The sequence below is a fragment of the Homo sapiens genome, chromosome Y, assembly GCF_000001405.40.
Source record: "Homo sapiens chromosome Y, GRCh38.p14 Primary Assembly".
In the NCBI taxonomy this organism is placed as follows: domain Eukaryota; kingdom Metazoa; phylum Chordata; class Mammalia; order Primates; family Hominidae; genus Homo; species Homo sapiens.
This window is the reverse complement of record NC_000024.10, coordinates 21,119,277-21,184,940: the sequence shown is the minus strand read 5'-3', so window position 1 is coordinate 21,184,940 and position 65,664 is coordinate 21,119,277. Positions and strand designations below refer to the sequence as shown.

The following is a 65,664-nucleotide window of genomic DNA, read 5'->3' as shown; positions in this document are numbered from 1 at the left end:
TTTCTACAATTACAACTTGCTTAGACCTTCAAAACAAAGATTATATAACATTTCCACAGAAATTCCTTTTTATAACATTCTTCACAACTTTTACAATCTTTTACATGCCTTAACTTTCTAATTTTGTTTTATAACTTTCCTTGCTAAAGTTGCATTCTTATAACTTACTTAATATTTCTCTCTCTCCATCCTCTTTTATGTTTCTCCTTAGTATTAATTGCTGTGTCTGTCTCTCAGCTTTTTGTTTTTAGTCTATTTCTTACTCACTCTTTCCCTTTATTTTTCTCATTAATCTTTCTGTTTCTGTCTGATTTTGGAAGTTATGTAGGGTCATTGTCTTCATTTCCAGTACCGGGATGGGTTCTTAGCCACTCCATGGTATGGTTTGATGCATCATGCAGGAATCTAAAGAGGACCTAAGGGGATGTGAACATAAACATACCCTCTTCTTCATGTTAATAATTCATTAGGACTACATTATGTAAATGAGTGTTGGTAGCAACAGATACATGTACATATCTTAGTTATCCAAATTCAGGGATGTGTGTAATGTCTGTTTGCCACAACTAATTAGGTTCCAATCCTCTAGAATTCACAGCTGTAGAAGGAGGGGACATGCCTGTGAACCTGTGACCAGAATTGGTGGGTTCTTGGTCTCACTGGCTTCAAGAATGAAGCTGCAGACCCTCGTGGTGAGTGTTACAGTTCTTAAAGATGGTGTGTCTGGAGTTTGTTCCTTCAGATGTTCAGATGCATCCAGAATTTCTTCTTTCTGGTGGGTTCTTGGTCTCGCTGACTTCAGGAGTGAAGCTGCAGATCTTCACAGTGAGTGTTACAGTTCTTAAAGGCGGAGCTTCTGGAGTTGTTCATTCCTTCTGGTGGGTTTGTGGTCTCACTTGTTTCAGGAGTGAAGCTGCAGACCTTCCTGGTGAGTATTACAGCTCATAAAGGTGGTGCAGCCCCAAAGAGTGAAAAGCAGCAAGATTCACTGCAAAGAGTGAAAGAACAAAGCTTCCACAGAGTGGAAGGGAACCCCAGCAGGTTGCTGCTACTGACTCAGGTGGCCTGCTTTTATTCCCTTATCTGCTCCCACCCACATCCTGCTCATTGGTCCATTTTACAGAGAGCTGATTGGTCCATTTTACAGAGAGCTGATTGGTCCATTTTGACAGCATGCTGATTGGTGCATTTAGAAACCTTTAGCTAGACACAGAGCACTGATTGGCGAGTTTCCAAACCTTTAGCTAGACACTGAGTGATGATTGGTGTGTTTACAATCCTTTATCTAGACAGAAAATTTCTCCAAGTTCCCCCCTGTCCCAGAAATCCAGCCGGTTTCACCTCTTACTGGCACCCTCCGCAGGCATGCTGGCAGCCCAGAGGGAGCTCATCCCCTGATCAAGCCCAGCAGGTGCCAGCCGGCCGCACCGAGTGTGGGGCCCACTGAGCCTGCACACACCCAGAACCTGCACTGGCCCACGAGTGCTGCGCACAGCTCTGGCTCCCACTCATGCCTTTCCCTCCACACCTTTGCCTGAGGAGAGGGAGCTGCCTCTGGCCTCGGTCAGCCCCAGAGAGGGGCCCCCACAGTGTAGCAGTGGGCTGAAGGGCTCCTCGAGCATGGCCAGAGTGGATGCCGAGGCTGAGGAGGCACCAAGAGTGAGTGACCGCTGCTAGGACATTGTCACCTCTCAAGCTGACAATCTGGGCCTTGCAGGAAAATTTGTTTAGTCACACTCAGAATAAGTTGAATTTGTTTACATAAGTTTCTTCAATTTTGGTGGAAAAATTGATGCAACAGGGGGTTTGGTCAAGCAGTGATGTCATAATCTGAAGGTCTGCTTGTTCTTTGCCATAAGCCAATGGTACAGACAGTGAGCTGTGGGCTCGAATGTGTGTAATAAAAATGGCATGTGTGTGTTAATTTTGCAGTTGCTGAAGTCGAAGAAAAAGATATAATTAAGGCTGTAAAAGTTTTTTAATAATAAGCAGAGTAACCTTAGCTGTCTGAATACTAGCAAACCTAGACTGAGTGAATTGTTTAGTCTTTACCAGACTCGCACTTTTCCGTGTTTACCAGACCCATCAGTAAACAGTGTTAAACCGTTAGGTATGGGAAAGTAAACTGTTTTTGTAGGCAATATTACCAGAGTGTGAGATATAAAATGAAGTAGTTTATTAGCAGGGAGCAAATGCTCTATTTGTCCTATGTAATCAGAGAAAACTATTTGCAGATTTATTGACAAAGGTAATACATTTCAAATTGCTTTTTACTTAAAGGACTGATAACACCGGAGTCATAACCTAGAAACTGATTGCAACATTTGTGACCTGAATAAATGACTTTACTAATTAACTGAATATAGGAAGAGAGTGTTTTAGTCCCAGTATGTAAGCAAAAAACCCATTATTTGAAACATAGCCCAGGGTTCATTTGTCCTAGTAACCCTGTAGGGAAGTATTTGGTGACAAAGATAAACAGCTGAATTGAATACTGTGGATTAATGAGATCTAGCTGCCTCTGAGAGATGGCTTGCTCAATTTCCTCAATTTCCCTTTTTGCTGCAGGGGTTAAATATCTGGGAGAATCCAGGGCTGGATTGCCCTTTAAGAGAGAAAACAGGTTTTGTAGTTTGTCAGTAGAAATCCTTAAAGTGGGATGGAATCAATTAATGTCTCCTAAGTTGCTAGTATTTAGCTTAACTTTTTGAGATCTTACTGACAGAGAGCTTAACAGATATCCAATATATTTCCAAGAAGACATTTGTACTTTTTAAGGCACAATGACTAAACCTTTTAGCTTTGTAGTCTTTACGACAGAGGTAAACAAATGTAAAATTATTTGCTCCGTTGGGGTTGCTAGTAGAATATTATCCATAAAATGAATAGTTTTACAGTCAGGAAATTTTTTTTTTTACTAGGGAGCAAAGCTTGATTTACATTATAGTGACACATGGTAGGACAGTTTAGCATTCCTTGAGGAAGCACTTTCCAATGAAATTGACAAATTGGTTTGTCATGATTAATAGCTGGTATTGGCCTGGCATGGTGGCTCACACCTGTAATCCCAGCACTTTGGGAGGCCAAGGTGGGTGGATCACAAGGTCAGGAGATTGAGACCATCCTGGCTAACATGGTGAAACTCCATCTCTACTAAAAATACAAAAAATTAGCCAAGCATGGTGGCAGACACCTGTAGTCCCAGCTACTCGGGAGGCTGAGGCAGGAGAATGGCATGAACCTGGGAGGTAGAGCTTGAAGTGAGCCAAGATCACACCTCTGACCTCCAGCCTGGGCAACAGAGCAAGACTCCATCTCAAAAAAAAAAGAAAAAAAAAATAGATGGTATTGTCCTGTTCTGCTAGAGGAATCGTATATAGAAACAATCTTTTAAGTCATTAACAATTGTAGGCCAATCTTGAGGAATCACTTCAGGGGAGCATAATTTGCTTTTAATTGTTCCTAAACTGACTCATGGGCCTTCTGTAATGACTCTCCTTCTAGAGGTTACTGTTTTATTTAAAATGAATTTGGAGAGAGATAACAACAGAGGCTTTTATTACAAAAAGATCTTTCAAATTCTTATATTTTATTTAAATCTTATCAAAAAATTATAATCTGGGATGTTGCTAGTAAACAAGAAGCACATGTGATTTTGCCATGGGTTGCCTGCAGAGCCAGTGAGCCAATCAGTTGGGTCCCGCGGTGGAGGCTGCTTTACATTTATAAAGGTGCATCTTTTTTACTGTGCCATTTTTCCTCTGCGCCAGCTCCCTCTCCCCACCTCCAGGTGGCTGTTGCTCACCAGGGTGCATCTCGGCTTAGATCAACTCTGTTGCAAGTGCTTTTTGCCCCTCCCTAGCAGGCTAGCACTGACAGTGGCTTGGCTCTTTGTTGCTGCAGCTGCAGTGTGGGTGGAGTTTTTCTTTCTACTTACTGTTCACTTGGCTGTGTCGCTTTGGCTTCTAATGACTTTTCTTAGCCATTTAGGTACCTGATCACTTTGCCAATATTGGATTACTGGGCAGGCTAAGAGCTTCTCTTTTAGTTCTGCCTGCTTAAGACAAGAGACTGATAGCTATAGCAGATCCAAAGTCTTTTTTCTTACCTATTGGAGTAGGAGGCTTAGGTAAGACCTCTGTTTCCCTTTGTTATTTCAACCTGGTGATACTAGGGCTGAGGGAATAGGAGGTGATAAGACAGGTGACATTTCCTCCTCCTGTCCCTTTTCAGACTTTTCTGTGTGTAACAGAGCCAAGACTGCTTTAAAGCCCATAATATTAAAGCTGTTACTGGTCTGGGTGACCGCAAGGGGACACATATTGGTGACCCATATAGGACACATCTTGGTGACCACAAAGGGAGCAACACCAAGTGGTGAATACCATCAGGCCCCTATCACTTGCTATTCTGTCCTATTTTTCCTTAGAATTCTGGGGCTAAATACTGGGCACCAGTAGGCCAGTTAAAAGCAACTAGCGCAGCCACTGGACTACAGACATGGGTGTCAAGCTTCTAGGAAAGGACCCTCTAACAACCCCTGACTCTTTGGAGTTGGGAGCATTGGCTTGTCTGGAACCAGCTTCCACTTTTCCTGTACTTCTGGGTAAGCTGAGGATCAACAGAGAGGAAAGCCATTCAGCTCTGGGATCCCAACAAAATGTTGGTTGACCCTGTAGTGATGAGTGGAGCTGTCAAAGTCACATCGCCCAAGTGAGACTTGCTCATCTGTCCTGTCTATACTGACCCTTGCCTCCTGGCTCCTAAAGCCTGTCAGACAAACTTCCTCTTGCCTCTCTTCTCTGAGGCTCATCCCACTTCTAAAAACCACTCCTGTCTCTGGTTCTTTTCTACTTTCTCGTATAAGAATGATTTCTAGTATAAACTCCAGGACTCTATTCCCTTATTTAGGCACCCCAGCTTACCAATCAGAAAGGCATAATTTTTGCCCAAAGCCCTGCCAGGAAGGGACCTATCTGGAATTTTAGTATTCCTCCTCAGACAAGCAGGCCTAACAAAAGCTATTCCTGAAGCTAGGATATGGGGAGCTTCAGAAATGATATCCTTCCTATTCAAGCGAGGACAAAAGACATCACTCTTCCAACCCTGGAGATCCCTTTCCTCCCTCAGGGTATGGCCCTCCACTATATTTTTGGGGCACAGCATCTTTATAAGATAACAATAAAGTCCCAATACTAACAGGAGAATGCTTAGCACTCTAACAGGTTTTTGAGAATGCATTGGTAAGGGCCACTAAATCCAATTTTTCTTGGTCCTCTTTTGTGGTCTAGGAGGACAGGCAAGGGGGCATGTTTTTGAGAATGCATTGATAAGGGCCACTAAATCTTACCTTCCTCAGTCCTCTTGTGGTCTAGGAGGAAAACTATGGTTTCTGCTGCTGCATTGGTGAGTGCAACTATTCCAATCAGCAGGGTCCAGGGACCATTGCATGTTACTGAGCAACAGGTGTTTATACTGCTACATTGGTGAGTGCAACTCTTCTGATCAGCAGGTCTAGGGACCATTGAGGGTTCCTGGGCTTTGATGGAGGTGTTGAAACAAATAAACCAAAACTGTGGGTGGTTTTGTTTTTCAGATGGGAAACACTCAAGCAGGAACAGGTTCACCCTTGAAATGCATCCTAAGCCACTGGGACCAATTTGACCTGAAAAATCTGGAAAAGAGGCAGCTCATTTTTTTCTGCACTATGGCTTGGCCCCAGTATTCTCTCTGATGGGGAAAAATGGCCACCTGTGGGAAGTATAAATTACAACACTGTCCTGCAGCCTGAATCTTTTTTGTAAGAGAGAAGGCAAATGGAGTAAAATACCATATGTTCAAGCTTTCTTTTCATTGAAGGAGAATCTACAACTATGCAAAGCTTGCAATTTACACCCCACAGGAGGACCTCTCAGCTTACCTCCATATCCTAGCCTCCCTATAGCTCCCCTTCCTATTAATGATAATCTCCCTCTAATAGCTCCCCTTCCTATTAATGATAATCCCCCTCTAATCTCCCCTTCCCAGAAGGAAACAAGAAAAGAAATCTCCAAAGGACCACAAAAACCCCCAGGCTATCAGTTATGTCCCCTTCAAGCTGTAAGGAGAGAGGAACTTGGCCCAACCTGGTTACATGTCCCCTTCTCCCTCTCTGATTTAAGGCAGAAAAAGGCAGACCTGGGAATGTTTTCAGATGATTCTCATAGGTACATAGATATCCTATAGGATCTAGGCCAAACCTTTGACCTCACTAAAAGAGTTGTCATGCTATTGTTAGATCAAACACTGGCCTTTAATTAAAAGAATGCAGCTTTAGCTGCAGTCCAAGAGTTTGGAGATATCTGGTATCTTTGTCAAATAAATGATAGAATGACAGCCAAAGAAAGGGACAAATTCCCTACTGGTCAGCAAGCCATCCCAGTATGAATCACCACTGAGACCTTGACTCAGATCATAGGGACTGGAGTTGTAAACATCTGCTGACATGTGTTCTAGAAAGACTAAGGAGAATGAGGAAAAACCCCATGAATTATTCAATGATGTCCACCATAATTCAGGGAAAGGAAGAAAATCCTTCTGTCTTCCTTGTGTGGCTATGGAGGCCTTAAGAAAATATACTGCCCTGTCACCCGACTCACTCAATTGTCAATTGATGCTAAAAGATGAGTTTATTACCCAATCAGCTGCAGATATGAGAAGAAAGCTCCAAAAGTGACCCCTGGGCCCTCAACAAAATCTGGAGGCATTATTAAACCTGGCAACCTTGGTGTTTTATAATAGGGACCAAGAGGAAAAGGCCAAAAAGGAAAAGCAAGTTTACAGAAAGTCCGCAGCCTTAGTCATGGCCCTCAGACAAACTTTGGTGGTTCAGAGAGGACAGAAAATGGAGCAGGCCAATCACCTGGTAGTGCTTGTTACCAGTGTGGTTTGCAAGGACACCTTAAAAAAGGTTTCCAACAAGAAACAAGCAGCCCCCTCAGCCATGTCCACTATGCCAAGGCAATCACTGGAAGGTGCACTGCCCTAGAGGACAAAGGTTCTCTGGGCCAGGAGCCCCCAACCAGATGATCCAACAACAGGACTGAGGGTGCCTGGAGCAAGCACCAGCTCATTTCATCACTTTCACTGAGCCCTGGGGAATTTTAACCATTGAGAGCCAGGAAATTGACTTCCTCATGGACACTGGTGCAGCTTTCTCAGTATTAATTTCCTGTCCCGGACAGCTGTCCTCAAGGTCTGTTACTATCTGAGGAATCCTGGGATGGCCTGTAACAAGGTATTTCTTCCCCCTCCTCAGTTGTAATTGGGAGACTTTGCTAGAGATAGTAAGTATGCTTATCTAATCTTACATGCCCATGCTGCAATATGGAAAGAAAGGGAGTTCCTAACCTCTGGGGGAACCCCCACTAAATATCAAAAGGAAACCATGGAGTTATTGCACACAGGGCAAAAACCCAAGGAGGTGGCAGTCTTACACTGCCAAAGCCATCAAAAGGGGAAGGAGAGGGGAGAACAGCAGCATAAGTGTCTGGCAGCAACAGAGAAAAACCAGCAGAAAGGAAAGAGAGAAAGAGAAAAGAGAGAGAGACAGACAGAGGAAGAGACAGAGAAAAAGGAGGAGTCAAAGACAGAGACAGAGAGAGGAAGATAAATAAAGACAGAAAGAGAGAGAGAAAGAAAGAGAGAGACAAAGAGAGAGAGGAAGAGAACAAAGAGGGAGTCAGAAAGAGACAAAGAAGGAATCAAAGACAGAAAAAGAGAGAGATAGAAGTAATAAAGAAAACAACAGTGTACACTATTCCTTTAAAAGCCAGGGTATATTTAAAACCTATAATTCATAATTGAAGGTCTTCTTAGTGACCCTATAATAGTCCAACACCACCTTGTTGTCTGTGTAAACAAGGGCGTAGCCCAAAAGCACTGAGGCCACTGACAACCCATAGCCTTCCTATCAAAAATCCTTAACCCAGCAGGTTTCTTAACAGGGGATCTAAATCTTAATTAATTACCATACAAAGGTCTGACTAGACCTAGGAAGAACTCCCTTTAGGACAAGATGATAGGTAGTTTCTCCTGAGTGATTAAGGAAAAAAGACACAATGGGTATTCAGTAAACTATAAGGAAACTCTTGTAGAAGTAGAGTTAGGAAAATTGCCTAACAATTGGTCTGCTCAAACATACAAGTTGTTTGTACTCAGCCAAACCTTAAAGTACTTACAGAATCAGGAAGGAGCCATCTATACAAATTCTAAGTTAATATGGACTGAACGAGTCATATTAATAGCAAATAAAAATTAAAATCCCAAACTTACAAGATGTTCAACAAAAGTAAAGTTTGCTATAAGTTACCAGTGTAACATGTATTATCCTAACTTTTAATCTCATGGAATCTGATCCTATCAGTGCCCCTCAAAGCTCAAGTCCATCAGTGCAGGGCCATACAACTAATACCCCTACTTATAGGGTTAGAAATGGCCACTGCTACAGGAACTGGAATAGCTGGTATATCTACTTCATTGTCCTACAACCACACACTCTCAAAGGATTTCTCAGAGAGTTTACAAGAAATAACAGAATCTCTCCTTAATCTACAATCCCAAATAGACTCTTTGGCAGCAGTGACTCTCCAAAACTCCTGCCCAGACCTCCTCACTGCTGAGAAAGGAGGACTCTGTACCTTCTTAGGGGAAGAGTGTTGTTTTTACACTAACCAGTCAGGGATAGTATGAGATGCCACCTGACATTTAAAGGAAATGTCTTCTGAAATCAGACAACACCTTTCAAACTCTTATACCAACCTCTGGAGCTGGGTGACATGGCTTCTCCCCTTTCTATGTAACCATGACAGCCATCTTGCTATTACTTGCCTTTGGATGCTGTATTTTTAACCTTGTTGTCACATTTATTTCCTCTAGGATCGAGGACATCAAGATATGATGATCTTACAAATGGAACTCCAAATGAGCTCAAGTAACAACTTCTACCAAGGACCCTTGGACCTACTCACTGGCCCTTTGATTGGACTAAAGAGTTCCCCTCTGGACGACACTACAACTGCAGGGCCCCTTCTTGCCCCTATCCTATCTAGAGTGGTCACCACCCAATTCCCAACAGCAGCTGGGGTTTCCTGTTTAGACAGGGCATTGAGAAGTGAAGTCAGCTGGACTTCCTGGGTCAAGTGGGGACTTGGAGAATTTTCTGTCCAGTTAGAGGATTGTAAACACAGCAATCAGCACTCTATAAAAATGCACCAATCAGCACTTTGTGTTTAGCTAAAGGAGAGCAAACTCAGCATTCAGCCCTCTGTTAAATAGACCAATCAGTAGGACATCGGCAGGGAAAAATAATGGAATAAAAGCTGGCCACCCCAGCCAGCAGCAGCAACCCACTTTGCCCCCTTTCACGCTGTGGAAGCTTTGTTCTTTCACTCTTCACAATACATCTTGCTGCTGCTCACTCTTTGAGTCTGCATTACCTTTATGAGCTGTAACATTCACTGCGACGGTCTGCGGCTTCATTCCTGAGGTCAGCAAGACAATGAACACACCAGGAGGAACAAAAATTCCAGACATGCCAACTTTAGCAGCTGTTAACACTCACCATGAGGGTCTGCAACTTCATTCCTGAAGTCATTGAGACCACAAACCCACTAGAAGGAACAAACTCTGGATAGGCCACATTTAAGAGCTGTAACACTCACCACGAGGTCCGTGGCTTTATTCTTGAAGTCAGTGAGATCAAGAACCCACAAGAAGGAATAAATTCCAGACACACTGGGGCCTGCTGCCTTTGCACCTGTTGTTGTTTAAGACTTCTCACTTGTTCCCACAGTTCTACATTTAGCATTCCTTCTTCTGGGAACCATGGGCTTGGGATCACAACAGTTTGCATTATGTCCCTTAATGAGTCTGCAAAACTGATGTTATGGTAGCCTTAAGCAACTATTTCAACACTTTTATATATTGTTTCTGTTGAGCTGGTAACTGTGTCCCATGATGAAATCTCAGCTTGACTCAACTTCCCCAAGAACTTGGTAACCTTGAGTGAGCAACAATGACTTACTGATTAATTACTCACTTGCTTGACCACATGGTTCCTTTTTTCACCTTTGTTTTTAAGGGATCTATTGCATTTACTTCATGCTTCCTTCACAGCTTTCCTCATGAGAACAGTCCCCACACTTCTTTTGCAGCTTGCCACAAGTGCAAGTGGGGCTCCAAGTGTGGGGGTTTGTTTTTGCAGACCCCTGACACAGGTCCTCACGCAGGTCCCCATTTGAGGCAGTGCTCCTTTTGCAGAGACACTAGATGCAGGGAGTCTGTTCCTGCAGACCTCTGATTTGGCAACAGAAGAATAAACGTACACTGACACACAGATATTCTGCTCTGCCAGTCTAGCTGAAGGCCCAAGCCACTTACAGGCTCCAAGCTGCGTTCTGTAAACGGTTGTGACTCGGCCCTGATCTGCAGGTAAAGGTCACATTTATTCAGTAAGGCGAATTAACAAAAATTGTGAGTAAACACCGCTAGAAGATAAAGATTAAAAGCTAGGTTCTGAGGCCTAAAGCAAACACCATTTGTGGGTAATAAACTTCTGCCGACCCCCTGAGTTGGAGGCAGTAAAGTACTTGAGGTAGGACAAAGGTTAGTCATAAGCCCATATAACTAAACAGGTTAGTAAAATAAGCTTTCCACATTCATTGGTACTGCACCCTAATCTTTCTGGCTCTTGCAAAGAGACCCTGGCTGCCTTCAGCTGAGCATTCTGAAGGTATGCAAACTCTCAGGCCTTTGAAGACAGTTTTTGACTATTACTATAACTATCTTTAATATTTTCCCTATCAACCTAATTGAACCCCATCAATGAAAAAGCATTTGGGAAAATTTAACATTGCTTCATGATAAAAACTGTCAAGAGTTATGTTTAAAAAATTCATCTGAACACAGTGAAAATTATATATGACAAATTTACAGCTAACATCATACTGAATGGGAAAAAGTTGCAAGCTTTTGCTAAGGTCTGAAAGAAGTCAAGAGAGGGCATTTTCATTACATCTATTCAACATAATACTAGAAGTCTGAGCCACAGCAGTTATGTAAATGAGAGAAAATACTAGGGATATCTGGATAGAAGGGAAGAAGCTACACATCCCTTGTATGCAGATAACTTCATCTTACATAGAAAACCATAAATAATCCATTTAAAAAACTATTAGAACTAATAAACAAATTCAGTAAATATGTAGAGTACAAAATTCACATGAAAAATAGGCAGGCAGATCATGAATTCAGAAGTTTCAGCCCAGCCTGGTGAAACCCCATCTCTACTAAAAATACAAAAATTATGTGGGTGTGGTGGCACACACCTGTAATCCCAGCTACTCAGGAGGCTGAGGTAGGAGAATCGTTTGATCTGGGAAGCAGAGGTTGCCGTGAGCCAAGGTTGCATCACTGCACTCCAGCCTGGGTGACAGAGTAAGACTCCATCTCCAAAACAAAAGGAAAAAAAAGAAAAAAACTTAGTATCCAGAACAAATAAGAAACAATAGCCAAAAATTTTCTAATTAAAAATGTTCAAAAGATGTAAATAGACATTTCTCCAAAAATGACACAGATACTTCCAACACATTTCTAAATAAAAGTTCAACATAATTTTTATTGGAGAAATGCCAGGAAAACCCATAAGAAAATATGACAAGTCCTTTCAGCTCAGTGAATCTATTAGAATAATAATGGATATAACTAAAAATTGCAAAAGAATAACAAGTATTGCCAGGGATGTGGAGAAAAGAAAAGTGGGGAACTGCACAAAACATCCTCTTGGATGGAATGTAAATTAGTAGAATCAGTATGGAAGACATTCTGTAGATCTCTAAAAAATTTACATGAAAGTTTCCACATGACTGAACAATCTGCACCACTGAGTATGTAGGCAAGGGAAAGAAAATTAGCATGTCAAATAAATATTTGCTCTTTTTTGTTTATTACAGCACTATTCACCATGAACAATACAATATTAAACCTGGATGTTCATAAACAGACAAATGAATTTAAAATGTGGTATATGTACACACACACACAATGAAATAGTATATATCTATTAAAAATGAACTTTTATCATTTGCCATGCCACATACCATGTATATTCCTTTACATGTAACTAAGCAAAATAACCTAGGTGTAGGAATAAAAATAACACATTATCTGACCTATATGTGGAATCTAAAAAATTTTCTCATAGAATTATAGGGAAGAATAGTGGTTATGGGGGTCTAGAAAGAATTAGAAATGTAGGGATAGGAAGAAGTTGGTAAATAAATACAAAAAAAGTAGTTAAATTGAAAAAAAAGAAGCAATGGTATTCCATTGCACAGCAGGGTCACTATTTTTAATAACAATGCATTATATATTTCTAAATAGAAGAGAGAATTCCTAGGGTTCTAATCACGAGGAACATTAGAGGAGATGAATAAATACCATTATTTGGTATATTGTATGCATGTTTTAAAATAACATGGTCTGCCATATAGTTGTGCATGTATAATATGTGAATGGAAAATATAATGAAACTTAAAATGTAAAATGTAACAAAATCAGAGAAATAGATGGAGAGACAAGTAAAAAATGCAAACAAACACAGACGCTGATGAATGAAGTGCACCACAGACACAGAGACCAATAAGGCTAACAGAAAATGGCACAAACTCACCCTGAGATACACAAACAAATTGGGGGTCCCGAGCAGCCTAACTGGGGGGCACCCCCCCAGTAGGGGCAGACTGACACCTCACATGGCCAGGTACTCCTCTGAGACAAAACTTCCAGAGGAGCCATCAGACAGCAGCATTCGTGGTTCATGAAAATCTGCTGTTCTGCAGCCACCGCTGCTGATACCCAGGCAAACGGGATCTGGAGTGGTCCTCTAGAAAACTCCAACAGACCTGCAGCTGAGGGTCCTGTCTGTTAGAAGGAAAACTAACAAACAGAAAGGACATCCACACCAAAAACCCATCTGTACATCACCATCATCAAAGACCAAAAGTAGTTAAACCCACGAAGATGGGGAAAAAACACAGCAGAAAAACTGGAAACTCTAAAAAGCAGAGCGCCTCTCCTCCTCCAAAGGAACGCAATTCTTCACCAGCAATGGAACAAAGCTGGATGGAGAATGATTTTGACGAGTTGAGAGAAGAAGGCTTCAGACGATCAAACTACTTCGAGCTACAGGAGGAAATTCAAATCAAAGGCAAAGAAGTTGAAAACTTTGAAAAAAATTTAGACGAATGTATAACTAGAATAACCAATACAGAGAAGTGCTTAAAAGAGCTGATGGAGCTGAAAGCCAAGGCTTGAGAACTACGTGAAGAATGAGGAAGCCTCAGGAGCTGATGCAATCAACTGGAAGAAAGGGTATCAGTGATGGAAGATGAAATGAATGAAATGAAGCAAGAAGGGAAGTTTAGAGAAAAAAGAATACAAAGAAACGAACAAAGCCTCCAAGAAATATGGGACTATGTGAAAAGACCAAATCTACGTCTCATTGGTGTACCTGAAAGTGATGCGGAGAATGGAACCAAGTTGGAAAACACTCTGCAGGAGAACTTCGCCAATCTAGCAAGGTAGGCCAACATTCAGATTCAGGAAATACAGAGAATGCCATGAAGATACTCCTGAAGAAGAGCAACTCCAAGACACATAATTGTCAGATTCACCAAAGTTGACATGATGGAAAAAATGTTAAGGGCAGCCAGAGAGAAAGGTCAGGTTACCCACAAAGGGAAGCCCATCAGACTAACAGCTGATGTCTTGGCAGAAACTCTGCAAGCCAGAAGAGAGTGGGGGCCAATATTCAACATTCTTAAAGAAAAGAATTTTCAATCCAGAATTTCATATCCAGCCAAACTAAGCTTCTTAAGTGAAGGAGAAATAAAATACTTTACAGACAAGCAAATGCTGAGAGATTACTGCTCTAAAAGAGCTCCTGAAGGAAGCACTAAACATGGAAAGGAAAAACCGGTATCAGCCACTGCAAAACCATGCCAAATTGTAAAGACCTTCAAAGCTAGGAAGAAACTGCATCAACTAACGAGCAAAATAACCAGCTAACATCATAATGACAGGATCAAATTCACACATAATAATATTAACTTTAAATGTAAATGGACTAACACTGTTGGTGGGACTGTAAACTAGTTCAACCATTGTCGAAGTCAGTTTGGTGATTTCTCAGGGATCTAGAACTAGAAATACCATTTGACCCAGCCATCCCATTACTGGGTATATACCCAAAGGACTATAAATCATGCTGCTATAAAGACATATGCACACGTACATTTATTGCGGCACTATTCACAATAGCAAAGACTTGGAACCAACCCAAATGCCCAACAATGATAGACTGGATTAAGAAAATGGGGCACATACACACCATGGGATATTATGCAGCCATAAAAAATGATGAGTTCATGTCCTTTGTAGGGACATGGATGAAATTGGAAATCATCATTCTCAGTAAACTATCACAAGGACAAAAAACCAAACACCACATATTCTCACTCATAGGTGTGAATTGAACAATGAGAACACATGGACACAGGAAGGGGAACATCACACTCTGGGGGCTGTTGTGGGGTAGGGGTAGGGGGGAGGGATAGCATTAGGAGATATACCTAATGCTAAATGATGAGTTAATGGCTGTAGCACACCAGCATGGCACATGTATACATATGTAACTAACCTGCACATTGTGCTCATGTACCCTAAAACTTAAATTATAATAAAATAAAAGAAAGTGGGGGTCATGCTGTCTCCTCCTTCTAGAGGAGAATGTCCTGAGGCCCAGTAAACTGGCACATGAGCCTCCACCAGCTGTGCTTCTTATCTGTATTCATCACTTTTCCTCTCCATCAATTTGTTCTTCCTGCTAGTGCTTCCTTTTCTCAGGTGGTGTTGCAAGAGACTGAGTTGCATGTCATCACTCTTAAGCTGCCAGATAAAATGCACAGTTAAGATTAACATTCATCCCTCAAGAACTTTAACAATTGAAACAACTGGAAAATCCACCAAAATCATGTCAACTGATGCCCACAAGGCATCCCCTCAGTAGTTGTCTTGTTGTATCCTGTTACAGTATGGTCATAGCACTGCTTGAAGAAGTTGAGAAAAGTAGTGATGTTTCTGTAGGTCAGGCCTCTGTTTACATTCCAGCCATTTTGGATTTACATACTATGATACAATATATATCTTGGAGAAAAACAAGGGTGCAGCAAAGGTGCTGGAGTATGTTGGTCTAAGTCTTAACCACACCACATTCTCCCCAGTGTTACTTGTTATCAGTGAAGACAATTTCTAGCGTCCATTACAGAACTCCTAAGAGTAAACTTAGGTGTATTATTTAGCTCTTCTCATCAATTCTGCCCTCTACACTTTACAACCTCTGGTAACTGATATTCTATTCTCTACTTCTGTAAGATAAACTTTTCTCAAATTTACATATGCTTGAGCTAAGGGATATAAGTCTTTCTGTACCTGACTTATTTTACTTTGCAAAATGTTCTCAACATTTATCTATGTTGTCATAAATAACAAAAATGTGTTGATTGGCACTTAGATTGATTTAATATCTTCATTATAGTAAATATTGCTGCAATAAACATGGGAGTAAAGATATTTTTCCAACACACTGATTTTTTTTCCTTTTTTTTTTTCTTTTCATATGGAGTCTCACTGTGTTGTGCAGGACGGAATGCAGTGGCATGATCTTGGCTCACTGTGATATCTCCTCCCAGTTTCAGCCTATTCTCCCACCTCAGCCTTTGTTTGTTTTTGCCAATAAGTCATTTTTTCTCATATATTTTGGCTATTAATCCCTATTAAATAAATCGTGAAATTTTTTTACCCTATTGTAGGTCCTTTTCTCTGTTGTAAGCTTTCACTGTTGTGGTTGTAATTGTTTTCTTGTGCAGAAGCTTATAAAATTTATGTGTCATGTAATACTCTATGTATCTATGGACATAAAGTGATATATATATAGAATGAATAATGATCAAATCAGACCATTAGAATGTCATTCATCTCAAGTATTTATAATTTATATTTGTTGTGAACATTTAAAATTATCTCTTCTGCATTTTTGAAAATATACATGAAATTATTATATCTATTCTGCACTGCTATAGAACACCAAAACTTTTTTCTACTCCCATCTAGTTGTAAGCTGGTACCTATTGCCCACTCTTTCCTGATTTACCCATTCTCTGAACACCCCAGTGTCAAACCAATACAATTATCCTCTCTACCTATATGAAATAATTTTGGTATTCAAAAGCATATGTGATTTGTATGTTTTATATTTTTTCACTTGATTCATTTTACTTTACCTAAGGTACTACAGTCTTACTCTCATTGCCACATATTGTACTATTTTACTGTTTTTATGGGTGCATAGTATTCCATTTTCACCTCTCTTTCTCTTTCTCTTCCTCTTTCTCTCCCTCTCTCCCTCTCACGTGTGTGTGTGTATGTGTGTGTGTATACATACATACATACATTTAGATTAGCAGTATATGTCAACTATATGAGTACAGCTGCAATAAACATGAAATTGCAGGTGTCTCCAATATACTGCTTTTTTCTCTCTGAATAATGGAATTTCTGGATCATATAATAGGTTTCATGTTTGTCCACTTTGTGAGAAACTTCACACTATTCTCCATAATGGCTATATTAATTTTCATTTTCAGTATCAATGTATGAGTGTCTTTTTCTGACCTTTTTTCATTATTGTTTATTAAAGGAACTGCTGTTTACCCATTGTGTATTTGTTGCCTATCTGTATGCTTTTATGTTGATATAATTCTTTTACTGTTATTGTTTACTATTTCTTTGTAGATATTTTCTTATCACATGGTATGACATTCCTAGCATTATTTTTTGTTTCATCTTGCTTTCACTCTGGTGTCTTTCATTGGTTCCCTACTAATTTTAGATTATTTTTGTGAATCATGCCATTGGTATTATATTTTCCTTTTGATTACACTAAATATAAATATTATTTAGGTGGCATTGTCATTTTAACAGAAGTAATTCCTCCAGTGTATGACCCTGTGGTCTGTCCATTTTTAGCTATTTTTAATATATTTATCAGTGTTTTGTCATTTTTATTGTAGAGATCTTTTACCTTCTTAGTAAAATAAGAAGGTATTTTATTTCTTATAGCAGTTATAAATAGGATTCTCTTCTTTACTTCTATTTATTTAATTAATTAATGGCTATAGACATGTTGCTAATTTCTATTGATCTTGAAACTCTACTAAATTTGTTTATTATTTCTAAGCAGGTTTCAAGGAGATGCTAGGTTCTTTTAGTATGAGGAGTATATCAATGACAGAGGGACAGTTTGACATTTTTATTCGTATTTGGATGGTCTTCATTACTTTCTCTTGCCTAATTTTCTGGAGAGTAATTCATTATTATATTTAATAAGAGTGGTAAAAGTTCACACTCTTTACCTAGTTCCAGTTGCAGAAGAAAGGCTTTCAGCTTTTAGCCATTCAATGTGATGATAGCCCTGTGTTAGCCTTATATGGTCTTTATTGTGTTGAGTGTATTTATTTTATAGTTAGCCATTAAAAGTTTTTTAATCTTTTAAAATTATGTATGAATGTTGTTTTGCGGCCCAATATATGGTGTATTATTTTTAATGTCTTATGTACTTGTAAAAAATATACATGTTCTAGAGCTATTGAGTAAAATATTTGATCTCTAGTGCAGCTTAATTACATTTTATCTTTGACAATATTTTGTTGATATAAGTATGTGTTATGCTGAATGAAGGGTGCTAAAGTCCACTTGATTGTGTTGCTGTAGAGAGGAATTATATGCTGAGTTTTGCCCTAGAGACCAAAGCTGCTGTTGTATTAAGGCACTATTTAGAAAATAGAACCAATAAAGGACTAAATTTTTCCCTGGGGTTTAACATTTCTGACATCTTGCTGACATCCTTCAACACACACCCAGAGGTCTGAGTGTCATGGCAATATCTGTACTCATTGATATGGCCAAGTCACTGGACTATAAGCCTGCCAAGGCCCATTACCTTGAGAAGTGGGTAGTCCAGCTAATTAGATAGGCTGTGCTCTAGATTCAGAAAAGCAAAGTGTGCACCCTCCTGAGCCCAAGAGCAATCTTCCTGGTTTACAGCCACCACAACCACATTTCTCTCACTCAGCAGTAGGATCACAACACAACCTCCTGCCTCACTTTCTTTCTCAGAGAACAATTGTGTGTCCTGCTATGTTTACTGCCATGCTTAGGATCCAAGGACAGTGAGCAGGAAACCACCCAGGTCAGCCATCATATATATCACCAGCACCAGTGTAACACAATAGACAACCTAAAGACTGACCCACCCAGATTACTGTGGACATTACTGGACCCTCTGCACAAAACTCATGAGTCCTCAAAGTGCCACTTGGTTTTCCATCATTATATCAGTGCCCATTTGTGTTACTTGTTGGCTGCTACACCAGCCTACTCCAGGACCCAATCCCCCACAGGGATGCTCAAGAATCAACCACTGGTGACTGAATGCCAAATCCATTGACCCAAGAAGCATACTACCTACTTCCTAGGGCCCATAAATTCCATCCAAGCTCCCAAGAATTGGTCTACACAAGGTATTAATACCATCACCCATTAAGCCACCTGGGTATATGAGGATCAGTTATCTCTGCTTACCAATATCACTGCCAGACTCACACATGGCACCTCACACTGAAGGATTGGCCTACTGGTTCCCTAACAACACTATTACTACCTTCCACACACGTCCACTCAATTGATGCCCCTGTTCCAGCAATATCTTGGCCCAGCCTCCTCAAACAAAACAAAACAAAACAAAACAAAACAAAACAAAACAGTCTAAGCCATAAAAATAAAATTAGTACAAACAAAGTTAATGCTAATTACAGCTAAGTTAATTATATGGACTATGATTGCCACCCGTAACCAAAACCAAAGAACTGTACCTAATAAAAATTATAAAAATATCTACAGAAGAAATATTTTCCTTTGAAAGATTCTCTATATTGTTGACAGAAGGAAAAGCTGCAACAGTTGTGTAAACATCAATGTAAGAACCCATGACCCATGGGGAAAAAATAGAAAAAGAAAACCTGCACACCTTTAGGGGAACACAATAGTCCTTAAGTAAACAGACTTAAAAAAGAAGAGATCTGCCAGGCATGGTTGCTCACACCTGTAATCCCAGCACTTTCAGAGGCTGCGACGGGCCGATCACCTGAGGTAGGGAATTTTAGACCAGCCAGACCAACATGGAGAAACCCCATCTCTACTAAAAACACAAAATTAGCTGGGCATGGTGGCACATGCCTGTAATCCCAGGTACTCAGATGGCAGAGGAAGAAGAATTGTCTGAACCCAGGAGATGAATGTTGCAGTGAGCTGAGATCATGCCACCGCATTCCTGCCTGTGTGACAGAACTACACTCCACCTCACAAAAAAAAAAAGAGATCTTACTCAATGCAAAACAAGGAATTAAAGATCTAAAGAGAAAAATAAATAAAATGTATAATGGCTAAACTAGAAATAAATAAAACATAATCTGAATGAGTAATTCGAACAGAGAGATATTATTGAAAAAGAACTGTTAGAAATGATAAATTTCTTTTCAAAAGGTTTAATTGTGTATTTTTTTCCTTTGTTTAGAAGCCCAACCTCCTTGTACTCTCTTGTTTCCAGCCAGCAAACTACACTGCTGCTTTAGTTGCACCCTGACATTTCCAGACATAACTTATACTAAAGTTATATACATAACTTTGGGACATGCCTTATACTACAATGGACAAACCACTTCTACCCCCTCCTTTTACAAATTGCACGTTTACCCTATTTAGAAAAGATTAAGTCTTAGCCTACCAGGTTAGTTTAGATTGTGTTGTTCAACGCTAGACAATAACAGAAGGACAGAGGGACAGGAACTTGGAAAGGATAAAAGTCCCTTCTTTCCTTTGTTTGAGGTTCTCTTGCAATTGTGACCAAGGCAGACAGGACTCTTCTGCAGAAGTAAATTGACTTGCTGAGAAAACTTTTTGCCTGACTGCTGGTTCTTCTTTGCAGCATCAAGCACTTGTTTCTAACAATCTTGGGGCTCATCTGGGATTCCCATTCTCCTCCATGGAAGGGTCTCTGATCCCCTCTCATGAAGAGGCATGTCCCATGGCCTTATGGCGGTGGCCTCAAGGGTAGGGAATTGGAACCTACCAAACGTCATGCATAAACTGAGACTCTCAGCAATATGGGAAGAAAATGCCTTCAAATACCATGCAACCGAGTAACATTGTATACAGACCTAGGTAAGAAAAACAATGGGGATGGTAAGGTATTTCTTGGTGGTCAGAACATCTTGGGGCTTGAAAGTGTGTGAGTGAGATGCACAATTGAGCTCCAAGTGAGTGTGGTCCTGATCTTTGGTTCTGTGATCACCTCAATGGCTTATGGCGGATTCCTATTGTGGGGTTTATAATGATATGCTAATGCTAAGAGGGGTTTAAACTACACCTGGGTAAGTGGCCAGAGACAGATGAAGTAAAAGTAAAAGAGTGCAAGGAACCTCCAGCAGGTGAACTTGAGCCTGCAGAGCAGAGAGTGTGAGAAACCTCTAGCAGTCTGGGTTGAGCCTCTAGAGCTGAGGGTGCAAGAAGTCTCTAGCAAGAGAGGTTAAGGCCCACACACTTGGGACACTCAAGGAAACACTAAAAACTTCCAGGATGGAAATAGCTCAAGCAAGTTAGGGGATAAAAAGGAAAAGATAGACAATAAAATCCCCTCAGATAGCGTTCTTGGTCTCATATTAAAATATTGGAAGGATAATGAGAGAACCGAATATAAGAAAAAGCAACAAATGATAAAATATTGTTTTATTTGGACCAAAGTACCTATCCTCAAACCCTCAGTTTTCTGTGCAAAATTTGGATCTAGTGAGGACTGGATTTGCTAACTTTTTATAGAGTATGACAATGACAAATGTTCTGTCTCCCAGGAGGAAATAGACTGTGCTCTGTGTTGGTGGGAGGGGTCTGTTTTTCTCTATCCCCTAAAAACTACAGGAGACAAGCAGGGAATTACTTCCCCTCAGGAAATTAAAATCCCTAATCCCAAACCACGCACTAGCACGTGCAACCCTTTAGACTACCTTCCTCCATCTGCACCTGCTCTCACCACCACTGCCTCTAACCTCCATACCCTGCAAGTAAATGCAGCTGCCCGTAGTTCTGCCCCTTCCCTTACTCACAGTGTTCCTCCCCCTTATAACCCTGACTCTTGGAGTCATCCCTAGACTGAATGCCCTCCCTTAGGAGTGCTTCAGTGTGAGATAGAACAACATTAGAAGAATATTTAATACTTCCGGTTGCCCACTACCTCCAGAGTATCAGCCACAAACCTTTTTTCCCTTAAGATAAGTGTCTCTAGGTGGGGTGGGGGGCGGGGGCGGGTGGGAGGCGGGGATTGGCTTTTTTAACACCCTATTAGCCAGTTCAGAAGTCCAATGCCTAAAAAGTGAATAATAGTCTCTATGGAATGGCAGACCAAATTGATCAATTCTTAGGACCACAGTTGTATAGTTGGACCAAGTTAATGTCAATCTTTGGCATCCTCTTTTTTGGAGAGGAAAGAAGCATGATCCATAGGGCCACTATGACCATTTGGGAGCATGAGCACACCCCAGGTCAAAACGTTCCTGCAGCTGAACAAAAAGTTTCTGCCGAGATCCCCAGTTGGGTCACAAAAATATAGCCTATTGAGGGAATATGAGGGATATCCAAAAAATGATAATTAAAGGAATAAGAGAATCAGTGCCCTGCACCAAGGATGTTACCAAAGCCTTTAATATACAACAGGGAAAGGATGAAAGGTCTATGGAATTTTGAGAGAGACATAAAGAGCAGATGGAAAAACATGCTGGCCTAAATTAGTAGACCACCTTGGGCAGGGAATGTTAAAGCTCCACTTTTTCACCAATAGTTGGCCAGATATTACCAGGAAATTACAAAAGATAGAAAATTGGAAGACCACCAGCCCATAGAGAAATTTTTAAGGGAGGGCCAAAAGGTATATGTATGGAGAGACAAAGAAAAGTAAAAACAAAAGGCAAAAATTATGCTATCTACCTTACGTCAGGGAACTCCTCCACAGACAGCCCAGGAGAATAGAACTTATAAGCCTTCCAGTACATGGCTGTCAGACCTAACACAGGAGTCAAAGAGAGCAAGCCAGAAAAACAGAAAATAAAGAGAGAAAAAGTACAAATAAATGCTTAAAATGTGGAAAATTAGGTCACTTTAAAAATAGAATGCCCTGAATGGGAAGACGAAAAGGAAGTCATCCCACTTACAGCTTTTGAGGAAGAATACGGGTTCAGGGGCTCTGTCTTTACTACCTTGAGTCCCACCAAGAGCCCTTGATAAATCTAGAGGTGGGACACAACTCTGAGCTTATTAACTTTTTAACTGACTCAGCTGCAGCTTGCTCCTCTGTTTGTCATTCTCCATCTAATATAATTTGTTCACAAGAAGAACTCCTTATTTCAGGAGTAAAGAGAGAAGGATTTAAAGCAACATTTTAGAGGAAACAGAAGTCACATATAAAAATAGATTGGATAATGTAAAATGTTTGCTAATACCAGAGGCAGGAACTAACCTAATAGGAAGAGATTTAATGCTACATTTAGGTTTAGGTCTCTATATTAACCAGGAAAAATTTTTTACCTCCCTAAACTTACTCACTACCATAGGTGAAGAGTATATTCACCCCAGTATCTGGTCAAAAGGAGGAAATTGAGGAAAATCATGAGTTCCCCCAATAAAGGTCAAATTAAAAACTTCTGGGGAAGAAGTAAAAAGAAAGCAGTACCCTCTTCCTTTGAAAGCTAGGATAGATTTAAAACCTATAATTGAAAGCCTTGCTGATGATAGACTTCTTGAACCCTGTGTATCTTCTTATAATACTCCAATATTAGCTGTAAAGAACCCAGATGGGTCATACCACCTAGTGCAAGACCTCCGGACTATTAATCAAACAGTTAAAACTACACATCCTGTTGTTCCCAATCTTACATCATTATCCCACCTGAGCTTGAATGGTTCAGATTATAGACCTGAAAAATGCCTTCTGGGTTTGCCATTTAGCAGAGGACAGCCAAGACTTGTTTGCCTTTGCATGGGAAACCCCCACTCATCTAAAGCAACAGCACCATTGGACAGTTTTACCCCAGGGGTTCACAAATTCTCCAAATCTTTTTGGTCAAATTTTAAAACAAGTCATAGAATAATTTTCCCTTCCCTCATGCATATGTCTACTCCAGTACATAGATGTCCTGCTTACTTCTGGGGAAAACAAAGAAAGAATGGGTAGCAGCTTTTTCAACAAACTTTCTTAATTTTCTAAGCGGAGAAAGGTTAAGACTCAAAAAGCAAACTTCCGTTTGTACAGCCCAAAGTAAAGTATTTATGAATTTTAATCAGCAAAGGCCAATGCAGGATTGGGTATGAACCAATTGAAGGTATTATATCCTAGCTCTCCCAGAAAGAAAACAGTAGTTTAGAAAGTTTTTAGGCTTAGCTGGACACTGTTGCCTATGGATCAATTCTTATACCCTAGAAACAAAACCACTATCCCAAAAACTCACCCAGAGGGAGCCAGAACACCTTATCTGGACCCAACCAGAAATGCAACAAATAGAAAAATTAAAACATTTACTAGTTACTGCCCCTGTTCTAACTCTACCCTCCCTGGAACAGCCATTTTATCTTTTCATCAGTGTAAACAAGGGAATGGCTTTAGAAGTAACCACCCAAAAACATGGGGACCACCAGCCCCCCCATAAGCTTTCTGTCAAAACTGCTAGACCCAGTAACTTGTGTCTAGTCTGAATGTGTCCAATCTGTAGCAACAACTGCCTTACTAACAGAAGAAAGCACAAAATTAATTTTTGGGGGAAATCTCACCAAGTTAGAACAATCCTCAACCAAACGGCAGAGAGGTGGCTTACTGACTCAAGAATTTTAAAACATTAAGCAATCGTGCCAGAAAGAGATGACCTAACACTGACCACTGAAAATTCTTTAAATCCTGCTGCTTTCCTAACAGGAAATCCAAACCCAGAGGTAACAGAGAATCCACACCCAAAAGAAAGAGATCATAAATGTTTAGATTTAATTAGTTACCAAACCTAAGTTAGACCGACCTATGTGAAACTTTTTTCCAAACAGGGAAACATCTTTTTGTAGATGATTCCTCCTGGGTAATTGAAGGAAAAAAGCATAACAGATACTCTGTAGTGGATGGACATACCCTCACAAAACTAGAACCTACAAAATGACTGGTCCACATAAATGCGTAGGCTATTTGCCTTAAATCAAGCCTTAAATTTGTTACAGAAACAGGAGGGAAGAACTTATACTGACTCCAAATATGTGTTTGGAGTAGGACATATCTTTGGAAAAAGTTGGCCTGAACATGGCCTTATTAATAGTAAAGGTCAAAATCTAATCCATAAATAGTTAATAATACAAGTATTAGGTAATCTTCAACTACCTGAGGAAACAGGTCTTGTTCATGTCCCAGGACATCAAAAGAGCCTCTACTTTGAAAGTCAGGGAAATAAGCTAGCTGACCAAATAGCCAAGCACTCTGTCTATTCCCAAACTACATCCGTTTTTTATTTAATCCTTTGTCTTTCTCCTCTAACTGTACTCCCTGCTTTTCTCATACAGTCCAGGAAAAACTAAAGAAATTAGGAACTATTTCATATCCAGCCAAACTAAGCTTCATAAGTGAAGGAGAAATAAAATCCTTTACAGACAAGCAAATGCTGAGAGATTTTGTCGCCACTAGGCCTGCCCTAAAAGAGCTCCTGAAGGAAGCACTAAACATGGAAAGGAACAACCGGTACCAGCCACTGCAAAATCATGCCAAAATGTAAAGGGCATTGAGGCTAGGAATAAACTGCATCAACTAATGAGCAAAATAACCAGCTAACATCATAATGACAGGATCAAATTCACACATAACAATATTAACTTTAAATGTAAATAGACTAAATGCTCCAATTAAAAGACACAGACTGGCAAATTGGATAAAGAGTCAAGACCCATCAGTGTGCTGTATTCAGGAAACCCATTTCATGTGCAGAGACACACATAGACTCAAAATAAAAGGATGGAGGAAGATCTACCAAGGAAACAGAAAACAAAAAAAGGTATAGGTTGCAATCCTAGTCTCTGATAAAATAGACTTTAAACCAACAAAGATCAAAAGAGACAAAGAAGGCCCTTACATAATGGTAAAGGGATCAATTCAACAAGAAGAGCTAACTATCCTAAATATATGTGCACCCAATACAGAAGGACCCAGATTCATAAAGCAAGTCCTGAGAGAGCTACTAAGAGACTTAGACTCCCACACAATAATAATGGGAGACTTTAACACTCTACTGTCAACATTAAACAAATCAATGAGACAGAAAGTTAACAAGGATACCCAGGAATTGAACTCAGCTCTGCACCAAGCGGACCTAATAGACATCTACAGAACTTTCCACCCAAAATCAACAGAATATACATTTTTTTCAGCACCACACCACACCTATTCAAAAATTGACCACATACTTGGAAGTAAAGCTCTCCTCAGTAAATGTAAAAGAACAGAAATTATAACAAACTATCTCTCGGACCACAGTGCAATCAAACTAGAGCTCAGGATTAAGAATCTCACTAAAAACTGCTCAACTACATGGAAACTGAACAACCTGCTCCTGAATGACTACTGGGTACATAATTAAATGAAGACAGAAATAAAGATGTTCTTTGAAACCAACGAGAACAAAGACACAACATACCAGAATCTCTGGGACACATTCAAAGCAGTGTGTAGAGGGAAATTTATAGCACTAAATGCCCACAGGAGAAAGCAGGAAAGATCCAAAATGACACCCTAACATCACAATTAAAATAACTAGAAAAGCAAGAGCAAACACATTCAAAAGCTAGCAGAAGGCAAGAAATAACTAAAATCAGAGCAGAACTGAAGGAAATAGAGACACAAAAAACCCTTCAAAAAATTAATGAATCCAGGAGCTGGTTTTTTGAAAGGATCAACAAAATTGATAGACTGCTAGCAAGACTGATAAAAAAGAAAAGAGGGAAGAATCAAATAGATGCAATAAAAAATGATAAAGGGGATATCACCACCGATCCCACAGAAATACAAACTACCATCAGAGAATACTACAAAACCTCTACACAAATAAACTAGAAAATCTAGAAGAAATGGGTAAATGCCTCAACACATACACCCTCCCAAGACTAAACCAGGAAGAATTTGAATCTCTGAATAGACAAATAACAGGCTCTGAAATTGTGGCAATAATCAACAGCTTACCAACGAAAAAGAGTCCAGGACCACATGGATTCCCAGCCGAATTCTACCAGAGGTACAAGGAGGAACTGGTACCATTCCTTCTGAAACTATTCCAATCAAAAAAAAAACCAGGGAATCCTTCCTAACTCATTTTATGAGGCCAGCATCATCCTGATACCAAAGCCAGGCAGAGACACAACCAAAAAAGAGAATTTTAGACCAATATCCTTGATGAACATTGATGCAAAAATCCTCAATAAAATACTGGTAAACCAAATCCAGCAGTGCATCAAAAAGCTTATCCACCATGATCAAGTGGGCTTCATCCCTGGGATGCAAGGCTAGTTCAATATATGCAAATCAATAAATGTAATCCAGCATATAAACAGAACCAAAGACAAAAGCCACATGATTATCTCAATAGATGCAGAAAAGGCCTTTGACAAAATTCAACAACCCTCCATGATAAAAACTCTCAATAAATTAGGTATTGATGGGACACATCTCAAAATAATGAGACAAACCCAGAGGCAATATTGTACTGAATGGGCAAAAACTGGAAGAATTCCCTTTGAAAACTGGCAGAAGACAGGGATGCCATCTCTCACCACTCCTATTCAACATAGTGTTGGAAGTTCTGGCAAGGGCAATTAGGCAGAAGAAGGAAATAAAGGATATTCAACTAGGAAAAGAGGAAGTCAAATTGTCCCTGTTTGCAGACAACATGATTGTATATCTAGAAAACCCCATTGTCTCAGCCCAAAATCTCCTTAAGCTGATAAGCAACTTCAGCAAAGTCTCAGGATACAAAATCAAAGTACAAAAATCACAAGCATTCTTATACACCAACAACAGACAAACAGAGAGCCAAATCATGAGTGAACTCCCATTCACAATTGCTTCAAAAAGAATAAAATACCTAGGAATCCAACTTACAAGGGACATGAAGGACCTCTTCCAGGAGAACTACAAACCACTGCTCAATGAAAGAAAAGAGGATAGAAAGAAATGGAAGAACATTCCATGCTCATGGGTAGGAAGAATCAATATCGTGAAAATGGCCATACTGCCCAAGGTAATTTACAGATTCAATGCCATCTGCATCAAGGTACCAATGACTTTCTTCACAGAATTGGAAAAAACTACTTAAGGTTCATATGTAACCAAAAAAGAGCTCACATCACCAAGTCAATCCTAAGCCAATAGAACAAAGCTGGAGACATCACACTACCTGATTTCAAACTATACTACAAGCCTACAGTAATGAAAACAGCATGGTTCTGGTACCAAAACAGAGATATAGATCAATGGAACAGAAGAGAGCCCTCAGAAATAATGCCGCATATCTACAACTATCTGATCTTTGACAAACCTGAGAAAAACAAGCAATGGGGAAAGGATTCCCTATTAAATAAATGGTGCTGGGAAAACTGGCTAGCCATATGTAGAAAGCTGAAACTGGATCCCTTCCTTACACCTTATACAAAAATTAATTCAAGATGGATTGAAGACTTAGATGTTAGACCTAAAATCATAAAAACCCTAAAAGAAAAACCTAGGCATTACCATTCAGGACAAAGGCATGGGCAAGGACTTCATGTCTAAAACACCAAAAGCAATGGCAACAAAAGCCAAAATTGACAAATGGGATCTAATTAAACTAAAGAGCTTCTGCACAGCAAAAGAAACTACCATAAGAGTGAACAGGCAACCTACAAAATGGGAGAAAATTTTTGCAACCTACTCATCTGACAAAGGGCTAATATCCATAATCTACAATGAACTCAAACAAATTTACAAGATAAAAACAAACAACCCCATCAAAAAGTGGGCAAAGAACATGAAAAGACACTTCTCAAAAGAAGATATTTATGCAGCCAAAAAACACATGAAAAAATTCTCATCATCACTGGCCATCAGAGAAGTGCAAATCAAAACCACAATGAGGTACCATCTCACACCAGTTAGAATGGCAATCATTAAAAAGTCAGGAAATAACAGGTGCTGGAGAGGATGTGGAGAATTAGGAACACTTTTACACTGTTGGTGGGAGTGTAAACTAGTTCAACCATTGTGGAAGTCAGTGTGGCAATTCCTCAGGGATCTAGAACTAGAAATACTATTTGACCCAGCCATCCCATTACTGGGTATATACCCAAAGGACTATAAATCATGCTGCTATAAAGACACATGCACACGTATGTTTATTGTGGCACTATTCACAATAGCAAAGACTTGGAACCAACACAAATGTCCAACAATGATAGAGTGGATTAAGAAAATGTGGCACATATACACCATGGAATACTATGCAGCCATAAAAAAGAATGAGTTCATGTCCTTTGCAGGGACATGGATGAAATTGGAAATCATCATTCTCAGTAAACTATCACAAGGACAAAAAACCAAACACCACATATTCTCACTCATAGGTGTGAATTGAACAATGAGAACACATGGACACAGGAAGGGGAACATCACACTCTGGGGACTGTTGTGGGGTGGAGGAGGAGGGAGGGATAGCATTAGGAGATATACCTAATGCTAAATGACGAGTTAATGGGCACAGCACACCAGCATGGCACATGTATACATATGTAACTATCCTGCACATTGTGCACTTGTACCTTAAAACTTAAAGTATAAGAATAAAAAGAAAAAAAAAAGAATAAAGTTGGACCATTACCTTACACGGTATACAAAAAAAAAAAAAAAAAAAAAAAAAAAAAAAAAAAAAGAAATTAGGAGCTAAGGAAAACCCAGAGAAAAGTATTACCAGATGGAAAGAAAATGTTACTGAAATCTCTTATGAGGTTAATATTGTTACAACTTTATCAAGGATCATAGGGTCCTCAAGCTATGTGTGATGCAGTTCTTAGTGTCTATGTGTGCATAGAAATATACACCCTCCGTAGACAAGTAGTGAATAGTTGCATAGTGTGCAGAAAAAGCAGTAAGCAGACCTTAAAAAGGCAACCTCCCAGGGGAAGAAATCTAGGGTTAAGGCCAATCCAAAGTGTCCAGGTTTACTATACTGAAATGCCCCCAGTGGGCCATCTCAAGTATTTGTTAGTAATATTGAACCATACCAACTGGATAGAAGCCATTCCCTTCCCAAGTGCAACAGCCAGTAATATAGCTAAGGCCCTGTTAGAACATATCATACCCAGGTTTGGACTAATAGAAAACACTGATTCAGACAATGGGACCCACTTCATTGAATACATCATTAAAGGGCTAACTGAAGTATGGGAATAAAATGGGAATATTACACTCCCTGCTATCCAACCTCATCAGGAAATGTAGAAAGAAAGAAACAAATCCTAAAAAAAAAGCTAAGCAAATTATTCTTGGAGTCCTGGTTACCATGGACAAAATGCCTCCCTATTGCCTTAGTAAGAATTCAAACTGCCCTTTGAAAGGATCTTGGCCTATAACCTTATGAAATGCTTTATGGACTAACTTATTTAAATTACACCACTGATCTCTCTACATTTGAAACCAAAGATCAGTTTCTTAAAAACTATGTATTTGGTCTGTATTCTACCATTTCCTCCCTCAGGAATCAAGGCCTCCTATTGCAAACTGCATGCTTTGAATTACCATTTCACCAACACCAACCCAGAGATCACATCCTTCTCAAAAGCTGGAAAAAGGGAAAGCTCAAACCCACTTGGGAAGACCTGATATACTGCTCCTAACAACTGAAATGGCACTCTGAACCATTGAGAAGGGATGCACCAATCACCTGAGTCAAAAAGTATCACTCCTTCCAGAGTCATGGATAGCTGTTCAAGGACCCACCCCAAGCAGGGTAATGTTGGAAAGGAAACTTTAATCTGCCTCTCCCACCTTTTCCTCTTCTTCCCAGCTACCTCACATCTTCTTATTAATATAACTAGGTCTACTTCCCCTCAAATCATTACCTTTGATGCTTGTTTGTTGTGCCTGTGCAGATCTCCGAAGCCAAAGAAAGCTAGCCTCTTCAGAAAAGTAACTTTGCCCTTTCAGTATAAATAAAACTGCCTATAAGAGTGACTCTTGGCAGGCTGTGGTGGCCCATGCTTGTGATCCTAGCACTTTGGGAGGCTGAGGCAGGTGGATCATGAGGTCTGGAGATCGAGAACATCCTGGCTAATGTGGTGAAAGCCCATCTCTACTAAAAATACAAAAAATTAGCCAGGTGTGGTGCCTGCAGTCCCAGCTACTAGGGAGGCTGAGGCAGGAGAATGGTGTGAACCCAGGAGGTGGAACTTGCCTTGCAGTGAGCCGAGATTTTGCCATTGCACCCCAGCCTGGGCAACAGAGCGAGACTTCATCCCATAATAAATAAATAAATAAATAAATAAATAAATAAATAAATAAATAAAGTGGGCTGGGTGTGGTGGCTCAGGCCTGTAATCCCAGCACTTTGGGAGGGCAGACGAGTGGATCACAAGGTCAGGAGATCGAGACCATCCTGGCTAACATGGTGAAACCCCACATCTACTAAAAATACAAAAAATTAGCCAGGCATGGTGGCAGGCGTCTGTAGTCCCAGCTACTTGGGAGGCTGAAGCAGGAGAATGGTGTGAACCTGGAAGGTGCAGTTCGCAGTGAGCAGAGATCGTGCCACTACACTCTAGCCTGGGTGGCAGAGCAAGACTCCATCTCAAAAAAAAAAAAAAAAAAAAGAAAAAGAAAAAGTGACTCTTGCGCCAAATGAGCATAAGACAGTCAGTGGAAGTTCTGTTTCTGTTTTGGTTGGGGAGACGGGGGAGATGTGGCCTGGACCACTAAGTGTCAAGGCTGGACCTCCCTAGGAGGAGGTTGCCATAACCTAAAACCTTACATCCAATTTACCAAAGACACAAGTCCCTCAATTGTCAACTCCAACAATTTAACCCTGTGCAAATCTCTATCACTGTTCCCACTGTTACTGACACTAACCCCACTTTAGGTCACTTCTATAGACTAGAAGCTGATGTTACTGGAATAGACCCTATAGAATCCTTTGAGATATGCTTCATTGCTCCTCCATCCTTTTCTTCTCCTTATTCTGAACCTCTTTCCAATGAAATAGTTGTTGTTTCCATACCAAATGACAAAATTATGGTAGACTTTGTAGACATCAAAGATTTAAAGCAAATTTTAGTGATTGAAATGGGATACCAAGATGCATATTCCTGGCTAGAATTGATTAAGTATTCTGTTTCAAGTTAAGCAAAAGTGACTGTTACACTTGTGAGAGAGGCAGGCCAGAGGCCCAGATAATCCACTTCCCATGCAGATGGTCTCCTGATCAACTGGGCATGAGTTACTTTGTGAGTCTCTTTCAAAACCCCACAGCCTCAGGCAGTGAGGTGTTCAAGACTCACTCACTGCTATTTCCTGAAGTTATAGACTCTTCAGGTCAGCCCCTCATGGTCACCTGGCCTCCAGGTTTGGATGTTAATTTTACCTCATATCTCTCATGGCAGAGGGAAAGATTAACATCTCTCAGAGACCTAAAAGAGTGCAGTGAAACCAAGCTTTTCCTAGAGCTTACCAGTCAACTTGCCCTTGTTTATTCCCAAACAGATATATGGTGGTATTGTGGTGGATCACTATTAGGTACTCTGCCAAGTAACTGGAGCAGCACTTGTGCTCTGGTCCAATTGATCTTTCCTTTCACCCTGGCATTCTGTCAACATAAAAAGAAAGAGAACTGGATACAAAGAAGTGCTCATCATTGGTCTTTTGACACTCACATTTATATAGATGCTATTGGAGTTCCATGAGGGTTACCAGATGAATTTAAAGCTTGAAATGAAACAGCTGTGGGATTCAAATCTGCAGTGTTCTGGTCGCCAATTATAAACAAAAATGAAGATCGGATAAGCTACATCTAATATAATCAACAGCCATTTGTCAATTATACTATACTATAACACAAAGATACCATTAATAGAATAGATGAACAATTAGCCCCCTCCCTCACCAGCCAAAGGGCACAGGAAAATGGAATAGCTGTTGACATGATGTTAGCAGAAAAAGGTGGACTCTGTGTCATGAATGGGGTCAAATGCTGTACTTTTATCCCTAACAACACAGCCCTTGATGGAACAATTACAATGGCCTTACAAGGCCTTATCTCCTTGTCAGATGAGTTAGCCAAAAATTCTGGAAGAAATGACCCCTTCACAAACCTCATCAAAAGGAGATTCGGTAAATGGAAAGGGCTTATGTCTTCAATATTAACCTGTCTTTTAATTGTCATAAGTGTACTCATTTTTGTAGGATGCTGCATCATACCCTGTATCTGTGAGATAATGTCAAGACTTACAGAAACAGCTCTCACATAACCCTCCCCTATCCCTCTTCCTCAATACTCAGAGAAGCTCTTGTCCCTATATGATCAAGAGGAGAAACAAGGCTAAATCATGCTACAAAAACTTGAAGAGGAAGAATTGTCAAAAGACAAATGGGGAAATTGTTAGGAATGATAATTTCCTCTTCAAAAGGTTTAATTGCGTAATGTTATTTTCCTTTGTTCAAAATCCTAACCTCCTTGTACTCTTGTTTCCAGCCTGCAAACCACCCTCCCACTCCAGTTGCACCCTGCCATGCCCAGACATGTTCAGACATGCCTTGTACTGCAACAAACAGATCCCTCCTACCTGCTTCTTCTCTTACAAATTGTGCATTTGCCCCATTTAGAAAAGTTTAATTCTTAGCCAACCCAAATCAGTTTAGATTGTGCAGTTCAATCCCAGCCAATAAGGGAAGGACACAGGGACAGGAACTGTATTACGGATAAAAATCCCTTCTCTGTTTTATTCGGGGTGCTCTTGCAATTGTGACTGAGGTAGGCAGCAACCTTCTGCAGAAGCAAATTACCTTGCTGGGAAAACTTTTTGCCTGTGTGCTTGTTCTTCTTTGCAGCAGTGAGCACTTGTTTGTAAGGGAGCAAAAGAGATATTTTTAAAACAATAATAAAAAATGCAAACAGGATACTCAGAAATACACTAAATAAAGCAGAGGAAATAAAATAAACACAAAATTTGAGGACAATTTTAAAAAGTGATATTATACACAAACAGAAAAATTAAATATAGAAGAAAGTCCAAGTGACATACAAGAGAACATAAAGATATTCAAATATTGGGGATAAAAAACATAAAATCTTATTTAATAATATTATAACTAAAAGCAGTCCAAATACTGGAGAAAATGTAGACATACAGATATGGAAAGCTCCAGAAATCACAAATAAATTTAACCACAAAACATTTATCTTGATGTGAATTATAGTCTAACCATCCAGCAAAAGACAACACATTTTTAAAACACAAAAGAAGTGTCAAGTCAAATATAAGAACTTCCCTTATTGAACTAAGACCTAATTTTTCAGCAGAAAATTTAAAGGGAAGAACATAAAGGAAAGGTATTACCAAGAAGCTGAGTGAAAAAAAAAATCAACTTAGAATTCTACACATTGCAAAACTATCATTCAGAAATAAAAATAAATGAAGTATTTTCTGCTAGAAATTTAGAAAGAATTCCTGCATCTGAAGTAAATGGTCTACATCTACCATTATGGAAATACTTTAAACTAACACTTCTTAGAAGAAAAGATACAGAAGTGAGAAATAAAAAATGAATCACATTTTATCACTATGGACAAACACAACATTCCAAAGATAAGCATTAAAAATGGTATACAAAGACATACAAAAATATCAAAAACTTAACAAGATGATAGAATAAAGCCACACCTATCAAAAAGTATTTTAAATGTAAATGGCTTAACTTCCACCATTAAAAGAAAAGATTGGCTACAGTATATAGTTGCTTCTTCTATTTTAAAAAGTCACAATAAGGACAAATTTCTTAATTTTAAATGCTACATATTTTCAGAGCTTTTTTGAATTAATGTGAAACCCACAGCTCATTACTTAATAATCACTGAGTATACATATATTTCAAATACACAGAATTCCTGAGAAATAAATCAGCTTAGTGGGCCAGATACTACCATTGTAAAGTCTATTTGCTATGAAAAATCTATTTCAGTGAAAAGAGAACTGCCCAACTATTCCTATAAAACACGGTTGCTGTCTCACCAAAGCACCTTAATGTAGGATTTTCTCTTTGTCTCTATTAGTACCCCAGGTTTTTGTCCTACATCCAGGAAACTTAGGGAACATTGACACAAAGATAGGGTTGGAGTGAAAGTTTGATAAGTGAAATAAATGAAGCTCTTCACAGCAGATAAGGGAGTCCAAGTGAATTGCCAGATACAGCTGCATTCAAAAACTTTCATAAGATATGCCTCTCATCTCTGTAGCAGTTTGAGTAACTTCTTTTACCAGTTAAGTTCTCTGTGCCACTCCCCTTATCTTATGCAGCTGTGGAAATATCTCTAGGCAAACACAAAGCACCACTTCTTTTGTTTGTATAACTATTGGTTTGTTTTCAATTAGCCTGCCTCCTCACTGTGCAATTTACCACTATGTATGTGCTTGAAAAGGGGAGGAAACATTTTCCTGGGAGTTTGCTAATTATATAAAGTTTCTTATCTGTTGCAGGTACAGCTCATGTTTTTCCAGAATTATCTTTCTTTTCTTCTACCTCATTCTCCTTTTAGGAGTGGAAACTCTAACTGCTGTTGGGGAGATTGGATATTGATTTCTGAGTAATTCCAGCCGAAGAGGGGTGTTGTGTGGGAAAACAGCAGCTAAGACTCCTTCAGGGGCTGATTTAAGGTGCCTCAAATAAAAGGCTTGTTGATGTCTCATTTTATTTGCATTACCATTTGGAGCTTGATAGCCTCCAGGTGAAAAAAAAAAAAAAATTGGTCGGGTGCGGTGGCTTACTTCTGTAATCCCTGCACTTTTAGAAGCCTAGGCAGGCAGATCATCTGAGATCAGGAGTTCAAGACCAGCTTGACCAATATAGTGAAACCCTATCTCTACTAAAAATACAAAAAAATTAGCCAGATGTGGTGGCATGTGCCTTTAGTCCCAGCAACTTGGATGGCTGAGACAGGAGAATTGCTTGAACTCAGGAGGCAGAGGTTGCAGTGAGCCGAGGTCATGCCACTCCACTCCAGCTAGGGTGACAGAGCAAGGCTCTGTCAAAAAAAAAAAAAAAGAAAGAAAGAAGGAAGGAAGGAAAGGAAGGAAGGAAGGAAGGAAGGAAGGAAGGAAGGAAGGAAGGAAAGAAAGAAAGAAAGAAAGAAAGAAAGAAAGAAAGAAAGAAAGAAAGAAAGAAAGAAAAGAAAGAAAGGGAAAGAAAGAAAAAAATGTGGGTTATTAGAGAACATGTATTAAAATTATACAAATGGGGTAAGAACAACTTTTAAAATTCTGAGGCTTCTGACACACCCTGATAATTGCTAGCAATAGTTATGCTTTATAAGATTTGGGTGCACGGGCCATGCTTTGTTGAGCTTCCTTTTTCTTATGTTCAGCCCCCAGAAAAACTTTGGGGCTTTAGGTTACCTGGCAGAATTTGTAGAATAATTACCTAGAACTAGAATATTTTACCAGATTTTCACGTTACCCATCCCTTTCTATTTCCTCTGAGCTGCAGCCAGAAATCACTGGCTGGTTACAGAAATAGACAGGATTATTTTAAAATGCAGCTCAGAACTTAAAAACAACAAATGAGACTAGAAGTTAATGACAGAGGTGTGATAAGTTTTGAATATAATTTATTTATTTTCAGTCTTTGTTCTGTTAAAAAAATTATGATAGGACTGAGTTGTTTGCAAAATAAACTTTAGTTTTAAGCTTGGTCTGATTGTTTGCATAAAGTGCAGCAAGAATAATTATTTTTACACAGGCCTTTTAGATTAGATTTGATGAGACTTTATTCCACTAGAAATTTCAGATAGGAATTTTTAAAGCCAAGCCCAGTCATGGGTTTGTATCCTCAAATACCTGTGAGTTGGGTAAACTTGTCTCTTCTTGAGGTTCCAAGAGCATGGGGTAGACCTGTTAGAGAGGGACATTCTTTACTCACCACAGGTTAGGAAACCTGTATAAAATCTTCATGACAAGATATGAGGCCAGTTTCCCCAGGGGCCTTTATTGGCTCTGCAAAATCAGTCTTCACTCCTTAAAGGGAAAAAAAAAACACCATTCCAGTCAAAGCCTAGGTAAAACAATCAGTTTTTTAAATTGTGTCCTGTTGAAAAATGCAATGGATTCTTATTGCACTGATGTCAAGAATACAACAAGTTTCTGAATTCTAGAAGAACCAGACAGAGAAAAACAAACATGTTCCACAATTTGTTCAAATGAGTATACCTTACTGAGTTGTGAAAGGGTGTAGCTAGCTCAAGACAAGTGTCCTTGACTCTGAAAAACAAAATAAGAATCAGCAATGTTCCAAGCATAAGTCAAGAATATTGCTTTAGTTTTCTACTAGTTCAGTTTCTACTTTTCATGTGTCCTGTAAGTTTTTCTGTTATTAGAAACCAGCATTTGAAAGAATCCCTGTTAAAGTTCTACAGCTGATTATAATCTATTTTTTTTTAAGAAGAAGAAGATTGAAACAAGACAAAAATTGTCAGTAAATGACAAAATTTCCAGGGTAGTTACAGTCAAGAACATGTTGGACAAATTTGGTTATTTTTATGGTTCACCATAAACCAACTTAACACACTTAATTGTGATTAATAGCACATGTTCAGATACTAGAACCTTAGAAATCCTATATGATTTTGAAATATATGTTAATATTATTGCCCAAAATATAACCTGGAAAATATTAAATATCATTTTGGCAATTGCATGTGTCTCATACATCCATGTGAAGAGGTCACCAAACAAGCTTTGTGTGAGCAACAGGCTGTTTATTTCACCAGGGTGCAGGTGAGCTGAGTCCAAAAAGAGAGTCAGCAAAGGGTGGTGGAATTATCATTAGTTCTTATAGCTTTTGGGATAGACGGTGGAGTTAGGAGAAATGTTTTGTGGGCAGTGGGTGGATCTCACAAAGTATATTCTCAGGGGTCGGGAGAATTACAAAGAACCTTCTTAATGGTGGGGGAGATTACAAAGTACATTGATCGGTTAGGGTGGGGTAGAAACTTCACAATCATGGAATGTCATCAGTTAAGGCTATTTTCACTTCTTTTGTGGATCTTCAGTTGTTTTCAGCCATCTGGATGTATACGTTCATGTCACAGGGAATATAATGGCTTAGCTTGGGCTCAGAGGCCTGACATCATGTATGCAAACATGTTAAATAATCCTGTTTAACTCTCTTCTGGATGCTCCAGGGGTCCTCGGTAGCACCCAAACCCCTAGGTCATGAAAGACAACCTTGAGACTGTAGTTTGATTTTGGTAAGCCTGTTAAATATATTTGAAATTTAAAACACTTGATGTTATGAAATACAATTTTAGATTAACATAGTTATTTGTCTTGCCAAAATGATGAGTCAAAATTTGAAAAGCCAAAAACCATTCATCAGTCTTTACTATTACATGAAAACCCTGTTCAAGCAAGTTAAATTTCACCCTTGCATTATTTTACTATTAATGGTTAACCCCAATTTTTAATGAAAGCTTATAGGTAATCCTATTCAATTTTAACCAGTTTGATCATGATGTGAGATTTTCATGTACCTTTTATAACTCTTCACAAGATTTTCTAAAAAGCACATTGAAATCTTAAGAAAACCTTGTTGTGCTTTTATTTCTGTAGGAGTTAAAGAGGAAAGAAACAAGAAATGCGGCTGGCAGGTAAAGACAGGTTTTCTTTAGAGGAAACCTGAGAGGTGCTTCTGGCCAATTTCAGTCAGGAGTACTTTCTCTTAAAAGCTGAGTATATATCACTTTTAGGTTGAGGGGGCTTATCACAAGCTTGGAATGTTTATGTGTGTGGAGAAGTTTATAGCGGAGTTGGAATCTCTCTGGCAGGAGGTAAGGTTATCTTGGGGCAGACATCTTTCTGACCAAGAAGGGGGTTATCTCAGGGCTAGCATTTTCCCAGCCAGAGCAGAGTTTATCTCAGGACTACCCTATCTCTGGTTGGGGAGGAGTTTGGAATGTTTCTGGTTAGAGAAGTTATCTGTGGTTTATGGTCATGCTGACCTTAGCCATTAGGCTGACACCCTTTGGATTTAAGCAGTTTTTTATTGAGGTCAGCTTTAGAATGAGGGGTTGTTCCAACAAGGTGGTGGTCCTGCTCTGTCAATCCAGATCCTATGGTTATAAAAAGGAGGAGGGACTGCAGGCTACTTCCTGCTGACAAGGGGATGGAGAGTTTTCTGGTCTTGGGTTTACTGTAGGAGCAATGTCATTTGTAGATATTTTGGGGTAGTTGTCTGTAAAATGGCCATGATATTTTCAGTTAAAAATCTTTGAAAAAAGTTAATTAGGCAAGGTAAGAACATTAGTTCCAGGTATATTATTAGAAGAGGTCCCAGGAATGGGATGACTCATCCTATGATTTTGAATCCAAACCAAGAATCTATTCGGTTGTTTTGATATTCCCTTAGCTTTTTAGCCTTTTCTTTAAGTTTTTAGCAGTGTTTTTTACTAAGCCCTATTCGTTGCTATAGAAACATTTGTTACCTGATGAGAGGCAGAAGCATGTGTTTGGAAGAACTCATGTGTTACTTTCTTTTAGTAACTATTATTCCTGCTATCTGGATAATAATTAGGGAAAATGCTATAATAATTGAGATTTTTTTGTCTGATATTCCACCCTGAGGATGCTATAGCATATTGTTCTACTGCAAATAGCAGTGAGTAAGGCAGTTCCCACAAGGGTGGCAAAGTAAATAATTTCCATTAAAATGTTTTAATATTTGGCTTAAAAAAAGAGGTAGACACACCAAAAGTATTTGGTGAGGTGTGTGAGGCTGAATAAAATGAGTAGTTTTCACTTAGTCACCTATCTTTTATGATTTTCAGCTTAATATTTTCTATTTTTTTACATTGATATTTAGGGTGTTTCTTTGGGCTGTTTGGGTTGCTTTCTTAGATTTCTAGGCTTTGACTTGAGTGATGTATTTAGGAATTGACTCCTGTATCAGATATCATCTTAATCACCCTGCATTTCATGGACTCACTAGACTTTGGGGGAAAGTTTTCTCAGCACCCTCAGTTATTAGTTGTCAGCACCAGCAGTGAAGACATTTATTCCTGTGGTGGCCCTGTGTTAGAGGCAGTACTTGATGAAACACTTACTTTTCAGTTTGTAGGGCTTTAAGAAATCACAGCTTAATATGGAAACTTATATCCAGAAAAATTAGAGTTTAATTTAAGCAGTGGAAAATAATAAAAATAGAAAAACATTAGGAAACACTAGAATTCAACAATCCATGTGCTATCATTTTTGAAACATAATTTTGTCTCTCCAGTTTCCCATTTTTATTAAAAGACAAATTATAATAGGACTGGTTTGCTTTACTATACTTGACAGTTATTTGCATACAGTGCAGCAAGAATAATTATTTGTTACATCTGCCTATTAAATTGGTTTATATGGCACTTTGTTTCAAAGAAGGAATCTGAGATAAGACCTTTTTAAAGCGAAGCCCAGCCATGGATTTTTACTGTCCAATACCTATTAGTTGGAGAATTTCTCTTCTCTTGAGGGACCAAGATAACTTGGGCTTCCCAGCCTGCTAGAAAGTAATTTTTTTACTTACCACAGATCAGAAACCATGTACAGGGACTGTGTACACAAAATATGCAGTGAGTTTTCCAAGGGCCTTTTTGCTTTGTAAGTCAAGTTTGATTCCTTAAAGGAAAGCATATAATTCCAGTTAAAGTGTTGGTAAAAATAACCAGCTTTTCTAAATGTGCCCTGTTACAAAAGAAAACAGATTCTTATTGCACTTATGGAAATAACCATACTGCCATAACTTAAGAATACTCAACAGATAGTTTCCAAATTCTGTAGAAAATCAGGTATAGAGAAACAAGTATGCTCCAAATTTTGTTTACGGGAGTATACTAAATTGTTACAAGCTGTTAATAGCTCAAAAGAAAAATTTATTTGACTTTGAAAAGCAAAACAAAGAATTAACAATGTTCTAAGCAAAACTTTAAAGAGATTACTCAATCCTCCTTTTAGTTTAGTTAATACAGTTAATTCTTATCCTGCTTGATATTAGTGAACATTTTAGCTTTTCAAGTGTTCTGAATGTTTTCTTCTATTCTGATGTTACACTCTCTAAAATTATCAGAAACCTGCATTTCAGAGCACCTGTTAGAGGTTTATAGCTGATTACAAAACCATCTTCTAAAGAGGAACAAAACAAGACAACAATTGTTTATGGATGACAAAGTGTTTTAAGGTAGACATAGTTAAAGATGCAATCAACAAAGATACCTTTTATCTCTGTGACACACAATAATTTTAATGTAACAATTATAATTTTTACTGATAATGTCCATGAAGATGTATCAGAATTATAGGAGTTTCCCATAACTTTGAAACATATATGAATATATTTATACAAATATAGCTCAAAGGAAGCCAAACACCATTTTATATTTGAGAGTGCTTCCTGTATGATTTTATACCAGATAAGCTAAAATTCCACCTTATATTAATGTGCTATTAATGTTAAACTCAATTTTAATAAAACCTTGTAGACACATTTACCTAATTTTAATGTTTGACCATAAGGTAAGATTTTTTTATAGACCCTTTTTAACCCTTTATAATTTTTGTTAAAGAACAGGTTAGTGCTTTAACAGAAACACATGTGTCTTTATTTCAAAGCTCAATTACAGAAAAACTGGATGATACCCCTTCAACTTTAGTCAATATATTTATACACAGCATTTGAAGGTTTCTTAAACCTTCAAAACAATTTAACATTTTCGTGCAAGTAAAAATTCACATCTTATGCCTCCTTATAATCTTTTTACCAAAAATGTATTTTATTTTCCTTACACACCTTACACATAAACAGTTTCTTCAATAGTTTTAAATACATATTTTACTGTTAACATTTAGCAACATTTACCTTTGTTGAAAACCTTGGTAAGTTTTGAATTTTAATTATGTGATAGGTCTAGAGCCTAGGATCTAGACAGAATTGCAGATAAGGCCTGGCTTATTTCAATATTTAACTCCATGTGTCCTAGGTTTTGCCTAGCTGCAAAGCATGTAAGTTGTACAGCTAAGAGGTATAGGGACATTTTATGAAGCATTCAGGGGATCTAATTACTTTTAAATTGTGCAACATTTCTTGCATAAATTCTCTATTATAAAATTTTTCCTGACTTTTACAGACAGTCTCTGACATGCCCCAACTTTCTGGCTTTTCATAAATATCTATTTCTTTAAACAACCAGTTAAATTATTTTAGGACAAGAATTTACCACAGAAGATTCTTTTTTATATAAATTGTCTTTTATTTAATATCAGTGATGATAACTGTCCTTTCCTAAAACAAACTTCCTTCATGTCTGTGGACTAGACTGCCTGAGGCCAGAAGATTGTAAGCTAGAATATTTCACTAAATAGGTTAATATGTAGCTATCATCATCAAACAAATATTGCTGTTTTATTTATTTAAAAATTACACAAGCAAAGATTATTTTGTTTGGAGTGGGTAATAGTTTTGTAGCCTCTCTGCCAAGTTTTCACACCTTATAGTATTTACCAGAAATAGGGATGAAATTGCCTAGTTAATTAATGCAAAAAAAATGTATGTGGCAGACAGGCATGGTGGCTTACACTTGTAATCCCAGAACTTTGTGAGGCTGAGGTGGACAGATCAAGAGGTCAGGATTTCAAGACCAGCCTCACCAACATGGTAAAACCTTGTCTCTACTAAAAATACAAAAATTAGCTGTTTGTGGTGGTGCATGCCTATAATCCCTGCTACTCAAGAGGCTAAAGCAGGAGAACCACTTGAACCCAGGAGTCAGAGGTTGTAGTGAGCCGAGATTGTGCTACTGCCCTCCAGCCTGGGTGACAGAACAAGACAGTCTCAACAAAACAAAAAAAAAAAGAAAGAAAAAAGAAAAGGAAAGAAAAGAAAGTTATTCTGGCAACTCTTCAGAGATTTCTTATTTTAATACACCAGGAAGTTTCAAAGTAAAATATGTATTTAAAACTATTGAAGAAACTGTTTATGTGCAAGGTGTGTAAGGAAAGTTTCACATGAACTGAAAGTTCTCACAGCATTTACCTTTCCCTTAAAAATATTTGATTTCAGTGCTAATTTTTATATATCAATTAATTAGAGCTCTTTTAATAGACATTACTCACATAACACATATACAGCCAAGCAGACAAGAAGAAGAAATTCAGTAATTATAAGATTTTTTTTTCTGCTAATTTCCCAATTGTATTACTGGCCTTCAGGTGAGACCCTTTAAGAACAGTAATATGAAAAAAGTTTCTATGGACTAATAAACAAATATAGCTGGAAGAAAAAGACAGATTTTGAGAGATACTTATTCACCTCTAATTCCAGGGATTTCATAAGGAAAACAGAAATTTTTTCCCAAAATGGGATTTGTAGTGCTTTTCCTGCTTTCCCAAGGAGTCCCAGGCTACCATAAATTATTTTAGGGTTTTTTATACATGCAGCAAAAGTAGAAAGACACAGTGGAGAACATTAATTCAGTTAATTGGGAAAATACCTTTTCAATGAAACAACATTGATGAAGAGAAAAATATAAAGGCATTTTGAATATACTTACAGCTTTGATCTGCAACAAATCCTACATGGAGAAAGGGAAATTAATGTGAGCAATGCCTTTAACCACAGCCACTTCCCAGAAAGGGAAAGGCAGATGTGATTTTTGAATTGGTAACAGATGGAGAACGAGTAGTTGGGTTGGGGGCTAAGGGTTTGGAGGCAGGAGGGGCCACTGGGGTAGAGGATTTGGATGGGCAAGGAGTCGATGCAGGGAATAAGAATACAGAGGGGCTTTATCTACTGGGTTAAAAGGAGTTTCATAGTAAGGAAAGACCTGGGGAGGATTTTTATTAAAAAGAAAGATTTTATGAGCAGTGCAAGCTTGACACAGTGGAAGGTTACATTTAAGGTAGACATCAAAGAAAGCCTGAATATAGAGAACCAGTTGCCATTTGCCATCCCTCGCTGTAAAGTTGTTAAGCTTCCTGAGAATTTGCAAGTCAAAGGTATGATTTTTGGGCCATCGACTGTCATTATCTAATGTGTATTGGGACCAGGCCATGTTACAGTAAAAGACTAAATGCTTCTGTCAAGTTTTGCAAGATTGTGAATGAGACAGTACAGTGGAGAGGGCTTAGGAATGTGGGATTGTTTGGTGAGAAAAACTAGAAAGATTTTTAGACAGGGCCTATTTCAGCAACTTTCTTCTGATATCAGGGGCTGCCTGAGTATTGAACCTGTTTTTTACTGAACTGGAAGACAGGGAAGTGTGTCTTACTAAAGCTTCTCTCAGTCTCTCCAAGAAGGCAGGTGGATTTCCATATATTTTCTGGTGCAACTCATACAGTTGAGAGTAATTAAGAGGTCTTGTTCTGCTTATTTCCAAGTCTTTTTAAATGTATATCAGAAATTCTTTTAATTTCCACTCATTTATGAGATCACTCAGGCTCCAATTAGGGCTTTTAAGGGAGCCTCATTTTTCTTACTATTGGGAATGGGGACCCTGTCTCTCCTTATCCTCTTTTATCCCTTAGATTTTTTCCTTTCAAGATTTTTAGACTGGCTATAGGAGTTACGCTGTTTATCTCCAAATGTTTCTGCTGCCTGCAAGACTGCCTGCTTTTCTGTAACAGTTAGGGTTTTGGCTTAAATGTAGCATAGCATCTCTCCATGTAACATGAAACATTTGGGTCAAATTTTGGAAAACCTCTCTATGTTTATTAGGGTCATCAGAGAACCTACCTAGTTCCCCCTTTATTTGTGTAAGTTCCTGCAATGAAAAGAAAACTTGAGGTGGTGATTAATAAGGGGCATTCTGAGATGGTTTCTTTAGAAATTGCTTTTCTAACTCTGCGGAATTATTCTCCATGGGACTACCTGCCATGACTGTTAAAAAAGCTGGGTTGATCTCATAATGCTTGTGAAGGTTTAGTAAAAAATGTCATGCTCTCGTGCAAAAGAAAATGGTCACCTTTTTCTTCAAAGTCATCGGGTCAAAGTAGTTCTAAAAGTTTCAGAGTGCACTCAGAGGGGTGCAGATTAAAGTTGGACTGTCACCTCTCTAGAAAAATAGACAAGAAAAGAGGCATCCCTCTGTCTCCTGCTTTTTTTCAGTGTGACCCAGGGAGGAGAAGAAGACAGTAGGAGTGTCCCACAGACTGTTATTTCTCCTTGGCTCCTGGGTCCCAGCATTGTGTTGAATATGCCACCAGTGGTTTCAAGTGTGACCTTCAAATGATGGTAGCAGAGGAGCTAAGCAATGGGGCAAGCCATGCTCACCCAAGTGGCTTTAGTCCTCTGATGGTGATTATTCTTTGACCTCGTAGACTTGGGTCTGGGTCACTCCTTGATGGATGGGTCTCAGGAAAGACTATGTGACAGTTGCATCTGGGCATCTGCTGGACTTCCCTCCTTAATGGAGGAAGTGTTTTAGTATTATCTTTGGTTTCCCTTGCTATGGCCCTAGTGAAACATTGAAACCCCAAAGAATGAGACTGATTCACTTTCAAACATAAAACCCATTTCTGGTGTAAATGCCAATGTAGCTGAATGTAGAACAGGTGCCTTAAAAGAACATATAAATGGAATGGCCGTCCTCTTACTGTTAAAGCTGGAGCTTTGCTGTTTTCAAATGGGGCATGAAGCCTAGTCTCTAATAGAGGGATATAAAAGGGAGATAACCAGAGTTTTTAGACAAAGGGCCAACAAGGCTCCCAGTGGGGAAAAATAAATCCCATTCCCCTACGTAGTGCTGTAGGGTCTGAAATATTAGGTAAAAACTGTGACTCCATCCTTTCAGGCAGAAGTTAGAAAAAGAGGTTTCAGTTTAATTGGCTGTTCCTATAATATTCCTCCCAGCACAAGAAAATTAACTTGTTTCATAAAGAATTGTTTAAATTTATTGGGCAATGCTGGGATTTTACATGGAGGGAAAAACCAACCCAAATGGGGAGGGAAAAACCAACCCAAATGTAGAGGGAAGAAACAATCCAAATGGAGAGAAAAGAGGATATTCACTTGGGGTGAAATATTTGACCATATAGTGTCATGAATGTCTATTATTGAGGGGTAGAAGAGACCTTACTAAGTGAATACTTAGACAGAAATCTTGAACTCCTCTGTCTCGAGGAAATCACAAAAACACAGTTTCTTGAAGTTACATTCCTGGTTACAAAAAAAGACACCAACTTACTCTACCAAGCAAGATTATATCTCTAGGCTGAAAAAACACCTGCAACATTGTATACAATGAAGAGATAGGTGACATAATAGCCATGGGAGAAAAGAAGGAAAATGTAAGAGGGAAGGTCCTTGTGCTGACACACTGGTGGGCTGTCAAGGATTGGAGTAGTCTTCAGATAACACTGAGGACCTTCAGATAACACTGAGGGTTAGTCCCAGCCAGAAATCTTGAATTTTCCTAGGACCTTCTTCCAATCCCACATGTTGGCTTAGGTCCTCTGTGAAAGGAAACTAGATTGGAATAGATGAGAAGACTCATAGATGAATGTAAATAGTTAAAGGTAAAAGTCGGCTCTTACTCACCCTTCTGATGAATTCCCTCCTTCCAAGCCAATGGATCAAAATATGTTGCATTCTTGCCAATGCACCTTAATTTGGAAGTTTCTTGTTGTCTGAAGAAGTACTCCAGGTTTTTTGTTCTTTATCCAAGACAAAAAAATTAAGAATTGTAAACACAAAGATAAAGTTGGAGTGAAAGTTTAATATGAAAAAAAAAAAAAAAAGCTCTCCACAGCAGAGAGGAGTCTGAGTGCATTGCTGGGTTACATCTGAATTCGAAAGCTTTTATAAGAAACTCCTCTCATGTCTGTAGCAGTTTGAGTAACTTCTCTTATCAGTAAACCTGTGTGTGCAACTCCCCTTATCTTATGTAGCTGTGGGTATGCCTCCAGGCAAGCACACAGTGCCACTTATTTTCCTTGTATAAAGTGGGTTGTTTTTGATAAGCCATCCTCAGCCCTGTGCATATTTCCACCACATATATGCCTGAAAGGGAGATACCTTTTTTTTTTCCCTAGGATTTCACTAATTATACAAATTGCTTATCTGTGTGCAGGTGCAGCCTGAGTTTTTCCAAAATGGTTCTTTTTTTCTTATCCCTCAATACCTATTGAAGCTCCCCAAATGAAGCAGTTAACATGCTAAATATGCAAGTCATGTTAGACTGGCTTTATGATGGCTGAGATATCCTCCCACCAAATATGCTTATTAACAAGTTCATGGTAAATTTCTGGGCTAAATGAGCCTCTTTTTACATGGGTGTCTCTCCCACAGAATCAAAGGACTTTTTAAAAAGCCTTATCAAATTTGCTATCCCTAACAGGTCATACAGATGCAACTTCCTGATGGGAACCCAAATCTTTTTCACCTGAAGAGTTAAAAAGATCTCGGGAGTAAAGAAAAAAAAAGTTGGGGGGAAGTTCCTAAGACCAGAATATAGTAACATATAGGTTAATATAATTACAAAACTTAACATATGTAAACAAGCTTTATGTAAGGTATTTGTAACCCTTTTACCTAACAGTCTTATGAAAATGGGTACTATATCGCCAGCTGTGGTGGCTCACACTTGTAATCCCAGCACTTTGGGAGTCTGAAGGGGGTGGATCATGAGGTCAAGAGGTCAAGACCAACTTTGCCAACAAGGTAAAACTCCGTCTCTACTAAAAATACAAAAATTAGTGGTCCCAGCTACTCGGGAGGCTGAGGCAGGAGAATTGCTTGAACCCGGGAGGCAGAGGTGGCACCACTGCACTCCAGCCTGGTGACAGAGTGAGACTTCATGTTAAAAACAAAACAAAACAAGGAAGTGGGTACTATAGCTAACTGGGGCATAATTCATCTGTCTAGTACTATAAACTGAAGACATATAAATATGTTCTCTTAGGAAATGTTAATTGGACATACTAAATGGAAACTAGTAAATTGCCTATGCCCACAAAATATAAAGTAAACACTTAAGTGTTAGTTGGGACAAATCCTCCAGTGTGTGTCCCTTTATGTGGAGCTTTTATCGTGGCTGAAGTAAGAAACTATGAGTACCTTTCAATGACAATGACTGAACTAGAGAATTTCTATTTGCTGGGGCATTTACTGCCTTTCTATGAAATATTAACTGAAGCTACCCATATGCTAATGGAAATAATGTTTCCCAAAAGAGTTCCATCATAAAATAAAAATGGTTAACATAAAATATTGCTACCTAACAGGCAGAGATCCTCTGTCCTAGGATGAATTGTGAGAAACTGCTACATTCTAGAGTGTCTAATAACTCTCAAACTCAGTTTCAGTGGGGCTGAAATCTTAAATCTCCTGATGAGCTTTGGGGCCAAAAAGCTGTGCACTTCTGCTCTGATTGTACTTTTTTGGCATCACTTAAATATTAAAACAGAGTTTGATTTACTGGAGCAGCATCTCATGCAGTCAAAAAGACAGAAAAATCATAGAAACAAAGAAAAATGTGTTCTTTAAGAAAAGCCAGACCGATGAAGAAAAAAAAAAGAGAGTCAAATTACTAAAATCAGAAATAAAGGGTGAAGAACATTCATGTCAGTCTTACACCAGGTCCTGTTGGGGGTGGGGCTGAGGGGAGGGAACTTTGAGGATGGGTCAATAAGTGCAGGAAAAACCACCGTGGCACACATATACCTACGTAAAAAACCTGTAATTTCTGCACAGGTTATTTTTAGAAGAAATAAAGAAAAACAAAAATTTTATAAACAGAAGAAAGAAGAAAGAAAGAAACGGAAAGAGAGAGAGAAAGAAAGAAACAAAGTTAGTTTATTTAAGGGGCATGTACTACGACCTTGCTCTGGGACAGTGACTAAAGCTACCTCTATGATGGAGGACATGAAGTAATTTTGACACTTGATCTTGACATCTGAGCTGGTTCCTAGGAAACGCTCTAATAAGGGAAGCAATACCCAAAAGATATGAAATACATGAAAAAGTGCAAATCTGTTATAAAGGATGATTCTACTGGTGGACTGCAAGGAGGAGATACTCATGAGCAGAGAGCCTGTTTTACCCTACACCTGACTCTAGAACAGTGAGGAGCTGCTGGATTCTACAGAGCCTGACAAAGAGCTATCAATTGACCAACAAAGAGCTGCTGGGTTTGTGGATGACAGTTACAAGGTGAATGAGCAACATGTATGGAGTCTTCTACTTTGATTAGAAAAAAAAAAGAAGAAAACAAGGTGGCTCAGGGAGCTGAACTGCATGCTGTTTTCCCACAATAATGAAAGAATTAACTCTGTTTTGAGTTTTCACTAACTAACTCATGGGTAATGGCTAGCCAATGCCCTGCTTGGTCACATGGTCAGGCAGAAGGACAATGACCAATTTAATTGGCCAATTAAAACAATGCCAGTATGGGGCATGGCCATGTAGAAATTACTATAGAAACTTCAGGGGTGCATAAAAGTAAGACAAGTGGATGCCCACACAAAGTGCCCCCTTCCATACTCAAAAAGTAAGACAGATGGATACACCCAGAAAAAGCCCCCTTCCAGAATGTGACTAGAATTGATAAGTAGATATCCCCATGTGTTCCCTTGAGGTGGTCACTTGCAGCCATGAAATGGATGTATATGGGGTTTCTGCAGCAGTGCAGATATGGGCCAAATCTAGATAAGTCCTCTTACATTGTCTCAGGCCATTAAGGCCAGTAAGAACCGCTATGCTTGTCAGCCAGCAAGACATATACTGCAGATGGCTCTGGAGCAGAGTTTCTGGTGAGAAAGCCCTGTACATGTCTGGCAAGCAATACCAAGACTGGTATTCTCAAAGGGGACAGAGAATAGAGGAGTAGACACTGAGTCTGGAGTGGGCTTCCATTACATGGGGGAAGATGCTAATTCTCAGAGTGCCACACAATAAATAGAACAGAAGATATTGCATGGATTTGGATGGCTGACTGTCATTTCTTTAGATCAAAAAACATTCTGTACAGCCCATAATATCCAACAATAGGCAGAGAGGTATCCTCCCCAGAGTAATGGTGTGATTAAAACTATTGTAAAATAGGCAATTAAAACACTGATTGTCTAAAATGGGTGGAGATGAAAGCATAAAGGACTGGCTTCCATGTCTTCCTAAGTGTGCTCTGACTTAACATGCATGGAATAAACAATGTGTCTTCACTAGAGTTTTCTATTTTCCAGATCGATCTGGGGATAAGTGGGTGACAGGGTTGTTAGCAGCACTGAATCCAGTGCGGCATTGAAACCATATGGGTCTACAGCAACTTCAGTTCTTGCCTCATCAGAAAAAAAGTATTTGTCTGAGGCACATAAGGCAGGGAAATAGACTGAGGCAAGTTCTAGTGCAGAAGTGAAAGTGTATTAAAAAGGTTTTCGATCAGGAAAGAAAGAGAGTAAAGTAGCTTGGAAAGGGCCAACCAGATGACTTGCTCTTAAGTCATCTTGAATCAAGTACCAGGTTTAACCTCTGACTTGCAGTCATATATGTTGGTATAATTCTGAGGTCTTGCATACTTTCTCTCCTTATTCTTCCTTTGTAGCAAGCTGTCTGCATGTGAAGTGCCCTGCTAGCACTTGGGAGGGGACACATTCTCAGTTTGTTTACTGAAGTTGTGTGAATGTGGTACATTCTTTCCTTACCAGTCAAGGGTTCCTAGAAGGTCATACACCAGTTACGTTCTGCTATTTTGCCTCTTACTGCACATGCTTGGGCACAGTGACCCAACTCCTGATATCTTACTTAGAAGCTATTAATCACAAGTTTTAGATGTTTTTATATTTTGGGAACCGACCTTGCTCTGACACTGGTAATGAGCAACTTTTATTATAGAGAGACAGTTTAGCAACTGCCTGACCATCACCTGATGGTCACCTGACAGAGATGGGGGTCTCTTCTGCCCTGTTCATGCCTGACTACCTACTTACTGTAACTGGAGGACCCTGATATGACCATGAAATTCTTGGCAAGGAAGAAGCACACTGGTGTAACTATTATTTTTTCTTTATTCCCCAAATCACTTCAAATTTTCTTTCTCCCCTGCCTGATGCAGTAGTCTTAGGATCAAGGCTGCAATGGCAAGTGCAGAAAGCATAAATAATATCCAAACAAGAAACCATAACTATATATTCAAATGTTACTTCAGAATTCCTAAGGGCCTATTGGGGGTGGGTTGTGTCTTCACTCTATTCAGGAAAAGTGGGTCTAATAGTAAATGCAGTTGTATTTTCTGGTGGAAAAAAAAACCCTATTCATTTCTATTTTTATGTAGATAACTTTATCTGAATGGGAGTGTATCTGAATGAGAGTGGACTGAGGAGAAGCTACTTGCTGGATTGGTATAGCTGCCTACAATCTAAACTAGAACAGGATTCTAAACTGAGGAAAATTTACCATCACCTCAAAAGAATTTCAGAGCAAGAGATAATGAGTCTTAGCTCATTTACACCAGATGCCTGCAAGAGTAAAGTTGTGTGTTTCCCAACATCACTCTTGCTTTAGAACCTGACAAGATTGAAAGGAAGCCTGAAACCTGAATGAACTCATCCTAGGAGACATTACTACAATATGATGGATCGAACTAATTATCAATGGTGAAATGTGACTGTAGTCATGTGGCCATATCTTTTGAGTTGTATGTTCATTTCATGTAAGGGATCCAAGTTTTAACATGGTGGGTGTATTAGTTCATTTTTATGCTGCCAATAAAGAGATACCCGAGACTGGGTAATTTACGAAATAAAGAGGTTAAATGCATTTACAGTTACACATGGCTGGGGAGGCCTCAAAATCACAGCAGAAGGCAAGGAGGAGCAAGTCACATCTTATGTGAATGGTGGCAGGCAAAAAAGAGAGCTTGTGTAGGGAAACTCCCCCTTATCCAACCATTAGATCTCATGAGACTTATTCACTATCATGAGAACGGCATGAGAAACACCTTCCCACATGGTTCAGTAACCTCCCACCAGGTACCTTTCACACATGGGAATTTGAGATGAGATTTGGTTGGGGACATCACCAAACCATATCAGAAGTGTTGAAGTGGGTGGTGGGATGGTGGAAAGGTGTGAAATATATATTGTGAAATATATATCATGAAATATATATTTGATCTTCCCCTCTATTTCCTGGCATATGATACCTTAATCCTTGGGATTTCCAATGTGCTGCAAAGTGCTTTCTTTTTTTATGTCAGCTAATGAACACTGATAGCTTTAGAATTGGGCTCATCACAAGAAAGACCAAAGCATGCTTAGAGGGTGGAAACATTCAGCCCCACACCCTAACCTGCAGCAAGGAGACAAGGGCTGAAGGTCAGTTTGACCACCAATGGCCAATGGCTTAATCAATCATCCCTAGTAATATAGTTTGAATACGTTTCCCCTACAAACCTCATGTTGAAATGGGATCTCTAATATTGGAGGTGGGGTCTTGTGGGAGGGGTTTGGGTCATGGGGGTGAATCTCTGGTAAATAGTTTGGCACCCTTCCCACACTAATATGTTCACATGAGATGCATTGTTACAAAGACTGGCGGACTATCTCCTCTCTCTTGTTTCCTCTCCTACCACATGACATACCTATTCCCCTTTCACCTTCCATCATGACTGAATGTTTCCTGAAGCCTCACCAGGAGAAGATGTTGGTGTCATGCTTCTTGTACAGCCTGCAGAGCTGTGAGTCATGTGATGCTGCTTCTTTTAATATACACAGCTTAGGTATTTAATTATAGCAGCACAAAATGGACTAATACCCTGATGTAATGGAACCTCCATAGAAATCTAAGGAGACAGAGTTCAGAGAGCTTCCAGGTATTGGAACACATGAAGCTTCTTTTTTTGTTGTTTAGACAGAGTTTTGTTCTTCTTGCCCAGGCTGGATGCAGTGGTGCAATCTGAGCTCACTGCAACATCCGCCTCCCAGATTCAAGCAATTCTTCTGCCTCAGCCTCCCAACTAGCTGAGATTACAGGCATCCCACCATGCCCAGCTAATTTGTTTCCATATTTTTAGCAGAAATGGGTTTTCATCATGTTTGCCAGGCTGGTCTTCAACTCCTGACTTCAGGTTATCCACCTGCCTCAGGCTTCCCAAAGTGCTGACATTGCAGGCATCAGCCACTATGCCCAGCTGAAGCTTCTTGGAAGGCGGCATGCTCAGGGAGGCATGGAAGACTCATGCCCCTTTCCTCATTCCTTGCCCTGTGCATCTGTTCATCTGTATCCTTTGCTACATCCTTTATAATAAGTTGGTAAGTGTTACATTAACATACCCCCAAACAACTATTAAAGCTAGTAAATGAACTCAGTAATTTTTCAGAATACAAGATTAGATTGCAAAAATTGTTTACACTAATAAAAAAAGTATGAAGTAAATTTTAGTTGGACTTATTTTAAATATTTAAATACAAAAAGTGAACAAATGCTTCTGTTTTTGTTTATTTGTTTATTTACATACACACAGGTCTAACAGCCAAAATGTGCAGAGAAAATGAGCTCTTGCTTTGTCCTCTATGGTTTCCATGCTATGGCTGAAGGTGTAGCTGGCCTCCCTCCTCCTCCAGCCACACAGAGATTCATAGTGGCTGCTTTGCACTATGGGTTTAATGCATTTTGTCTATTTCATATTGTTGCATTGTCCCTCCTGGAAATCTAGAGTCATATATATATATATATATATATATATATATATATATATATACACACACACACACACACACACACACACACACACACACACACTTATATATATATGTGTATATGTGTGTGTATATATATGTATATGTGTGTATACACACACACACACACACACACACACACATACATATATATAAGCAGTCATTAATGGGAAAAAGAATCTCTCACTGGCACCAGTTCTTACTCCATAATGGGAAAGTGAAATCTTACAGTTAGGGATAAATTAGTGAAAGAAGTGGGGTGGCTGGAGCTGGAATAACATCTGCATGGCTGCACTCTGGTATCAGAGTGAACAAAAGTATGTCAGGATAGTGTGGAGGACACCATTGCAAGTAGAATCTCTTTGTGAGACTATGTGAGGAGAATTCTTTTCCCCAGGTTTAGCTAATGTGCCAAAGTTAAAAAAGAATCAAATAATCAACTTTTAAAACTTCTCTCACTGTGACAGCCCATATAGAGCAATCACAATCTAGGTCATCCCAAGAAGTAAAGATAGAGTGCCTGACAGAATGCCTTCTTCCTTACAGCCCTAAAAGCCTAGAGAAGTGTCTTTTGCTTCTATCATTGCTGCTTTTGCTCCACTTGCAACTTCTCAGTCTCAAAGATGAAAGCAAGAACGAGTAACATAAAGGAGGTGGTCTCAATAGACACAGCTGCCCTGGAAAACCTGTACATTTTCTGAGTCACAAAGAGGAGGAGATTGTAAGTGGCATGGACTGTGCAACTGAACCATCTCTGGAAACATCTTCATCAGGACCTACAGTGTCTGCCACAGGGTCTCATCTAGGTCTTCCTTTTCATTGTTGTACTCTCATAGCTCCTCTCCAGTCTTCTCCATGTTACCTTTACAGGAGAAATTAATCAGAAACAGGGGTCCCTGGCCCCAACTGTCACCCTTGTCTGAGCACCAGTGGCAGCAATGACAGCAACCATGGCTGTTGGACAACTAAAATAATTTTTTACCAAAAAGTGGTATTTAAAATAGCATGTAACTATTTTTAAAAATAAAAGTAATCAAAAAATAATACAAAACGGGGTCAACAAACAAAATTAAAAGATCCAGTCTACAAAATTCTTAAGCAAATATATGGAAGCATCTTTCCTAACCTTGAATTTGTCTTTCAATTTGTAAATATGACACCAACAAAAAAAGGAACAAAACTTTAAGCCATAGATAAATTGAAGTTGTTTAAGATGGAAAAGTATGTCACAAGACTATCTACAGAGAGTCAAAAGACAACCTACAAAATGAGAGAAAACATTTTCAAATTGTAGATTTCATAAGCATCTGGTATCTAGACTCTATAAACAACTGCCACAACCCAATAACAAACTGCCAAACAATCTATTTACCAGATGGGCAAAAATCAAGCAAGTAAACAACAATAGAAAACAAATATGGAAACCCCATATGAAATAAATACTCTCCAAAGAAAATAGACCAATGACAAACAAGCACAAAAAAAAAAAAATTCTGGATGACATTGGTCATTAGAGAAATCCCACTGAAATTGTGCAGCTTAAAATATTTAATTGTTAATTTTATGTTTTGTGAATTTTATTTTAAGATGGAGGGAGAAATGAGGCTTATCCACATAATGCAACATAATTTAACCATAAAAAGAAATGATGTACCAAAATCTACCACATTGTGGATGAATCTTGTGAGCAATATGTTAAGTGAAAAAAACCAGACATGAGCAACCAATAATGTAGGATTACAATTGTATAAAACTTCCAAAATCTTTTAATCCACAGAGATTGAAAACTGACTAGTGGCTGTCACAGACCAACAAGAAGTGGGTAATAGGCAGTGACTGTTTCTACAACATTGTGAATGTGTTACATGACACTGAGTTGTGTTCTTTAACATTATTAATCTTATCTTATAAAATAACATATTATTTTATGTTACAAAATAATACAAAATGATCCCAATCCCCAAGGCTTCCTTGAAAAACCTGTGCATTTTCTGAGCCACAAAGAGGAAGAGATCAAAAGTTGCTCTGGCCATGGAGCCATTTTAAGTTATTTGAAAACATAAAATTAATATGAAATAAAAATGTAGGTGGTTCCAAGATGGCCAAATAGGAACAGCTCCAGTCTACAACTCCTGGTGTGGGCAACGCAGAAGACAGGTGATTTTTGTATTTCCAACTGAGGTACTGGGTTCATCTCACTGTGGCTCCTCAGACAGTGGGTGCAGCCCACTGAGTATGAGCCAAAGCACGGTGAGGTATTGCCTCACCCAGGAAGTGCAAGGGGTCAGGGGATTCCCTTTCCTAGCCAAAGGAAGAGGTGACAGACGGCACCTGGAAAATTGGGTCACTCCCACCATAATACTGCACTTTTCCAATGCTCTTAGCAAACGGCTCACCAGGAGATTACATCCCATGCCTGGCTTGGAGGGTCCTACACTGGTGGAGCCTCACACATTGCCAGCACAGCAGTCTGAGATTGAACTGCAAGGCAGCAGCAAGGCTAGGGGAGGGGTGCCCACCATTACTGAGGCTTGAGTAGGTAAAGTGGCTGGCAAGCTCGAACTTGGTGGAGCCCACTGTGGCTAAAGAAGGCCTGCCTGCCTCTGTAGACTCCACCTCTGGGGCAGGGCATAGCCAAACAAAACACAGCAGAAACCTCTTCAGACTTAAATGTCCTTGTCTGCAGACTTAAATGTCCCTGTCTGACAGATTTGAAAAGAGTAGTGGTCTTCCCAGCGCGGAGTTTCAGATCTGAGAATGAACAGACTGCCTCCTTAAGTGGGTCCCTGAACCCTGAGTCACCTAACTGGGAGGCATCCCCAAGTAGGGGCAGACTGACACCTCACATGGCTGGGTACACCTCTGAGACAAAGCTTCCAGAGGAACAATCAGGCAGAAACATTTGCTGTTCAGCAATATTCACTGTTCTGCAGCCCCTGCTGCTGATACCCAGGCAAACAGTGTCTGGAGGGGACCTCCAGCAAACTCCAACAGACCTGCAGTGGAGGGTCCTGACTGTTAAAAGGAAAACTAACAAACAGAAAGGACATCCACACCAAAACCCCACCTGTACGTCACCATCATCAAAGACCAAAGGTAGACAAAACCACAAAGATGGGGAAAAAACAGAGCAGAAAAGCTGAAAATTATAAAAATCAGAGCACCTCTTTCCATCCAAAGGAATGAAGCTCCTTGCAAGCAATGGAACAAAGCTGCATGGAGAATGACTGTGACGAGTTGACAGAAGAAGGCTTCAGATGATCAAACTTATCTGAGCTAAAGGAGGAGGTTCAAACCCAACACAAAGGAGATAAAAACCTTGAAAAAAATTAGGTGAATGGCTAACTAGAATAATCAGTGTAGAGAAGTCCTTAAATGACCTGATGGAGCTGAAAACCATGGCACAAGAACTACAGGATGAATGCACAAGCTTCAGTAGCTGATTTGATCAACTGGAAGAAAGGGTATCAGTGATGGACGATCAAATGAATGAAATGAAGGGAGAAGAGAAGCTTGGAGAAAAAAGGTTAAAAAAAAATTAACAAAGACTCCAAGAAATATGGTACCATGTGAAAAGACCAAATCTACATCTGATAGGTGTACCTGAAAGTGACGGGGAGAATGGAACAGTGTTGGATATTATCCAGGAGAACGTCCCCAACCTAGGAAGACAGGCCAACATTCAAATTCAGGAAATAGAGAGACTGCCAAAAGACAATCATCGAGAAGAACAACTCCAAGACACATAATTGTCAGATCCACCAAAGTTGAAATAAAGGAAAAAATGTTAAGGGAAGCCAGAGAGAAAGGTCGGGTTACCCACAAAGGGAAGCCCATCGGACTAACAGCTGATCTCTTGAAAGAAACTCTAGAAGCAAGAAGAGAGTGGGGGCCAATAGTCAACCTTCTTAAAGAAAAGAATTTTCAACCCAGAATTTCATATGCAGCCAAACTAATCTCCATAAGTGAAGGAGAAATAAAATACTTTACAGACAAGCAAATAACTGAGAGATTTTGTCACCACTAGGCCTGCCCTAAAAGAGCTCCTGAAGGAAGCACTAAACCTGGAAAGGAAAAACTGGTAGCAGCCACTGCAAGAATATGACAAATTGTAAAGAACATCAATGCTAGGAAGAAACTGCATTAACTAGTGAGCAAAATAACCAGCATATATCATGACAGGATCAAATTCACACACAGTACTATTAACCTTAAATGTAAATGGGCTAAATGCCCCAGTTGAAAGACACAGACTGGCAAATTGGATAAAGAGTCAAGACCCATCAGTGTGCTGTATTCAGGAGATCCATCTCATGTGCAGAGACACACATAGGCTCAAAATAAAGGGATGGAGGAAGATCTACCAAGCAAATGGAAACAAAAATGGCAAGCATTGCAATCCTAGTCTCTGATAAAACAGACTTTAACCAACAAACATCAAAAGAGACAAAGAAGGCCATTACATAATGGTAAATGGATCAATTGAACAAGAAGAACTAACTAACTTAAATATATATGCACCCAATATAGGGGCACCCAGATTTGTAAAGCAAGTCCTTAGAGATTTACAAAGAGACTTAGAATACCACACAATAATAATGGGCAACTTTAACAACCCACTGTCAACATTAGAGAGATCAATGAGAGAAAAACTTAACAAGGATATCCAGGAATTGAACACAACTCTGCACCAAGAGGGCCTAATAGACATCTACAGAACTCTCCACCCCAAATCAACAGAATATATATTCTTCTCAGCAACACATCGCACTCATTCCAAAATTGACCACATAGTTGGAAGTAAAGCACTCCTCAGTAAATGGAAAAGAACAGAAATTATAACAAACTGTCTCTCAGACCACAGTGCAATCAAACTAGAACTCAGGATTAAGAAACTCACTGAAAACCGCTCAACTACATGGAAAGTGAACAACCTGCTCCTGAATGACTACTGGGTACATAACAAAATGAAGGCAGAAATAAAGATGTTCTTTGAAACCACTAAGAACAAAGATAAAACATACCAGACTCTCTGGGACACTTTTAAAGCAGTGTATAGAGGGAAATTTATAGCACTAAATGCCCACAAGAGAAAGCAGGAAAGATCTAAACTTGACACCTTAACATCACAATTAAAAGAACTAGAGAAGCAAGAGCAAAGACATTCGAAAGCTATTAGAAGGCAAGAAATAACTAAGATCAGAGAATAACTGAAGGAAATAGAGACACAAAAGCCCTTCAAAAAATCAATGAATCCAGTAGCTGGTTTTTTGAAAAGATCAACAAAATTGATGGACTGCTAGCAAGATTAATAAACAAGAAAAGAGAGAAGAATCAAATAGAAGCAATAAAAATGATAAAGGGGATATCACAACCAATCCCACAGAAATACAAACTACCATCAGAGAATACAATAAACACCACTACACAAATAAACTAGAAAATCTAGAAGAAATGGATAAATTCCTGAACACATGTACTCTCTCAAGACTAAACCAGGAAGGAGTTGAATCCCTTTATAGACCAATAACAAGCTCTGAAGTTGAGACAATACTTAATAGCCTACCAACCAAATAAAGTCAGGACCAGAAGGATTCAAAGCCGAATTCTACCAGAGGTACAAGGAGAAGTTGGTACCATTCCTTCTGAAACTATTACAATCAATAGAAAAAAAGAGAATATTCCCTGACTCATTTTATGAGGGCAGCATCATCCTGACACCAAAGCCTGGCAGAGGCACAACAAAAAAAGAAAATTTTAGACCAATACCCTGATGAATGTCGATGCAAAAATCCTCAATAAAATATGGGCAAAACGAATCCAGCAGCACATCAAAAAGCTTACCCACCATGATCAAGTGGGCTTCATCCCTGGGATGCAAGGCTGGTTCAACATATGCAAATCAATAAACGTAATCCAGCATATAGACAGAACCAAAGGCAAAAATCATATGATTATCTCAATAGATGCAGAAAAGGCCTTGGACAAAATTCAACAGCACTGCAGGCTAAAAACTCTCAATCAATTAGGTATTGATGGGACATATCTCAAAATAATAAATGCTGTCTATAACAAACCCACAGCCAATATCAAACTGAATGGGCAGAAACTGGAAGCATTCCCTTCAAAACTGGCAGAAGACAGGGATGCCCTCTCTCACCACTCTTATTCAACATACTGCTGGAAGTTCTGGCCAGGGCAATTAGGCAGGAGAAAGACATAAACAGTATTCAACTAGGAAAAGAGGAAGTCAGATTGTCCCTGTTTGCAGATGACATGATTGTATACCTAGAAAACCCCATCGTCTTATCCCCAAATCTCCTTAAGCTGATAAGCAACTTCAGCAAAATCTCAGGATACAAAATCAATGTGCAAAAATCACAAGCATTCTTGTACACTGATAACAGACAAACAGAGAGACAAATCATGAGTGAATTACCATTCACAATTGCTTCAAAGAGAATAAAATACCTAGGAATCCAACTTACAACAGATGTGAAGGACCTCTTCAAGGAGAACTACAAACAACTGCTCAACAAAATAAAAGAGGATACAAACAAATGGAAGAACATTCCATGCTCATGGATAGGAAGAATCAATATGGTGAAAATGACCATACTGCCCAAGGTAATTGATAGATTCAATGCCATCCCCAACAAACTACCAATGACTTTCTTCACAGAATTGGAAAAAACTACTTTAAAGTTCATATGGAACCAAAAAAGAGCCTGCATTGCCAAGACAATCCTAAGCCAAAAGAACAAAGTTGGAGGCATCATACTACCTGACTTCAAACTATACTACAAGGCTACAATAATGAAAAGAGTATGGTACTGGTACCAAAGCAGAGATATAGACCAATGGAACAGAATAGAGCCCTCAGAAATAATACCACATATCTACAAAAATCTGATCTTTGACAAACCTGACAAAATAAGAAATGGGGAAAGGATTCCCTATTTAATAAATGGTGTTGGGGAAACCTGGCTAGCCATAAGTAGAAAGCTGAAACTGGATCCCTTCCTTACACCTCATACAAAATTTAATTTAAGATGGATTAAAGAGCTAAATGTTAGACCTAAAACCATAAAAACCACAGAAGAAAACCTAGGCAATACCATTCAGGACATAGGCATGTGCGAGGACTTCATGTCCAAAACACCAAAAGCAATGGCAACAAATGCCAAAGTTAACAAATGGGATCTAATTAAACTAAAAAGCTTCTGCACAGTAAAAGAAACCATCATCAGAGTGAAGAGGCAACCGACAGAATGGGAGAAAATTTTTGCAATCTAGTCACCTGACAGAGGGCTAATACCCAGAATCTACAAAGAACTCAAATTTACAAGAAAAAAAAAACCATCAAAAAGTGGGTGAGGGATATGAACAGACACTTCTCAAAAGAAGACATTTTTGCAGCCAAAAGACACATGAAAAAATGCTCATCATCACTGGCCATCAGAGAAATGCAAATCAAAACCACCATGAGATATCATCTTACAACAGATAGAATGGTGATCATTAAAAAGTCAGGAAAGAACAGGTGCTGGAGAGGATGTGAGAAATAGGAACACTTTTACACTGTTGGTGGACTGTAAACTAGTTCAACTATTGTGTAAGACAGTGTGGTGATTCCTCAAGGATCTAGAACTAGAAATACCATTTGACCCAGCCATCCAATTACTGGGTATATACCTAAATGATTATAAATCATGCTGCTATAAAGGCACATGCACACATATGTTCATTGTGGCACTATTCGCAATATCAAAGACTTGGAACCAGCCCAAATGTCCAAAAATGATAGACTGGATTAAGCAAGTGTGGCACATATACACCATGGAATACTATGCAGCCATAAAAAATGATTAGTTCATGTCCTTTGTAGGGACATGGATGAAGCTGGAAACCATCATTCTCAGCAAACTATTGCAAGGACAGAAAACCAAACACTGCATGTTCTCACTGATCAGTGGGAATTGAACAATGAGAACACTTGGACACAGGAAGGGGAACATCACACACCAGGGCCTGTTGTGGGGTGGTGGGAGTGGAGAGGGAAAGCATTAGGAGAGATACCCAATGTAAATGATGAGTTACTGGGTGCAGCACACCAACATGTCACATGTATACATATGTAAAAAACCTATATGTTGTGCACATGTACCCTAGAACTTAAAGTATAGTAAAATAAAAAAAAAATGTAGAGATTGCTGGGCATGGTGGCTAATGTGTAATCCCAGTGCTTTGGAAGGCTAAAGCAAGAGGATTGCCTGAACCCAGGAGTTTGAAGTTGTAGTGAGCTATGGACCTGCCATTGCTCTCCAGACAGATTCACAGAGGGACACCCTCTTTCTAAAATAAAATAAAATAAATAAAATATAAAGAGATGAATATTCAAGAAAAGGGTCTATTTGGGAACATATAAGTATTTCAAGGCTGAGTGTGGTGGCTCATACGTTTAATCCTAGCATTTTGGGAGGCCAAGAAGGGCAGATCACATGAGGCTAAGAGTTTGAGACCAGCCTGGCCAACATGGTGATAGCCCTATCTCTACTAGAATTACAAAAACTACCTAGGCATGGTGGCGTGTGCCTGTAATTCCAGCTTCTCAGGTGGCTGAGACAGGAGATTTGCTTGAACCTGGTAGCCCCTAGGTGTGTCTGAGAAACAAAAAAACAAAGTGAGGGTTTTCATGAGGGAAAGAAGGGAGATTATGTGAATTGTTTTGAAAGAAAATTTGTTGGTGCTGGCAGTGTCTCCAAGGGGCTGGCAAGTTCTGATTGAGGAGTAGCAGCAGTTACTGGGTAAGACTTAAAGTCACCATTAGGTTTTTCTGGTTTTCCTGTTGAAATGCAAAACCAGTTTTTAGAACAAATGTATGTGAACTGGGTGCCCTCATGGCTCCCCGACTCTATTACAGTTGGGTATAACATAGAAGGCTGTATTTGTATAATGAATTTTCACATACCTTAAAGAGAAAAGATTCACATTCTAAAGTGCAAGCTCTCTTTCTTTTTCTTTCTCTGACACTCTTGCATTTTTCTCTATCTCTTTTTCTTTAGCTCTTTCTCTATTTCTGAAAAAAATGTGGGAGAGGAAATGTTATGTACTGATAATCAGTGCTTTTAAAATTTGAGTACTAGTTAAACAATTATTCTCATTGGTTCCCCTGGGCAACCATTTACACATCAAGAAGTGTGAAGACATTGGCATTTTCCCCCTTTCACCTCACTGACTATTGAACATTACACCACAATTTTGTTCATCAGGACCTTAAACAGCCCTTCTTTTTCATTCCATTATTCTTCCATTCATCCCTACCTCTATGTAACTTTTTTTTTCAAGATGAAGTCTCACTCTGTTGCCGAGGCTGGAGTGCAATGGCATGATCTCGGCTCACTGCAACCTCAACCTCTCAGGTTCAAGCACTTTCCCTGCCTCAGCTTCCTTAGTAGCTGGGATTACAGGCATGCACCACCATGCCTGGCTAATTTTTTGTATTTTTAGTGAAGATGGGGTGTCACCATGCTGGCCAGGCTAGTGACAAACTCCTTACCTCAAGTGATTCACATGCTTCGGTCTCCCAAAGTGCTGGGAATACAGACATGAGCCACTGCACCCAACCTGTAGCTTTCTACTTTAGAATCTACTTCAAATATTCCCAGAACACTCTAGGCCAAACTAATCTCACAGTCAGCAATATAGTCTTACTTTAAAGGGCTTTAACTGCTGATATACTGTAGCCTGATATACATTTTCTCCCACCAATTTTTTTCTTTTTTTTATTCCAAATTCAGACATAGATTCTTCATCCTTCCAAATTTAGGCTGTCTCCTTTTCATTGGTAATCTGTCTTCTACATCAATATTCCTCTTCTCTCTGACATTCTCCTATGGAGTTTAATCTTTTTGACCAATGGCAGTAGTAAAGCCAGCTTTTGTGGAGTCTGAATCTTACACTTCTTGCACACTACTGTCTAAGACAGAGATAAAATTACAAATATTGACCAGACCTGGTGGCTAATGCCTGTAATCCCAGCACTTTAGGAGGCTGAGGCAGGTGGATCACTTGAGGTCAGGAGTTCAAGACCAGACTGGCAAACATGGTGAAACGCTGTCCCTACTAAAAATACAAAAACTAGCCATGTGTGGTGGTATGTGTCTGTAATTCCAGCTGCTTGGAAGACTGAAGGGGAAGAAACACTTGAACCTGGGTGGTGGAGGTTGCAGTGAGCCGAGATTGTGCCACTGCACTCCAACCTGGGCAACAGAGCAAGACTCCGATTCAAATAAAAAAGTACAAATACAAAATTACACAGGAAAGTAAAGAACTAAAAAATGGAATAACAGTAAAATACATTTTAAAAAACAGATATGTATCAGTGTCAGTGGTTACATGGTTATGACTATATAAACTGTATTCACTGCTAGAGAGTGTTACAGTTTTTTTTGTGTGTGTACTTCCTTTTTCTAAGTTTTCTGTAGTTTTAGTTCTCTGTACACATACATTTAGTTCTCTGAACCAATCTCTGAGGTTCATACACATATTTTCTTTAAGTGTATTGAAGCATATCTGAATATGGTTGATATGTTTTTAAAAGCTATATTTATTCATGCTATCCTGAAAGTGGACCCCAGATTCCTGGAGAAGAGGGTGTATTATCACTAACAGTGCAATAACTGCTCCAGATCCCATTTACCCCAATTCTCTCCTTTTCTGAGAAGTGATAAGAACTAAGTCCATGTCACTCTACACAAACTATGGTCTGTGCCATAGATGAGGAACCCAGAGATTTTGAATCTGACTTCTTGCATACATACACACTGTCCATTTCATCTCCTCAGAGAAGAACAGAAAGCTTTATACTCTCAGATCTAAGTAATTTCTTTTTGGTAATTGTCTCCAGGAAGAAAAGGAGCATCCCAGGCTTAAAACTCCTGTAAAGTTTCCACAGTCCCAGGATCCATCTGCCTTCTGGGAGGTAAAAACACACCTTCAAAGAGCTAAAATAGTCAGAACCACATTTTACACATCTTTTAAATGTCAAGGCTTGTTCTTTCACCCAGTTCTCTGTGAAATTTTTTCAGGTAGCCCTAACTATGCAGACACATAACTACATTTTCTGTACAGTCTCACATGGGGATTTCAATGTTATCTTTTGGAAGAAAATCCTGTTAATAGCCTCTGCACATCTACCATATGCATGTTAAACATGCTTCAACTCTTTTCCAAATTGAATCCAGAATCCTGCATTATAATATATCTGTTATGGCTTACATTTTTATTTATTTATTTATTTTTAATTTTTATTGTTATTGTTTACTTTCTTTAGAAATAGAGTCTCGCTCTGTCCCCCAAGCTGGAATGCAGTGGCATGATCTCAGCTCACTGCAACCTCCACTTCCTGGGTTCAAGGGATTCTTCTGCATCAGTCTCCCCTGCATCTGGAATTACAGGCATATGCCACCACTCTCAGCTAATTTTTGTATTTTTAGTATTGATGGCATTTCACCATGTTGTCCAGGCTGGCCTTGAAGTTCTGATCTCAAGTAATCTACCCATGTAGGCCTCCCAAAGTGTGGGGACTACAGTTGTGAGCCACTGCACCCAGCCATGATCTAATTTTGATGCAGCACTTCTACCCACATTGTTTACGAATGAAACCATTCTCATTTTGTATGTACAGACACGTATTCAATTTTCAGTATCTTTTATAATTTTTTTTGATGATTCCTTTCTTCCAACCTTACTGTCTATCTTCTATTATTCTATTTTTAATCCTAGGAAAGTTAGCATGCTGGTCTGAACTTCTATTTGCTTATGCATTTTCTCATTTTAAAGTGAAATAGATGTTGAATGACATCCCTGACTTGACAAGACATCAACCTGCAAATGTACTTACAGATTACATGTAATGTAGTGTATATGTCTTCTCATTAATTTCTGCATAAAATTTATGTGAATTATATAGATATAATATAGTTAACATTATCTCTACTTATAGATGTTTAGGTTTACTTTCCCTGTTTGTATTGCCTTCCTCCTCTGCTCAGATATTAGTGATGTGATTATCTTTCAGTGGGCTTTTCCCAAACTCCCTGAGGTTGAATTAAAAGGAAAATTTCAGCTGGGTGTGATGGCTCACACCTGTAATCCCGGCATTTGAGAGGCCAAGGTGGGTGGATCACAATATCAGGAGATTGAGGCCATCCTGAATAGCATGATGAAAGCCTGTCTCTACTGAAAAAAAAAAAAAATTAGCCGGGCTTGGTGGCAGGTGCATGTAGTCCCAGCCACTCAGGAGGCTGAGGCAGGAGAATGGCATGAAACTGGGAGGCAGAGATTGCAATGAACCAAGATCATGCCACTGCACTCCAGCCTAGGCGACAGAGCAAGACTCCATCTCAGAAAAACTTTCCTCTCATTCCTTAGTATTTCAATCACTGTGGCACTCTA

At 39.2% G+C, this 65,664-nt stretch overlaps 1 long non-coding RNA gene and 1 pseudogene across 7 annotated transcripts; both read right to left on the bottom strand.

The window, feature by feature from the left end:
- Nucleotides 1-11,966: 11,966 nt before the first annotated feature.
- LOC105377225 (uncharacterized) lies at nt 11,967-46,308 on the bottom strand. 7 transcript variants are annotated; one of them, XR_007068465.1, is made up of 7 exons: nt 46,073-46,308; nt 40,070-40,161; nt 36,715-36,765; nt 36,428-36,522; nt 33,299-33,352; nt 31,968-32,102; nt 11,967-14,985 (listed from the first exon to the last, which is right to left on the bottom strand). It is a non-coding gene; the product is annotated as an uncharacterized LOC105377225 (long non-coding RNA). The 7 variants fall into 7 exon arrangements; XR_938635.3 differs by lacking the exon at nt 40,070-40,161 and having other exon boundaries at nt 14,722-14,985; XR_938636.3 differs by lacking the exons at nt 36,715-36,765; nt 40,070-40,161 and having other exon boundaries at nt 14,722-14,985.
- TOMM22P1 (TOMM22 pseudogene 1) lies at nt 53,760-54,071 on the bottom strand (annotated as a pseudogene).